The sequence below is a fragment of the Anabrus simplex genome, chromosome 1, assembly GCF_040414725.1.
Source record: "Anabrus simplex isolate iqAnaSimp1 chromosome 1, ASM4041472v1, whole genome shotgun sequence".
NCBI lineage: Eukaryota > Metazoa > Arthropoda > Insecta > Orthoptera > Tettigoniidae > Anabrus > Anabrus simplex.
In genome coordinates this window covers 366805540-366877628 of record NC_090265.1, presented here as the reverse complement: position 1 = coordinate 366877628, position 72089 = coordinate 366805540, and positions in this window count along the sequence as shown.

Here is a 72089-nt window from a genome sequence, read left to right as displayed (position 1 = left end):
ATGAATTGAATTGAAAATATGAGAAGCAAAGCAGAAGGGCATTAGAAAGTGGGGTGGTTTTCGTTCCATTTAGGAAGCGGGAAAATTTCTTGCTAGAGCCCTTTGATAGATAATTATGAACATCTTCAGTCTATAGCGTACTGATAGGCTGTGTGTCAATAAACACTGGATGTCGTGAATTTTTGTTCAGGAAATCTGTTTGCAGGTGGCTATTTTATGAGTACACTTCGATAAATGAGATCATCATTGTCAAACTAAGTACTGTATTAACATCTCTCGAGTGGATCGTTCAACAGTGTAGCCATGTTAAATCATCTGAACCCGTGGGAATTCTTATTTAGGGAAGATTGGGCGTAGTCACTATCTAGGTGGGTAGGCATGTGCTGTTGTTTATAGCAGGAGTGGAAAGGAAGTGGGCACCCTAATGCAAGTGTGAGTGTGTGTGTGTGTGTGTGTGTGTGTGTGTGTGGCCAGTGGCCCCTGGCCTAGTTGGACAATATGATTACTCCAACAATGTCCGGCCAACGCAAGCCCCGTGGTGAAGGAGTAGCCTGGCAGCCTATTTCCTAGAGGACCTAGGTTTGATTTCCTGCTAGTTCACTTGTGAGAACGGAGTAGCCGCCTGATAAGAGAATCAGCTGACCCGGTGAAGACTCGACGACCACCCCAGGGGTCTCAACTTGGTAGAGTGGATTGGCGACCACAGGGCCCTTATCTGAGTCCTGGCATTGCGTCCAATTTCTTGTGCCACGCTCCTCACTTTCATATATCCTATCCGAACTCCCTTGATAAACTATTGTTCTTTTCTAACCCCGACGATATTAGAGCATTCGAGGTCCAGGGAGTCTCATTTTTATGCCCTTTGTAGCCCTTCCCTTCTTTGTCCTATACCTTCATTTTTATAAGTGTGGGAACCCTTCCACTTTTCCCCTCTCTGATTAGTGTTATATAGAGGAAGGTTGCCTAGTTGTACTTACTTTTAAAACAATAATCACCGGGCGAGGTGGCCGTGCGGTTAGGGGGGCGCAGCAGTGAGCTTGCATCCGGGAGATAGTGGGTTCGAGCCCCACTGTCGGCAGTCCTGAAGATGGTTTTCCGTGATTTCCAATTTTCACACCAGACAAATGCCGGGAATGTACCTTACTTAAGGCAACGGTCACTTACTTTCCAATCCTAGCCATTTCCTATCCCATCGTCACCATAAGACCTATCGTAAAAGTAACAAAAGAATCAAACAAATCATCATCATTACTCCAGTATCTGAAGCTGTATGACAGGCCAAGACACTTTCAAATTTTTTTAATGCTCAACAGCCTCGTGAATTTTGTCCCATTGCGTAAATGGGAACTCGAGACAGATAATGCAAGCCTCAGTAACACCATCCGTTAATTCTTACATTTCCATTTTTTATTTTATTTTAGAACAGGTGCGATTCAAACTAAAACGAATGCCATTTAAGTGTGTTTAAGTTATTGGTGTCCAACATGTTCAAAATCAGTTGAGGTACACAGTTCAGGACATACGATACTGTTAATAGTGAATCTATTATCGGATAGGAACGTTAAGCTGGTGTTATTCAACAGGGGTAGGTTATGTGACTACAGCGAGTTTTACCCTCTCTCTATGGGGAAAGCACAATAGATCCAGATGGTTTCAGTGCAGTGACCTCCTCATTGTGCAAAACAAATCTAGTATCAAGTACCATAAATATTTCGTGTGGACATGGAATGGCACTGTGTCCATTTTGAGCGAAAATGGGATTATTGACACTCCTATATAGGTTTCTTGTCATCTACCCAGAAGTATATAACACTATGCCCTACATCAGGTATAAGAGGAGTTACATGCCTTCAAAGTAAGACCAAGTCCACTTTTACTTAGAAGAATACAACACTATGTAGAAATAAGGCCGGTCGCTTGGTGCAGGGGTAGCGTGCCTGCCTCTCGCCCGGAGACCCCGGGTTCGATTCCCGGTCAGGTCCGGGATTTTTCTGTCGACCTGAGGGCTAATTCGAGATTCACTCAGCCTACGTGATTGGAATTGAGGAGCTATCTGACGGTGAGATGGTGGTCCCGGTCTCGAAATCCCAGAATAACGGCCGAGAGGATGCGTCATGCTGACCCCACGACCCATCGAAATCTGAAGGCCATCGGGCTGAGCAGCGGTCGCTGGGCAGGCCAAGGCCCTTTTAAAGGCGTTAAGTGCCTTGGGGTTTAGTTATGTAGAAATAGTGTTTTATACGTCTGCATAGTCTCGTGGATTTTTCAGTTCTACGTATGATTTAACGTCTTTATCTCCAGTGTGACTCTCATGAGTGTAAATGTTACTCGAGGCAGTAATAGTGTTGCTTCAATGGGTAAGTTATTGTTTTCTACAGTCCTTATATTAGTGAATATTTACTACGGTTGCTAGCATAGCCTAAATTATTTGACATTGGTGTTTCAACAGACCATAACTCAGACGATTTTTACGAAAAGACCATACCAAAATGGAGGATGACAGTGCCTTTGGCTTGATAGAGGGGAAAGGGAAGAAACTGATTTTAGCATTTTAACACACTGGAACTGCCAGCAAATACGCTGTTCATAACTTAAAACTTCAAGGTTTCAAAAGTTTCACCTTAGTGTATGTATCTCTACTCTTGTTCATAGGAAGAGGGATATTGACAAATTACAATGTCTTCCATTACAATGTGTGCGACTACAATTGAAATATAAAAGCGGGTTAACTATGCTTTGAAAAACTTTTTTGATGGTGAGAACCAAGAGGTTGACTTCAGTAGATTCTGCTCTTGCATTTCCAGTAGATTTGAAACAAGAAGTGTCCCACTGCCTATTTCCTAGTAGAAATATACTGATTTACTGGCTCTGATACCCTATGCTCTTTCAGTTTGCCATGCGTTTTATAAACAATTAGAACAAACAGCTAATTTAATCAAAATATACTATCCAGAAGAAGATCAGATGTAAAAGGTATGCATTCTCACGTAAAGACATGGACGGACAATTTGTCGACGTAACTCCTAACCATTCCAATACTCTTGCAGCAAGTCACTACACAATGTGTGTAATATTCTGTTTAAATTTGTTTTTAAAATTAAATTAAATTTAGTTGAATAATGTGTTCCTGGTTATTTATTAAACACAAAGAACACTATGTCACTGGAGGTATAAAACTCCATGTCCATAAAAAATCACTAAGAAGCAAATCACATTGAATGTAAAGCACCATGTTATATACTGTACAAAGAGTTAACTGGCAAAATGTTGTTATGGAAACGCTGTAAATAGGCTAGAACATTAAGAGAAAACAAAATCAAGCATCTTCAGATTTCTCTCATGTAAAATTTAGTAAATGTGACATAGTATCCTATACCTCCGAGGTGTTAAGTCCGTCCGCATTAACCATACAGCGGGAATATTCAGCCTGGGGGGTCCACAACCCGCTCTACAGCAGCGATAGAGCAATAATTGCCGCCTCACTTATTCACTCACAATCAGCTTGTGATGGCTGATGAGACGTGGACCATATATGACAATGTAAGGAAACAGTCATGGCGAAGAAAATGTGAACCTCGACTCACATTTGCTAAACCATATCTCGATTACAGAAAAGTACTACTTTTCATTTGGTGAGGTTGGAAAGGCATACTATGTACGAATCGCTTCCGAATGGACAGAACATCAATTTAGTGAGATATAATGTTCTCAGCTGGATCATCTGAAAGAAGCCACTGGAGTGAAACGGCCAAAATTAACAAACAGCGAAGTAGTGTCCCATCATGACAACGGGAGACAACACGCATCTATTGCGACTCGTCAAAAGTTGCGCTCTTTTGGCTCGGTAGTGTTACCTCACCCGCCCTAAATTATTATCTATTTCTATCACTGCAGAATTTCCTTGCTTCGTTGCAGGACTTTAGAAGTTCATCCAAGAATATGCAGATTTTTGGAAAATTGGTATTAAGCTAGCCAGGAAACTGCAAAATTCCATTGATAATAATGTAGAGCACTGTACAAAATAAAACTTGTGCGATGAAATAATTCAGATTTAGAAAATTGGAAATATTTTAGATTATATCCTGATGTAGATGCAAATAAGTTAATTTTTGTTTTTACTTGCTTCCCTGACAGTCTATTAAAGAAAAGTTTACGTACTGTGGTAGATTATTGATATTTCCCATTGCACCGACGGTGCTGCGCTAAAAACATACTTCCTTCCATCCTATTTAAATAGAGAAAATGTAAACATAAACACAAGTTTCCTTGCATTGGAATTGTTAGGAGTTACGTCGGCAAATTGTCCGTCCATGTCTTTACGTGGGAATGCATACCTTTTAGGCGTTCTAAATGGTCATACGAATGGACTTCGTCCCCACCAAATACAGTACATAAAATCTTATCAATCTTGTGTTATAACCATTATCCATCATGCGCGAGACTACCAAACACCGCTGCTCTGAGATACGCCATTACTGGGATCGTTCTCTAGTGAGCAATGTAGAGCTTGTATACGTCATTATCTGATCAATGCTTATTTCCCTCGGTTGGTGCCTGACGTCACTCAACTCGTAATGGAGTAAGCGGGCGAGGAGGGATCAGGTGGGCCCATCCGGAACTCAATTGGAGCGAAACGGAAAGATCAGATTATCAGCTTCTCATACAACTGGCAGTTCGCGAGGGAATTGCTTGATGTTTTTGCTCATAGATTCTACAGCGGATAAATCAGTCAATAAAAGCTACTAGTGCCACTCACGCTTGTATTGAAAGTCAAAGTTGAAACTACTGTATGTTCTTGGCGTTACCACAGAAGTTCCTCGCACACCTGTTTCGGGTTCGGTTCCCAGCTTTACTTATAATGGTACTGGTTCCAAGGACTGGAACGGGTATCGTTCAGCATAAGATTACACAACTGACAATAGAAATTGCTTAAAATCCAATTCTTGGCCGTCCTATAATGATGATGATTGTTGTTATTATTATTATTATTATTATTATTATTATTATTATTATTATTATTATTATTGTTATTATTAGAAGAATAAGACGTGGACGCACAGTAATTTTGTTCTACTGGAGTTATTTTACTAGTAAATGAATCTACCGGCTCGAGGCCGGCGAATTTTTGCACTATCAACCAGCAGCGGACTCAGGAGGTATCAAGCCCATCCGTCAACTTGGGCTAAAAAATCCATCGTCAATCAGCCTGAGACCCATCATGCAATTAGCTTCCCATTTTAATTCTCACATTCGACCCTTACAGGCCTGGAACTAAAAGAACATTTTACTTCTACATCCACACCTTCATTCTACATAAAATGGCTAGAGATTTATGTACTTACCATGATTCATCGAGTAATATTTCAAATTATAATGTATACCCTGATTTAAACCAGGATGTTCTCCATTAACGAACTATAGGGTTGAACTGCTTTACTAAAAGTGTAACTTCATAAGGAACGAAAGAGGAATGTGTAGTCGTTGCTGGTATCCTTCTCCATCATGTCGAAGTGAGGATGTAAAGGAGAGGACGTATATGTTACTGGTGAGACCTCAGCTGGAGTATGGTTCCAGCGAATGGAATCCTCTCCAGAATTACTTGATTCAAGAACAGGAAAATATCCCAAGGAAAGCAGCACGAGTTGTTGTGGGTGACTGACGACACAAGATAAGTGTTACGAAAATGCTGCAAACTTTGAGCCTGGAAAGATTAGGGATTAAGGATACGAGTTGCATGACTAAGTGGTATGTTCCGAGCTGTCAGTGCAGAGATTGCGTGGAAGTACACTGACTGACAGGGCAAATGCAACACCAAGAAGGAGTGGTTCGAAAGGGATGAAAGTTGGGGAAAAAACCGAGACGGCACGGACGAATAATTGATGTTTATTTCAAACCGATATGCAGGTTACACAATGCGCACGGCATCGACTCAGTAGGATGTAGGACCACCGCGAGCGGCGATGCACGCAGAAACACGTCGAGGTACAGAGTCAATAAGAGTGCGGATGGTGTCCTGAGGGATGGTTCTCCATTCTCTGTCAACCATTTGCCACAGTTGGTCGTCCGTACGAGGCTGGGGCAGAGTTTGCAAACGGCGTCCAATGAGATCCCACACGTGTTCGATTGGTGAGAGATCCGGAGAGTACGCTGGCCACGGAAGCATCTGTACACCTCGTAGAGCCTGTTGGGAGATGCGAGCAGTGTGTGGGCGGGCATTATCCTGCTGAAACAGAGCATTGGGCAGCCCCTGAAGGTACGGGAGTGCCACCGGCCGCAGCACATGCTGCACGTAGCGGTGGGCATTTAACGTGCCTTGAATACGCACTAGAGGTGACGTGGAATCATACGCAATAGCGCCCCAAGCCATGATGCCGCGTTGTCTAGCGGTAGGGCGCTCCACAATTACTGCCGGATTTGACCTTTCTCCACGCCGACACCACACTCGTCTGCGGTGACTATCACTGACAGAACAGAAGCGTGACTCATCGGAGAACACGACGTTCCGCCATTCCCTCATCCAAGTCGCTCTAGCCCGGCACCATGCCAGGCGTGCACGTCTATGCTGTGGAGTCAATGGTAGTCTTCTGAGCGGACGCCGGGAGTGCAGGCCTCCTTCAACCAATCGACGGGAAATTGTTCTGGTCGATATTGGAACAGCCAGGATGTCTTGCACATGCTGAAGAATGGCGGTTGACGTGGCGTGCGGGGCTGCCACCGCTTGGCGGCGGATGCGCCGATCCTCGCGTGCTGACGTCACTCGGGCTGCGCCTTGACCCCTCGCACGTGCCACATGTCCCTGCGCCAACCATCTTCGCCACAGGCGCTGCACCGTGGACACATCCCTATGGGTATCGGCTGCGATTTGACGAAGCGACCAACCTGCCCTTCTCAGCCCGATCACCATACCCCTCGTAAAGTCGTCTGTCTGCTGGAAATGCCTCCGTTGACGGCGGCCTGGCATTCTTAGCTATACACGTGTCCTGTGGCACACGACAACACGTTCTACAATGACTGTCGGCTGAGAAATCACGGTACGAAGTGGGCCATTCGCCAACGCCGTGTCCCATTTATCGTTCGCTACGTGCGCAGCACAGCGGCGCATTTCACATCATGAGCATACCTCAGTGACATCAGTCTACCCTGCAATTGGCATAAAGTTCTGACCACTCCTTCTGGGTGTTGCATTTGCTCTGTCAGTCAGTGTATATTAGTACAAGAATAAGCTTGAATGGAATTGTTTTATGTACGGAAGATCATAATGTGAAAATAAAATTCGGATTCGGGCAAATATGCATATACATTTTAGAGAAAGGGGAATTATCGACTGGGATAATTGATCAAGGGGGATGTTAGATAAATTTTCAACTTCTTAGGAATACTACGTAAACATTTTATAGGAAATCGGACATCTGGGTGATCGTTCTAAATGAAGATCAGGTGTGTCTGATTGACTATCATGTCAAGCCAATACAACTTCATATTACAGTAAATTAATATAAGAAACGTTTCTTCTAATCCTAGCCGCAATATAATTATGACAATAATCAACATTAAAAATATTTTTGACTTAGGAATTGTTCATTCCTGCACATTTCAAGGTGAAATAAGTTAATATGGCTACTGAAACTATTAGTTAGACCTCATTTCCATGAACGTCCGGCTCCATGAGTAAATGATTAGCGCGCTGGCCTTGGTCACAGGGGTCCCGGGTTCGCGGTTAGGGACGAGCGGCTGTGAGCTTGCATCCGGGAGATAGTGGGTTCGAATCCCACTGTCGGGAGCCCTGAAGATGGTTTTCCGTAGTTTACCATTTTCACACCAGGCAAATGCTGGGTTGTACCTTAATTAACGCCACGGCCACTTCCTTCCAACTCCTAGGCTTTTCCTATCCTATCGTCGTCATATGACCTACCTGTGTCGGTGCGACGTAAAGCCACTAGAAAAAAAAACATACAGAAGGAGACTTAGATCACATGGCGATGAATGTCCGATATGCTTGACCATTTTACCGCTTCTTCAGTGGCATCATGGATGTCCTTCATTGTTCAATTAAACTACCTGAGCGGGCAATCCATAGCGATATGCTGGAGAGTCTGGGGCACGTCTGCGCAGTCACAGGAAGCTTTCTCAGTTACCATCCACTTACGCTTCCAGTATTGCCATCTGCCATGTTGGGTTTCGATTTAATGACATCCAGATTTTTCTGGGTAGGCTGAAACCAGGAGGACGGTTAACTGGATCCCGGATTAAGCCTTGTTTGTCTGGGTTTTAAGAAAACCACATATTGCGCCATGTTTGATTCGCGATAAATTCTTCTTGGATCAGTCTCTTACCCAGCACCCATGATGGTTTCCATGATTTTAACCTGAGGCGTTGATGTGAGCAGTCCTGATGTATTGGCAGGAGAGAATTCACGCGGCATTAATGCCATTCTTCTTCAGTGCTATTTGTCTTCTAAGATGAGGGGCAGGAATGTTAGAAAGTACTGGTAGCCATACCAGAACTGAAGATCGTGAAAAGTTATTAATGAACTCCTGAGAACGTACCGACGGTTAGGTGATATACGAAACTGAAGATACATTTTATTCTTCTTTTCCATGTCTTGTCCGGATGTTGCAAATTCTCATGGTGATCCTATTATTGTTGACAGTTCCTTTGAAATGTTGGTGGAGGACGTATGTTGTAGATTTCTGACCCATGAAATGGGAAGACATCCTGGGAATTTTCTGCCTAGTTATTTCTCCTGGATCTAGAACTGGAGTATGCGTTACCACTCTTCGTTTCGCATGATGTGACCAAAATATTACAGTTTACACTGTTTGACAATGTTCGGTAATAAATTCAATTTTTTTGTCAATCTGCCATTATCATTTGTGTTAATGCTAGATCAACCTATTATTTTCTTAGTATTAATCTATAGATCCACATATCAGATTAGTTGAGTTTCTTCTCTGCTGCCTCATAGTCCAGGCTTCAACCGCATTTCTTTTAATTTTAGGAATTTGCTCTACGTTGCACGACACAGATAGGTCTTATGGCGACAATGGGATAGGAAAGGGCTAGGAGTGGGAAGGAAGTGAGTTTTAGCCAATCAATAACTCTATTTCGAGAAAAATTATAGGTTCCGGATTATTGCACCTACATGCATTTGCTTTTTTTATCAACTCAAACATTTTTACATACATCTTCTTTGTTGTAATGTCGTCCTTCATTTGTATTCAACAGTGCATTTACGTCAATGTGTTATTCTGACGAAGTCGAAAATCTACATATTTGTAAACTACCATCGAAACAGTTTAAATGCAAAAATAAATCAATATATTTCCGTGCTGACACTTTTGTTCTCTGTTTAAGTTATGAATATTTATATATATTTGATTAATTTTATATTTATTCATTTTTCTTTTCGTGACTAATTTAATATTGCAGTTATTCGCTAAATAGTTACAATACATACTAATCGAGCTCCAGATTCCCCATAACTAATTTAATAATAATAATAATAATAATAATAATAATAATAATAATAATAATAATAATAATAATAATGATAATGATAATCTTATTTTGCTTTACGTACCACTAAATATTTGTACGGTTTTTGGAAACGCCGATGTGCCGGAATTTAGTCCATCAGGATTTCGTTTACGTGTCAGTATTTGAGCATCTTAAAATACCACAAGACTGCGTCAGGATCGGACTTGCCAAGTTGGGGTCAGAAGGTCAGCGCCTCAAACTTCTGAGCCACTCAGCCCGGCAGTAAATAATTTCTGGAGCTCTCTGATCTCCCACAGAAGTAACACTCAGACAGGGTTTCGATAACCCTGGTGTAGGAGAGAGCTAGGACTGAAAAGGTACATCCCAGGAGAAACAATCTTCAGGACGGCTGACGTTGGGATTCGAATCAACTACCTTACGAATGCAAGGTACATTACGTGTAATGCTTAGGCCTCTTGCTCGAATCCAATGATATAATAATATTATTTTCAACAATATTATAACTTAGGAAGAATGCTTACAAATATAAAAGTAATCCGATTTCTTTTGACGTTTTGAAATACATTGATTTTCGTCATAACTTTCAATGTTTAGAAATATATTGTTAGCAATTGACCGAGAAAAAGACTTTGCATATATTCTGGACCCCATCATTAGTTGTGAGGTTCACTCAAGTCAGCCAGCAGAGGTAGACGCGGCGAAGCGAGCCATCTATGACCCAACCATCAGCTAGTTCAAAGAATTATACATCATCTCCTGTATTAAGAGTTGTAAGACTTTTTATCGGAGTAAAAGGAACCATATCAAAATACTTACTTGATTTCTTCTAAAGTGTGGGCATTCTCAAGAACCTGTTCTGTGATTTAGCAGGATTGGTCTTTAAAGGCTCCTCTATAGCACTGCATACGAGAAGGATTAACTCCAGAAACCTCTTCATGGTTACACATACATTCAATATTCAAATGTTTTGGTATACTTTGTCAGATTTAGGCAGCCTGTCATTGTGGGATGTACAAATGAACACGGTTAATGTTTTAAATTTGTCTAAATTAAATGTATGCTGTGACTAAAATATCTAAAATCTGGAGCCATAATTCATGACGTAATTGCCCCGTACGTTTTCAGTAGCATTTTGGAATGTTTAAATTATGACGACTGCATATGGTTAACTTTCAGCACGTTGTAACTGTCATTCAACATATATCATAACTTATATTTGTGCATCTGTAGGTCATTTGTGTGTCTTTCTCTTTAATAACTTTGATAATGTCGTTCTCCTGAATATTGCACAACATTACACAATTCAAATGCTACTTTCTGACCTCCCTTATTCGTTACTTGTGCCCCGACAGTATTACATTTGCAAGGTCCAGGAAATCTTTAATATTCATGTGCTATGAAGTCTTTATGCCGGCCCCGTGCTATAGGGGTATCGTGCCTGCCTCTTATCCGGAGGTCCCGGGTTCGATTCCCAGCCAGGTCAGATTCGAGGTCCACTCAGCCTACGTGATTAGAATTGAGGAGCTATCTGTCGGTGAGATAGCGGCCCCGGTCTAAAGAGCCAAGAATAACGGCCGAGAGGATTCATCGGGCTGACTACACGTCACCTCGTAATCTGCAGGCCATCGGGCTGAGCAACGGTCGCTTGGTCGACCAAGGCCCTTCAAGGACTATAGTGCCATGGGGTGAGGGATGAAGTCTTTACCTGTTGTTAGACTGTTATAAGCTATTGAATAATAAATGGGTTACGGGATTGTGAGCGGTTGCAAAAACCTCTACAGTGTTCAGAGATGGACAGCGAACAATGATATGATTGCAAACGAAATAAAAGTATGGTTGTTTTACCGAGAGGAAAGGTCCTCTGAATTTCAATTACTGTGTTGATAGGGTAAAGTACATCACGGGGATCATTATGTATGTGTTTATTATCCGAAAAAATCTCTATTGGAGTAATCGAAATAAGGAGGTTGTAAATAAAGTTACAGATCTCTTCACATGGTTATTATAGTATTTAGGGTCTATATTAAAGATGTGAAGGAGAGGGCTGATAAGATCCCAGTTAGAGTATGGTTGCAGTGTATGGGACCCACACCAAGAATACTTGATACAAGCACCGGAAAAAATACAAAAGATTGCAGCACGATTTGTTCAGTCTGATTTCCGACATAAGTATAGTGTTAGGAAAATGTTGCAAAAATTGGGCTGGGAAGACCTGGCAGTAAGCAGACGAGCTGATTGGCTAAGCGGAATGTTCCGAGCATTCAATGGAATGGAATAACATTAATAGACGAATAAGCTTCAGAGGAGATTTTAAAAGTAGGGAATCCGAGCGAATTGGCCGTAAGGATAGCGCCACATAGCTATAACCTTGTATTCGGGAGATAGTGCGTTCGAACCCCGCTATCAGCTGCCCTGAAGATGGTTTTCTGTGGTTTCCCATTTTTACACCAGGCAAATGCTGAGGCTGTACCTTAATTAAGGCCACAGCCGCTTCCTTGCCACACATAGCTCTTTTCTATCCCATCGTCGCCATAAAACCTATCTGTGTCAGTGTGACGTAAAGAAAATAGTTTCAAGTGACAAAGATCATAATTCTTCTTCTTCTTCTCCTTCCACCACTTTTTCCAAAATTTGTGGGCTCGCGGGTGCGAACTGTGTTGGAAATGGGGATTTGGCCCCGTTTTACGGTCGGATGCCCTTTCTGACGCCAATCCTGTTTGGAGGCATGTAATCACTATTGCATGTTCCAGTGGTGGTTGGTGGTGCAGTGTGTTGTCTGAATATCAAGAGGGAAGTATTGATGATAATGATGATGATGCTTTTCGTTTAAAGGGGTCTGACATCGAGGTCATCGGCCCCTAATGGTACGAAATGAGACGAAATGTAATAAGAAATTAATAGTCCAAAATCCTCCACTGACCAGATTTCAAAAACGTGAGGACGAAGAATGAATGGATGGATATGAATTTAAAACAGTCAGTGGATCCGACCCGCAATGCCTCACAATCAGAGAAACTGACGTAAACAATAGTATTACTGACCAAAGGACAGCTTCTATAGCATAATACTGAATCGATGATACTTGTAGTCTAAAGGAGTCCAAAATACAAGTCATCGGCCCCTCATAATTGTACTTATCGCTAGGAAAGTAGAACCATGGTATTTGTCATGTTGCGGTACTAATCAAAAGTAGCGTAGACTCGTGGTATTCCATACATTATGGTAATACTCACAGGTAATGAAATTCGCACATGTGAGCCATAACTGCATGGAAATTTCATAAATATTACTGTTCTATTATTGCTAATGGCCTCTTCTGGCTTCACCTTGAATGACTTAACAACTTCCATGATTGTAATAGAGAGGGCAGCTCCCTCGATGTTGGACACGGATGGTCGTATCTTTCCGACGAGTTGTGAATTTTATCTCTTTGACTCGAATCTTTGCTTTGGTTTTAAGAGAAGGATATGAAATGGACCCCACGCAGATCGAAGTTGCGTTTTTGACTTACAGAAAAGTCTTTAAACGATTCAAACCTTGCCCATACCACCATCCTTCTCTTTTCCTTGCTGGTTAATATTCTTCAGGTATGAGTATTCTTTCCTATTATTTGTTCGGCTATTCTTTCGTAATATTAGTTCTATTATTCATAGCTGATTGATATGTGTCGTTTGCTCCGCTCTATTAATGGACTGCATGTTTGTTTCTTCTGGTTATTGTGATTATGACATGTTGATGTTTGGGTCATATTACTTCTTTTCATGTGCGCTGCATTTTTATGTATTTGCCATCTGATGACTGTTTGCTCTTCGTGTCGGTGCGAGCTTCCATTCATGTCGTACGAAGTGCGAACCCTGACATGTTTGTGCATGACTGCGGGATTTCTCTGATCTCACGGCTGAATTCGTTTGTTCTATGCACGCAACTTCTGATATAAATGAGACCTAGTTTGTGACCTTGGAGTCATGCTACATGAAATTGAGTTCGTCGTTGAACTGAGGTTGCTGCTCATATTGCTTGCCGATCCCGGCTGTGTCTAAATGTGTGCGCGAATGTTAGAATGAGAGAGGAGTGAAACAATTACGTATCAATCACCTGAATTTACATTTTGATCTTGTTTCTGTATCTTATTCAGGCATTTTCGTATGGTGCTATTTCTTTTGCCTTCGCACCTGTCTTGGCCGCTCGCTTTCCTATAGGGCTGCCATGTTTCATTTTTCTTTCATTTAGGCTATGTGCATGCCTGGGATTTTACCCTTTGGTTATTTATATTATCTTCTTGGTCCGGTGTTGTTTCGCTGATACCTACTTATTTTATTTTCCTTTTCAACTCGGGGTTTCCTCCTTGATGCGTGGGAGTTGGACGATCTGTGGTGATCGCTACTATGAGGGTGATGTCGGAACGATGTTGTGTGAAAAATGAATTGAAGTGTACTAGTGAAAAGAACGATCTCTATTGGTCTGTGGCACCAATATTAATACTGGCATATTCAATAATGGTATTGTACTTAACTGAGTGAGCTCGCCGAATGTTTTAATATTTTTTGGGTTTGGTATGGTTCATGTTTGTGGGTTACTGTAGTCACGTCTTAGTTCGTGAATCATGGGTAACGGCTGAGTGGCCTAGTAAGTGGTCCGGAGAGTCGGGATACCAGTTGCTATGGAATGGGAGTGGGCATCTCGGACATATTCTGAGTCGTGGCCCTCTTTGTGCTCAGGTGGCTAGGACTATACAATTCACCGGTGGTCCATAACCCGTTAGAGGAGAGATCCTCACTTGGACTATGTGCAAGTAGGGCAGCATCCTGCTTCATGAATTTACCGAGCTCAGAACATTTTAAGCAAGCCTCGGACCTATGGGAGTAATGGAGTCCCACTCCCATTTGACAGGCGAGGGACTCCTTGGAAACAACTTGGCGAACGAAATGGAATTCGATGGGGAGCTATCAATATTAATGGGGCTTATGGAAGAAAGAAGGTAGAACTGGCTGAGTCAGCAAAGAGGATGCATCTGGATGTGCTAGGAGTAAGTGATATTCGGGTAAGGGGAGATAATGATAAAGAGATAGGAGATTATAAGGTGTACTTGACGGGTGTTACAAAGGGAAGGCAGAGTCAGGGGTAGGGCTCTTTATCAGGAATACCATTGCACGCAACATAGTTTCTGTTAGGCACGTAAATGAGCGAATGATGTGGGTAGATTTGTCAGTGGAAGGAATTAGGACAAGAATTGTGTCCGTGTATTCACCATGTGAGGGTGCGAATGAGGATGAAGTTGACAAGTTTTATGAAGCATTGAGTGACATCGTGGTCAGGGTCAACAGCAAGGATAGAATAGTGCTAATGGGCGACTTCAATGCGAGAGTTGGGAATAGAACTGAAGGATACGAAAGGGTGATTGGTAAATGTGGGGAAGATATGGAAACTAATGGGAATGGGAAGCGTTTGCTGGACTTCTGTGCTAGTATGGGTTTAGTGTTACGAATACATACTTCAAGCATAAGGCTATTCACCGCTACACATGGGAGGCTAGGGGTACCAGATCCATAATAGACTATATCTTAACAGACTTTGAATTCAGGAAATCTGTTAAGAATGTAAGAGTTTTTCGGGGATTTTTCGATGATACAGACCACTATCTGATCTGTAGTGAACTAATTATCTCTAGGCCTAGGGTAGAGAAAGTGAAATCTGTCTGCAAACGAATAAGGGTAGAATATCTCCAGGACGAGGAAATTAGACAGAAGTACATGGATATGATTAGTAAGAAGTTTCGAACAGTAGACAGTAAGCAGGTTCAGGATATAGAAAGTGAATGGGTGGCATACAGGGATGCTGTAGTAGAAACAGCAAGGGAATGCCTAGGAACAACTGTGTGTAAAGATGGGAAAAGGCGAACATCTTGGTGGAATGATGAAGTGAGAGCAGCCTGTAAACGTAAAAGGAAGGCTTATCAGAAATGGCTCCAAACAAGGGCAGAGGCAGACAGGGATTAGTACGTAGATGAAAGAAACAGAGCGAAACAAATAGTTGTTGAATCCAAAAAAATAGTCATGGGAAGATTTTGGTAATAACCTGGAAAGGCTAGGTCAAGCAGCAGGGAAACCTTTCTGGACAGTAGTAAAAAATCTTAGGAAGGGAGGGAAAAAGGAAATGAACAGTGTTTTGAGTAATTCAGGTGAACTCATAATAGACCCCAGGGAATCACTGGAGAGGTGGAGGGAATATTTTGAACATCTTCTCAATGTAAAAGGAAATCATCGTGTTGGTGTTGCAAACAGCCAAGCTCATGGGGAGGAGGAAAATGATGTTGGTGAAATTATGCTTGAGGAAGTGGAAAGGATAGTAAATAAACTCCATTTTCATAAGGCAGCAGGAATAGATGAAATTAGACCTGAAATGGTGCAGTATAGTGAGAAGGCAGGGATGAAATGTCTTCATAGAGTAGTAAAATTAGCGTGGAGTATTAGTACGGTACCTTCAGATTGGACAAAAGCAGTAATTGCACCTATCTATAGGCAAGGAAACAGGAAGGATTGCAACAACTATCGAGGTATCTCATTGATTAGTATACCAGGCAAAGTATTCACTGGCATCTTGGAAGGGAGGGTGCGATCAGTCGTTGAGAGGAAGTTGGATGAAAACCAGCGTGGTTTCAGACCACAGAGAGGCTGCCAGGATCAGATTTTCAGTATGCGCCAGGTAATTGAAAAATGCTACGAGAGGAATAGGCAGTTGTGTTTATGTTTCGTAGATCTAGAGAAAGCATATGACACGGTACCGAGGGAAAAGATGTTCGCCGTACTGGGGGACTATGGAATTAAAGGTAGATTATTAAAATCAATCAAAGGCATTTATGTTGACAATTCCGCTTCAGTGAGAATTGATGGTAGAATGAGTTCTTGGTTCAGGGTACTTACAGGAGTTAGACAAGGCTGTAATCTTTCACCTTTGCTGTTCATAGTTTACATGGATCATCTGCTGAAAGGTAAAAAATGGCAGGGAGGGATTCAGTTAGGTGGAAATGTAGTAAGCAGTTTGGCCTATGCTGACGACTTGGTCTTAATGGCAGAATGTGCCGAAAGCCTGCAGGCTAATATCTTGGAACTTGAAAATAGGTGCAATGAGTATGGTATGAAAATTAGCCTCTCTAAGACTAAACTGATGTCAGTAGGTATGAAGTTCAACAGAATTGAATGTCAGATTGGTGATACAAAGCTAGAACAGGTCCATAATTTCAAATATTTAGGTTGTGTGTTCTCCCAGGATGGTAATATAGTAAGTGAGATTGAATCAAGGTGTAGTAAAGCTAATGCAGTGAGCTCGCAGTTGCGATCAGCAGTATTCTGTAAGAAGGAAGTCAGCTCCCAGACAAAACTATCCTTACATCGGTCTGTTTTCAGACCAACTTTGCTTTATGGGAGCGAAAGCTGGGTGGACTCAGGATATCTTATTCATAAGTTAGAAGTAACGAACATGAAAGTAGCAAGAATGACTGCTGGTACAAACAGGTGGGAACAATGGCAGGAGAGTACTAGGAATGAAGAGATAAAGGCTAATTTAGGAATGAACTCGATGGATGAAGCTGTACGCATAAACCGGCTTCGGTGGTGGGGTCATGTGAGGCGAATGGAGGAGGATAGGTTACCTAGGAGAATAATGGACTCTGTTATGGAGGGTAAGAGAAGTAGAGGTAGACCAAGACGACGATGGTTAGACTCGCTATCTAACGATTTAAAGATAAGAGGTATAGAACTAAATGAGGCCACAACACTAGTTGCAAATCGAGGATTGTGGCGACGTTTAGTAAATTCTCAGAGGCTTGCAGACTGAATGCTGAAAGGCATATCAGTCTATAATGGTAATGTATGTATGTATGTATGGGTTTGGTATCTTCATGCTCACATAACAATGTTGCGCCATCAACTGGACCAGGACTGCTGATGTATGTACCCGTTCTTATCCTTTTAATTGATTATTTCCCTTTCCTCGTACCTTTACTTTATGATTTTAATAAACCCTTAGTACGTGTACTTGAATTTTATTACTTATAGAATTAGTCTCTTACTATTTTTAATTTGTAAAGAGGCTCTTTTTCATTTCAAGTCTGTTTTTGGGCCTTTCCTAGTTGCGATCTACGCCTCAAATCTCTAATGGTATTTATTCGTACTGGGATTGTTTCCGCGATGAGAGGGGGTGTGGCTCAGATGTAATACAGACCTATGGTGTTTCGCACATTGCGGTGCCATTTACAGGCAGCGCGAACCTATGATGTTCATCACATACCTATACTAACCACAGGGACCCGCACTATCCCGTGGTGTTCCTCATATAGTTGGTACTAATCATAGGCAAGTCAGACCCATGGTGTAGCTCCTAAATTGGTACTAATCACAGGTACTGTAAAAGCCGGCAACGCACTCTGTTGCTACGAATCACAAACCTGTTTTGTACCTAACATAGTGGCACTACGAGCAAGTAAACGCGACCCATAGTGTTCCCCGCGTGGTGGTACTAATGACAAGTAGTTTCATGGTTCTAATACAATCATCCCTGGGTCACCCTTTTAGTCGCCTCTTACGACAGGCTGTGGATACAGTGAGTGTATTCTTCGTCTGCGTCTACCACCCACAGGGGGGTTGTGTGTTTGGTCCGCGAGAAGTATTTTATTTCCCTTAAGTCCACCAAGTTGGTTAGGACCCCCTATCCCCCACTTGGGACGCGCCGCGTTGGAGTATCACCTCTCCCCCTGATACGCCAGCGTAGTAGGTTGGAGGGAAGTATTGGGACAAACAAATACCCAGTCCCTGAGTCAGAAGAATTAATCAAACGCAATTAAAATCTGAGACCCGGCTTGGAATGGAACACGGGGCCCTCTGAACCGAAGGCTAGAAAGTTGACAATTGGCCGATGAATGGGACGGGGAAATATCCTTATATGGGGATAAAGTTGGAATTCAAGAAGAATTGTGTAAAATATTTTATAGGAAAAGGAATTGAGGATGAGAATAATTTATGCAGGTCAATTTTCGATAAATTCTTTGAAAACATCTAATCTATAGGTAAAAAATGATAGGTAATCCACCACCTGGCCGACAGCCGTAAATTATTACTGATGATTGATTTTTACAGCGATAATTCCATACATGTTTTATATTGGACGCATGCTTTTATGACCTTTTGTACTTGAATCAGTCCGTGTAGCTGGCTCTCAAAATATTTAATATTCGTACTGAACCATTTTATATAAGTATAATGGCAGCGACATACCAGGCCCCTAAATAAGACAAGTACAACTTTTAGAAGTATAAACACATTACATGAAATTCTGCATGCAATTCGCAAAACACCGGAGGACTACCGATTTCCTTAAACATTCTTCCATCACGGATTAACAGATTAGGACACGCCGAAGGGAATCATTACTTAGAATGTAGTGAATGTAGTAAGTGAACCGATAAAAACTTCACTGGTACACTGAGTTCGCAATCTGATAATCATAGGAGATGCAAGATTGTTTCCGCAGCATATAGATATACGACTTCGCATTCACGTGCCTGAACTCAACACGCAGTAAGCGACAGTCCCATAGTTTGTAAGAATGCTGAGGTCTGCGTCCTTTGAGAGGGCACTCAAGCTCACGCCTGTTATAATTAAGAAGGACTCTCTGTCAACCCAGTCTCCACCACCAGAGATGCTGCTACATTCCTACCGACAACAAAATTCACTGTCTCAGTGGGTTTGCATACCTTGTGGGTAGGAGCAGAGAATATATCCACGACATTCCCTGGATGTCATCACAGGCGACTAAAATGGGTTTTCAATTTCGGGCGAACACACAGCTCTTAACTGTGCCTCATATTGTCTTTAATTGTGTCTCTCTCATCACTTCATAATTTCCTTTATTACCTCCGCTGATCATCACTTCCGTCCCCGACAGTATTACGTTTGTAAGGTCTAAGAAGTCTTTGATTTTCATGTCCCATGTAGTCCTTACCTTTCTTTTGCTGGTATCTTAATTCTCTGAGGAATCGAAACAACTTTTTTCTCCTATTCTGATTGTAGTTGGGGGATTATATATTTCACCTTAAAATAACATCACTCCAAAATGACCGCCATCAGTGGGTCTGTAATTTAGAGATTAAAAACTTTACATTCCTGAATTGGCACACCATGATATTCCTAAATGTAGTTGTCTTATACTCTACGCCGACATTTTCATTATTGTAGGAACTAAATAAAAAGATAAATATTGTTCGTAAATCATCAGGATAAATTAGTGCACTGTACTGAAAACAAGGTTGTTAACAGATTAACTGGCATTTCAATGTACCACATGGCATTACGATCTGTACAGTAAATGAGTATCCATACACATGAAACGTATATCTAAAGTTATCAGGTTTCAGTTCCTGCGAAGAGAAATGGTTTACTTGAATTATATTTCAAATATTTAAAGTACGAGGGCTGGAACTTTAATAGTGGCAACTATTTAATTACAAAAGAGATACGCGTACATGTTACCTAGTTTTAGTGTCCGTCACAAGCATTGTGTACAACACGTTGCCAGCGATGTGGGAGTCACTGAATACCTTCAGCAACAACGCCTGTTGTTTGTTAGTACGAATGGAGCGGTCTACTGCCTGACGAATCTCTGGAACAGTTCTGAAGCGAATGCAACGAAGTGGTTCCTTCATCTTACGAATTATGTGAAAGTCACAAGGGATTCAGGCCGGGAAGTATGGTGTATGGTACAGAAATTAACAGCCCCATTGATCGAACAAATCAGCCACAGCTTGCGCTGTATGCGGCCGAGTGTTGTCGTGCAACATTATTCTGCAGAAAGTGTCGCTGCATCTTTCTCAAAGATTTTCCCAGGTTGTGTTCCTAAAATGAACATTAATACTGAGCACTGATGGTCTGATGTGGAGGAACGTAATGCGTTAAGATAACACCATCACAGTCGTACACGAAAATAACAATAACTTTCAAGCTGCTGGGGTTCTGACGAACTTTTGAACTTCGTGGGGACCCGCAATGATGCCATTCGTTCGATTGGCGTTTCAGTTGTGGCTCGTACGATTTGGCCCATATCTCATCCAGCGTAATGATACGGCGTAAATAATCCTCTCATAGCACTCAAAGTGGTTACGAACAGCGTCGTATCGTAATCATTTCTGCATTTCCGTCAAGTGACGCGGAGCCCATCGTGATGCAATATATCTCATGCTCAGGCGTTCCTTCACAATGTGAGGCACAGTCGTATACGCTAATCGGGTGTCTCGGGCCAACTCACGAATCGCATGGTGTAGACCAGTGTCCAGTAATGCGGCAATAGCATGCACTTCTTCTTCACTGACACTAGGATGACCTGGCCGACACAGGTGTGCCACATTTTGGCGTCCCCCGTTGAAAGCTTTTACCCACCGTGCCATTGTAAGGCAATGCAGATTCCCCGCACGCCTCTTGAAGACCTTGACGGCACTGTCGTGCTGTACGAACTCTGGGACATTTAATATCCAACTTCATTTTTCCTGTTTCGAAAACATCACGAAAGCACAACATTAGATCGTCAGATAACACGAGGCTCTGTTCCTCACGCCAGTCCACATGCGCTGGATGTGGGAAAGGGGATTCCATGTGCTCTAAGGTAAGGCAGGTATATAATTAACGTGCGCTATCAGCGACATTATTAGGCTCCTCTACAGCAGTGTTACCACTATTAAAGTTCCAACCTTCGTATATAAGCCATAATTATGCACTAACGGCTATGAAAGCTTGCGTTTCAGCAAAATGTATACAATCTATTACAGGTAACTATTTTTTAGCCTTCCTACTCTTACACATCTCCTATAAGGGAATGTACTATAGAGCTAAAATATAAAAATTACGTCGTTAACGTTTCTCAAATGATGTTGAATTAAGCTTTACCCCTTAACGTCGACTGTATCATATTAATGTCTTAGTTCCCCACATTTTCTCGGAGTATACGAACTTGTAGTGAGATCCATACAGTGGCGGGAACTTTCCAAACTCCAGATGTTCCACAAAATAGTGTGCCTCATCCCCTCCCCCCCCCCCCAAAGAAATAATTAAAATGTAGTCGTGAAGGAAGGAAATATATTACGTTTCTAGATATAGCGCCATAGATAAGATGTGTATTTTCTTATTTTTCTAGGGATAGGACATCTTGTAGGTATTTACTGATTGAAATGACCTGACGTAATTGATCTACCTAATAGAATCAAGGTATCTTCAAAATTAGCTTCATTAGGCTGATGACCTAGATGTTAAACCCCTTAAAACAGCAATCAAAATCATCATTAGTTATTATCTGTTCTTGAAACACTTTGCAAAGATCTGTGTCAAAGATATTCTTCACAATACTAATTGTAAGATCCATTATTTAGTAAACAAGTATATAGGTCGTGTATTCATGTGGGTTGTAAGGCATTATTTCACAGGTCAGGAATGTTTTTCCCACTGGTAGATGTATTGATTTACTGTGCACCCACTGCTCTGGTTCTATACAATACTAGTACGTAAGCCTGTCCTGCATACTCTCGAGAAAGCAATATTCAACTGTCCAAAGCACTGGAGTGGGGAGAATTATCCCAAATTTAATGTTTGCGCTGGTGTCTTACTCATTGTGACAGAGAAGGCTATTTAGAGGAAATCGCCACCATTTAAGAACGAATGGTATACACAGGTGCTATATCTATTCTTATATTAAAGCACTTTCTTCATGAAGGTGAGTCTGTCTGATATTCTTCATGAACGATATTTTTATCTAGCTTCCGTAAATTCAATCTCGTTCCGTTGCACAACCAGATTTATTAACTTTACTAAAATTATGGGGTCAATGATAATGTACGTTATTTAGTCACCTATCAAACTATTCATAACTTATCGGTTGATGATGTTAACTTGTTCATTTCCAAGGAAAAAATTGCTACTTTGGAAAAATGTACTCTGGCTTGGACGAAAAGAAGAACCAAATGGATCTCGTACAATATTTTGTGAAATACTGTTTTGAAGAGTTTCAATACAGTCATTTAACCTAGTTCTCGGTTTTCTAGATTTAGGAGCCATTCACTGAGCTTAATTCTTCATTTAGGTCAATAGGGTAGAATATTTAAAACTTGACTGGGTAACACTGCCAGACACTGTCTGAAGCCTGCGCCAAGCAAGATCAGATTTCTAATGAAAAGTAATTTGTTGTTCGTTGTAAGTAGCTGGACTAATTTTGAAATATCGTGAAGGGGAGCCATGTTGCCTCGTTCCATATGATTAACTCATTCTATCTCATTTACACCGCGTCATCTGACAGTATTGTTACAAGTAGGTCGCTGCTAATTTAGAGTCATATCCTGTAGCTTAACTTTACTGAATTCATCTTTCCCCAAACGCATCGTTTTGGCTTCAACGTTTTGTGTGGTAACGGCATATTTTATCCTTACCAATTTTTCCTGTGTTTACACTTTTCGTATTCATTGTGGAGTTTTAGTACGTTGCATTTAAAAACAAATTTATTTAACACACGAAATTCATACAGCCTTTGATGATCGAGAATTGAAATGACTGATGTCATATACGATAGTAGGAACGGAGAAGGTGATGCCCTGTGCTGGCACCTACTCTTGTCGTAGAGCACCAAGGGGTCTACTGAAGGAGTTACATTTCATTTCGATGGGCAAATCACCATCAATAGCGACTTAAGCCCTCACTCCGCATAAGCACTGCGTATAGGTTACGAATTTAATCCGGGATTTTGTCACGCAATCTAGTTATTAGAAATTGTATACCATCACCTTGACAGCCAACATTCTGATGGTAAAAATTTTCTCGACGAATGGGATTCGAACCGTCGAAGGATGGCTTGATACAGTAACTTCATGCTTTCACGCTCACGGCCAGCTGCTGCTTATAGATAGAAATACTCCGTTTTCTTACTCTTAGAAAGGAAGAAAATCATTCATTCACTACATTGAAAGAGTATTTTTCACTAAACAGATCCATATTGCATTGTTCTTTTAAGCCATACCTTGTACAACTTTAAGTATGTCAATACTCATCTCAGTATATACGTGGAAAGCAAAAGATGTCTGATGCAGTTCGACAATATGCCGATAGATATACAGTACTGGAAATTCTTAGTGATACTTCGGATCCCTAGTGCTGAATCGGTAGACCTCATTCATATTCCAGAATCGTATTGGCAACCTTTGACGAACAAACTATGAATCGCTGTGCGACATCTATCGTACACTTTACGTACTAGTACTGTTGTTGTTTACACAGAAAAGCCAACATATAGAATTCATTCTAGGAACAAGATTCGCATCGAGAAATGTTACATAATGTGTGTGTAACACAGTTGTTGGCTTAACATAATAAAGGTTTAGAAAATACATATCGATCTATAATACTATCGATTCAATTTAGATTTCCTTTACATTCAGTTGGCATTATTACCGGGACCGGAGTAGCTCTCTCCTTACTCCTCAACCTCGTATAACCAAGTATCACTAAACGTTTCGCGGACTATAGCTGTGTACCAAGTCATCATGTCGATGAGACAAAAACTTCGCTGATGAAAACATATTTTTCTTTCAAAAAAGTCATGGTCGTGAGAGGTTTATTGTAAATGTCTTGTAAAGAAGACGTAGATATATATAACTGGTACCAATTTCAGCTGTTGAATCTTTCTCGTTTTCTCAATATCACTGTGAATGACAAACAGAATACAGCTTTTGTTTACATACAGATAGATACGAGAGATGCACTCACTCCATATGAACACCTCGGAGATGTTTGGAGTTTAATCCAAGCTTTTGGCACGCAATCTACTGTTTAGAAATTGTATAACACGATTTTCCTTACCTTTCCGGCTAACATTATGACGGTAAAATATTTTTTTATCAGTGGGTTTCGAACCGGAAAACGACGGTGTAATACAATAAACTTAACGCCTTAGCTACCACGGCAACAGAAAGACTACTTGCACTCGTGCTTATCTATTGAAATTATATGCTTCCATACCCCAGAATGGAAGGAATGGTCGATTTATTTTACTGAATGATAGCACTTTCCACTAAACATTATGGTGGTTAACGTTGCATTATTGTTATAACCAATATATGTTGCCAGTTGGAAGGCAACAGGAGTCAGGATGTACGTAGTTCCAGATCTTGTCGATAACATCATAGCGATGAGACATTAACCTCGCTGACAGAAATCAATTTTTCTTTTAAAAAGTGCAATATTATTGGCAGTGAAAGGTTCATTGCATTTTTCTTGTCAAGAAGGCATAGACATCTATAATTAGTACGAATTTCAGTTGTTGACTCCTTAAGGATGTTATGTATATAGATATTGGTAATAGACCCAATGCATATTACCTTCATCTAACTTTTAGTGTTCCACATCTCAACAAATCAAGAATTATTTCCAGGTAAGAGTGTATTGACTTAAGGTTTGATTTAGGTTAAATTCAACGACAACTAATTATTTCCATGTTATGTACAAATTATGTTCTTTAAACACTTTTCACTGGCATTGATCCCTAAAATTACTCACTTGTCATGGTCAGTTGACTCTCAACGAACCCCAGCCTGGAGACCCCTTGGCCATCAAGCTAACCATTGTGCCATGGATCCTGACGTTGCAGGGTTATATATCGTTATACTTCGAAAATACAAATTCATATTTGAATTTCCTGGGATATTCTAATAATAGCACCCTTCCACTTAGCGAAATGTAAAATAATGTTCATAATAGCTATAACTGTCCGTTTTGTGTGGTTTCCCCATTTTTCACACCAGGCAAATGCTGGGGCTGTACCTTAAGTAAGGCCATGGCCGCTTTCTTCCCACTCCTCGCCCTTTCCTAACCCATCGTCGCCATAAGACCTATCTGTGTCGGTGCGACGTAAAGCAACTAGCAAAAAGTAAATAAGTCCGCTATCAACTTTGGTGGGTAATAGACAATGCAATTTAGACGTTACACGCGGGGACAAAGAATAAACTCGAAAAGTCAACGGCACTCCTCAAAGTCAGCATCATTGAGATATATGACACATTTTTCTATCGGTTTCAAAAAAATGATTTTTGAAAACCTTAACTCTCCGCATTTATTTAGTGATTGTGTTTTAATATTTTGCTGACTATGAGGAAAGTGAGCCCACACTGCAGTAGTTTTTGACAGTGATTATTGTTTAAGGGGGAAGTACAAATAGATTACCATCCTCCCTGAAAAGTATTGACTGTCTGCTACTGCAGAAATCTTAAAATATTTCTACAAACTTTAAATTGTTGAGAGGAATGATTACTTGATTACAATTGTATTTCTCTAAAATTATCAAGGGATTTATGGAGTTTGTAGCAAGAAAAATAACGACAGAAAACGAACTGGAGAGCAGGCACTGGTATGATGATAAACGGGGATAAAAGTCAGGTTGTGAGTTTCACAAATAGGAAAAGTCCTCTCGGTTTTTAATTACTGCGTTGATGGGGTAAAATTTCCATATGGGGATCATTGTAAGTACCTAGGTGTTAATTTAAGGGGTAATCACATAAACGGGAATGTAGATAAAGGGCACAGATCTCTCCACATGGTTATGAGGGTGTTTAGGAGTTGTAGTAATGATGTAAAGGAGAGGGCACATAAGTCTCTCGTAAGACTCCAACTAGAGTATGGTTCCATTGTAGGGGACCCTCACCAGGATTACTTGATTTAAAAACTGGAAAAATCCAAATAAAAGCAGATCGATTTGTTCTGGGTGATTTCCAACAAAAGAGTAGCGTTAAAAATGTTGCAAACCTTGGGTTGGGAAGACGTCGGATAAAGACGAGCTGCTCGACTAAGTGGTATGTTTCGAGCTGTCAGTGGAGAGATGGCGTGGAATGACATTAGCAGACGAATAAGTTTCAGTGGTACTATAAAAGTAGGAAAGATCACAATATGAAGATTCAAGAGGACAAATTGGGGCAAATATTTTTATAGGAAGGGGAGTTAGGTATTATAATAACTTCCCAATGGAGTTGTACAATAAATTTCCAATTTCTTTGAAATAATTTAACAAAAGGCTAGGAATACAACAGATAGCGAATCTGCCACCTAGATGACTGCCCTAAATGCAGATCAGTACTGATTAATTGATTTGATTGAATATGGACCTATTGACAAATATAGAACCTAAACATCTTTGAGCAGTTTATGACGGCGCTCAATTTTTATAGGAAAGAGGAGAGACTCAGGTACACCGATTTTGTTCTTGGTAGACCTAACCGAGGGTCCGGTGACTTAGTGATCTTCTGAGATGTTCTCACATCCAAAAATGATCTAACATTTAAAAGTAAATGCAATCGAACCAAATGGTTTTGAAAGTCAATGAATACAACGGTAAAAATGTATAGCCAATGAAATTAGGATATATGTATGAAAATAAATTTTACTTCAAATAGTTATAAAAGTACGGAAGTATACATTTTACTTTATGTGAAGCTTTGCAGAAACTTTTTTCAGCAATGAAATTTATTGGATGAAGAATCTTATAAAACAGAGTCACTGTACGACTCCAAACATTCATCAGTTAACCAAATTCTGTGCCCAATTTTAGATGAAGTTCATGCTTGAAAATAAGGATTCACAAAGGTACTTGGAAGCAAAAGAGGCCCTCAAACGAAGTGCAAGGTCAAATCATTTCTCTTACAGAACTACAGACCAACATTTCTATTCACTTACAGTGTGAACGGCAATTTTGACACAGTACAGCCTTACTGTATCATATGCAACCGAAATGTTTAACTGAGAAGGATGATGAGAATGCCATGCACCAATAACTACACGAATAAATCCGTTCTAGCTTAGATTTGAAAGGGTATTAGGCAAGATTCGGCTCCTTAAACTTAAATACTCTGGCCCCGAAACGGCGAGAGGATCAAGTAAGAATGGAGAAGCTGATCATCCCGGGATAAACTTAGGGACAGAGGCCAAGAGGACGAGTTTCACTAAAGTGGATAAATCAGAATACCGGTACATGTGGAAGAACTGTGCAAGTCAACGACAGGGTATCATGGAGAAGAATGACCTATGATATAGATCACATTCCATGGTAATGAATAATGAGTCTGAAGCCTTGAAGCAGCCTGAGGGACATTCTCAACAATGACGCAGACATTCCGAGGCGTCTGCATACCAAGCCGACCAATCAATGGATTGAACTACGATTCCTTCAAGGAAGTATCAAGAAATATAAATGAATAAATAAATAAATATCATAGATCACAATTTGAGGCGAGGCCAAAAGTTACATTAAACTGGGAATTTTAATCTCACTCATCGTGCTTTTCCTTTGAAAAGATGAAGAATAATCCAAACTTATACTCTTTGCATTACTAATTCAACTCAGCTCCTTTCTCCATCTATCAGCAGAGAATCTTAGTTGGAATGTAGAAATTAGGTCACCGTGACATTCCATGACGTTTGCGCGAGTTTATCTTCAGCATTGAAATGGTGTGGAAATATTTACATTTCCTCGCAAGACAAATATGCCTATATTTCACTCGACTCACTACAACAGATTTCATTGTTTGACAGCGGTTTTGCTCTTGGGTAACTTGAAACTCCATTCACGCTAAGTGTCGCTTCAGACTTCGCTAATGGAAAATGTCATAGAAATAAATACCGAAAATAAGCTAAGATAAATTGGTGTTCGTTAACTTTAGATGCGATACCGTATACATGGAGTAAAGTCGAGAATAAGTGTGTTATACCTCAAGTTAATTAAGTTTATGTAAGTTGAAACAAGTAGTCAACTGGTCGGTGCAGTTAAGGGACAAGACGTAGGCCTAGTAATCGCAACTTGGTTGGACTCTGTGTGTTATCGGAAACAATATTTAAAATTTATTTTCCTCTAAAAATCCAAACAAAACATCAAAAGTACCGTACCATGCACACCCCACTAATAGGCTTGCCTTACCAAGACGACTGCTGCCCAGTCGGATTGGCAGCAGATATTGGCGTTCCACGTGGTAACTTTGATGACACTCTTATTTGTATTATTTTAGCTTCCGTGACCGAGACCGTTGCCTCTCGTATCAGACAACTCGTCAGTCGGACACACGAAACTCATTGACCCTCGTTTCAGGGATCACTATAATCCTTGGAATGACTGGGAACGGAACTTGGGGTGTTCAAGAAAGAGGCATCTAAGCTACCCATGCCCACATCACAGGGCTGTCCAACAACCAAACAAGATTAGTCTATTTGGAAACCCTACGGAAGAATTTCATACCTCGATTAATATAATACGAGTCACACTAACCAATGTTGACCTAAAACACACGATACCTGAAAGCTTTACACAAACATATACAAATTACTTCTGTTAATGTTGTCTGCTACACGAATTTTCAACCCTCCCTCATTACATGAAGTAAGAGAGCCGTTGTAAACGAGGGAGTATATCGTCCCTTTTATGCAAAAACAACGATTTTATTTTTACTGGTTTCGAGAACGCATTTTAATTTTTGAAGCCGTTTTAAAAATCAATATTTCAAAAGGTATCTTCTACTTTTGTTTTTGAGAGTCAAATTATAATTTAAATACTAGCTGTGGAAGCTAATTCGCCTAATCATCTCTGTATCCCCGGACGACTGATTTTTGTAGCATTTGTGCTCTTTGCATATAACAAAGTTGAGATTTTTTTGCTAGTTGCTTTACGTCGCACCGACACAGATACGTCTTATGGCGACGATGGAATAGGACAGGCCTAGGAGTTGGAAGGAAGCGCTCGTGGCGTTATTTGCCTGGCGTGAAAATGGGAAACCAAGGAAAACCATCTTCAGGGCTGCCGACAGTGGTATTCGAATCCACTATCTCCCGGATGCAAAATGTTGAGTTTATACTTTTCTCAGTACACATACTTTTAATGATGTTTAGTTTTAATTAGTGTTTTCTTTGTTAGGAACTGGGTATTAAATTAGGTAAAACGTAAAGAGAACGTGTTCGTGCTACAAGCATAAATATTAGTCTTTACACATCGCTACATCCCCAACCCTTTAGGTTTCGTTACGTTGGTTGTATTTTCATGACTCCGATAATTAATATCAAAGAATGCTGAATACAGTATTACACGAATATGCGAGATCTCACATTTGTGAGGAAAGTACTTATAATTACTCGTTCTTCATATCAAATACTGCATGAAACTCAAATTTCTCAATCTTGGAACATTCGTAGTACTGGCATCCGAGGGATGATGTGAGGTAGATCAGTAGTATCGTCACAGCTTTCTAGCTAAGGCGCTCGCAATTGAACCGTAATCCCCGCTATGATCACCATTTCAAATGTCACGTAAAACTTCAAGCAATTTTACTTACTTTAACTTATTACAACTGAAACTGGAATTTAAAATACAGTTTCAAACACTTTCTTTTAAGAATTATTAAAAAGGCGTAAATAGTCTGGAATGACAGAAGAAATTCACGCCCACCATCAGTTACAATCTATTATCACCTCACCACGTATCAACGACCACAACACTACACCATAGTGACACTGGAAACGTGCAGTTGAGCAGGTCCAATATGATTAGGTGGCCACGCAAAATTAACTTCCCTAGTAAATGAATATGGAGGGGAGACAATTTTAACTAATACTCTACAGCAGTCCTTCAGACATTTCAACACAAGTTAAAACAATCATGAAGCCGTTTGTGGGGAAGTGTAAGCACTAATCCCCAAGATGAGAGTTGCACGTTTACATCCGTGCACAGTTGGTTGCATATATCGTCGTTGCGCCTGCAGGAACCGCTATGTGATTATTGTTGTGGGAGAGATACTGACCCGTATCACACATACCATCAAGATCGAAATTTTCTTGAAATTTAGAAGTTGCTTTACGTCGCACCGACACAGACAGGTCTTATGGCGACGATGGGACAGGAAGCGGCCGTGGCCTTAATTAGGTACAGCCTGGTGTGAAAATGGGAAACAACGGAAAACAATCTTCTGGATACTGGATACTGGCCGCAATTAAGCGACTGCAGCTATCGAGCTCGGTTTTCTAGAAATTACTCGCACAATATTGAACCTAAAATGACAGGAACTTTCCGGTCAAAGTTCTTATAAGCCGACATATTTCACATAGCTTTTTCGAAGGCGCAACGTCGATACGTATACCGAAACATTGTGAACATCTAGAGAGTAACAGTTCGTCTCTTAAGGCCGTTGCTTGTTAAATGTACGCTAAGCATGGTATACGACATTCTCGTGACCATTCTTTCCATTATAAAATGTTACAGGAAAGCTTATCTAGCTCTTTTCCTTTAAAAATAATCAGTTTCCATTTCCCTAATATTTTTTAACACTAGCTGAATTAAGGTCTCGTTATACATTCAATTTATATGCAGATAAAGTGTATCGGTTTATTTTTCTTCTAATATTTGTCACTAAGAAGAACTTAACTATTCGGGAATCGCAAAGAACTTTTTCGCTGATTGAAAATCTATTAATTAAATTGACCATAATCCTCGATTCATAAATTCTTCGATAGCTAGTTTATATTTAATTTTGGCTTACAGTAAGATGTTTCCATTTTCCCATGGACTGATCGAGACTGTCTGTCGTTATATTTGGAAGAGTTGTGAAGGAGAGCACCGCTCGTGATAAGTTACTGTCACAGTTACAACTAGTCATTTATATTTTATTTGAGTACTGTTCAAATAATAATGCCTCTTTTGTGCAAAAACAGTACATTTCTACATTACTAAATAGTACATTAAGGGGGATGGGAATTAAAAATTTCTTCATCAAAATTTGTTTTGTAGATAAAGTGTTTCTCATTAAGGGTAGAAAATAGGGATGGATACAGGTAATGTTGATTGTGGTGGAGAGGATAAAGAACTGACAAATATTCTTTGTCATCAAAAGGTTAAGAATAAGTATAATAAGTATAATCAGACAACTGCACATTTGTCGCCCACTTGTCGGTGGAGTTTGTAGAGTTAACCTGCCCACGAATGGTTAATATCTTCAGTAATTACAGAGCAGAGACTTCCAACCCTGCTCCTGTAGGACACACGTACCTGTCAATGTCCAAACCAAGGAAGATATTTCATCTTGTACGAGAGTTTCTATCCAGAACGTCCAACCACGATTTCCACTCATACGAAAATGTACTCCGTCACTAAGCCTTTAACTGTTGTCTATTATCGTTACTTAGAGAATTCAAAATTATAATTATGCACTCTTACTAAAACTTTTCCCCAAAGTTGGCGAATAATGGAAGAAATTCTTTACTCCTTAAAAATAAACAAATTCTGAGTAATGATGGGTATTGTTACCACCACCATTCATCCAATAATGACGGAACTACTCAACACTGGCGCTGAAAATAACTTAAGGTATGTAAAGCAATCCATATCTACGCATTAATTCGTCTCATTTTCTTGGTACGGGGTATGAAAAGTGGGGGGAGATGATCTCATGTGGCATGTTTTTACGGAAATGAATGACGGTGAATGACATTGGGTAAGGAGGTAAACGTAATCGTCTCTGGCCTACGAATAGGAACTGTTCCAACCTTTGCCTATGATTGAAAGTTCTAATCCACGGAAAAACCATTCCCAGAACAGCCAGCGGCGGGGTTCAAACCCAGACGTCTCCCAATTGCAGAGCTTGTAGCACGTTAAGACGCTTGGTCACTCAGCTCAGTTAAATTATGTAAAGCAGTATGCATGACTTATTCAAACTTCGAAAATATATAGATTATTCATGATGGAACAAGTGCCGACTAATAGAAACTTGGTGAAAATGGGCAAGTAAAACAAGAACTGAATAGCTACCTACAGTAACACAATCACAATTAATAGAACGGAACTTGGATTGTCAAACATTACCATTGCTTCGCTCTAGTGCACTGTTAATGCATTGTCCTACACAGTGCTTTCTTGTGGAACAAAAGGTGCCGATACTCACCATGTAGGTGCTTACTAATAGAGTCCTGCACGGATGTGTCTTGGCGGATACAAACTGTATGGCAGTGTGGATAATTTTGCTGGTAATTTCCAAATAATGACGTTTATTAATTTTAACTCAGGTATACTCTTGGTTTTGCTTGTGGTTAAGCGAACGTTGACATTGGTATTGGGGAATAATGGTATACAAAGAGCGTTGAGACCATACAGCCATAAATCTGACCTAAGCCTAACTGGCTCCTGCCCTCAGTTAATGGAAGAAAGCAGCAAAGGTCAATACGTCGGTAGTTGTTACAAGATAAAATCCCTCATAAACCTGCGACTGTATTGGTTCTGGTGCCAGGTGTCAGGCCTAATGTTTTATGTTAACAGGTCTATACGTTCCTATACCTTGGGCGTTATACACTGTAGTTCAATATATACAATATCCGGGGATAACCATTTTGCGGATGCGTATAACCATTCGCCGAGGCGGATGCGGAGCGGATATGATTTTTTATATCCACGCAGGGCTCTACATATTAGAGAGCAACTTCCACACTTTTAACATACATTCGTCGTCATCATCCAATCGTTTCTCTTGCAGAAGCTATTTCTGTGGTCTGACCACTCATTATTATAAGCCGTTTCCTTTTGACCCTGTGAATCTTCGCTCATCCTTTGTGATACTCTTCACAACGCGTATTTTCGCTGCTAGTTTTATGTTGCACAGGATCACAACTAGATTTGATATTTTCTACTTCTTCATCTTTCCATATTTCACTAATTGACATAAAGTTACTTAACACTGTTTGCATTGACTTAACTTACAGCAGATTTATTCAGAACTCACGTGAACACCTGAATGCTGCAGAGTGGATATAGAACTGATTATCTAACATTGAAAACAATCGGTAAGCGAACACCACTTCCTCTTTCCGGCTGCGTTACAGACCTATGAAGCCCATGAAACATGTGAGCAATATACTAACGTGCAAGAACCAAAACCGAAAATTAAATTCTTGAACACAATACCATCTGGTGAAATATTTATAATAAATTTCTCTCTCAATAAATCTCATTTCTTTAAATAATAACTCGGGAAAGGAAGGTACCGTTGCACACCGACAGAATAATGCACTGGTTTTACACAGGAGGCTTGCAGCGATGTCTCAACAACGCGCTAGCCGCGAGCGTCTTGGAAAGGTATGGGAATCCAACTGACGAGTCCTACTGCTGCACTGGAGCGAAATATTGGTCTTTTTTGACGACTGAGTTTCGTGAATTGTACTTAGTTACCTGAATCGAATGCCATATTTTTGGAAATCAGATACCTTATCAATGAGACTAAATGTCCGACTGAATATTACAAACAGGCAAACTATGTAGGACATTATGGTCATGACTCACAATCTCCAGCCCAAAAACGTACGAGGATGGGTACACGGATTGAGTCGTGTAGCTGTGAGATTGAATGGTGGAGCTGGTGAGTTTGAATTGCACCGTCAATTTTCTTTGATTTTCCATATACTTTTCAGACAAATGCTAGGGATGTACCTTAATTATGTCCTGTATATGCGAGTGCGACATAAGACTCCTAATAGTACTAGCGGTTTTCTTAAGAAGTGACATAAATCGAGCAATTACTCATGAATACAGGTGGAAATTTTTCGCTCTATCGATATTACAGGAAATTACTATTGTGACATCCCCCATTTTTGTTATTCCAAACACAACATTACCAAACGGCAGAGATAACATGGAGTAAAACGCAAATGAGGAGAACACGATAACAGAAGGCAGTAAATTATAAGATACCAGTGTCTAATACTAGAGGGGCAATGTGGTGAAAAAGTATTCAGTTCCGACAAATCGTCGATGGGAGCAAACAATATATATATCCAACTAAACCAACCTTACTACGGCAAAGAAAAGAAATAGAAGAGTTAAACATATGTTTATTAAAAAGGTTGAAATGGAAGATAAATACATTAAAAAGGACAGATCATACATTATTTTAGAGAGTACTTACAAATAATTGCGTGTGAAGATTGTCAACATATCTCCTTCCTAGAGACCATCAAATAAATAATGCATTTTGTGTACTTCCATACCAAAGATGGCCTAGGGCCCCGACTCATTCTTTCATCAGGAGAAAAATATTCGCATAACATCCCATTTACCTCGGAGATGATATGTTTCCGAAATTAATAACGTATTTCAAAACGCACCACAGAGGAGGTACAGATCCCGGTGAAGAAGGCTCCTGAAAAATGACTTAGGGCAAAGAGGATACTGAAATAGGGCAAAAATCCGTCACGTGATGACGGGTGTCAAATGAAAGTATTCGTGCAGAAAAGAATGGCTATCTCTAAGAGAGAAGGAAAGGATAAGGTTACGGCTAGGTTGCACAATAGCAAAACATAAATGGGATGTAAAGACGAACCAGAAAAATAAAACATTAATCCACAGTAAAATAAAAATTAAAGGTGAAATATACTTTCTCCTTCAATGTGTAATTAAATACGATCTATTCCAATCAACCGCATGACAAAAATACAAAATTGGGCATCTTACATATCCAAGTGCCGTGTAGGAATGTATCAAAATGCAAAGTCACTCAATATGATAGTTAGTGGGGTAATACCGTAGATAGACCCTAATTACCAGACTAGATATGTACTAAACCTTGACGTGCATAACCACCACAACGTCTCAAGAAAACATCTTTGATGATAAATGCCACATAGGCGTTTACAAATCAGAATTAGAGATCTTAAGACGGGCCAAGCATAAGACATCGATGAAATCCCCGACAAGATATCCAAAATACCAGGCACGTATAAACAGAGATGACAGTCACACTAACAATATTGGAATAGACCGTATCGTGCCACAACATTGAAGTGATACATACAAATAAGGTAAGAAACACACACATAAAGTAGCTAGACGGCGCAAATTTGCAAACCTCAAGCAAATGGTGAAATAATATGGCAATACCTTCAAAGCATAATGTTGGTCCGAACGGTAACCAAACTGTGACCGAAAAAGCAGAGTGAAAAAAGGCGCACAAATTAATCAAAATAAAGTGGGCATAGTCACAAACTTACCAAGTTAAGTAAAAAATAAGAAATAATCGATTCTGCGCGAATCCCCAGCATGACATCATTTGAATCCATTATAATAATATAATACATTAAGAAGGCCTGCATTGCGTTTCTGGACTCTAGTTTGCCTTTTTCCGAATTTCAAAGGAAAAATATCATTAAGAGACTTAAAATCAAGGAGGTAAAAATTCATAGGTACGATAGGCGATACTATTGCCATCTTGTGACAGTATGATAAACTATCAAGTGGAAGATTGCCAGTACAGAAAGAAAGCAAAGACTTTGTAACATTAATTAACCATATGTGTAACTGAAGATACATACAGACAGAGAAGCATGAGCGTCTCACTAGAAAGGTTTGTACTTCCGTATCTTCTACTTTTACGATGTCTGAACAACTTTTAATGTAATCTGAGAACGATATATAACGCAATATTTTCTCAAAGCTCGACATTAATACTAAAATGTGATTTAAATGAGAAACTTCCGATTTTTTCAATTAAAGTGTTATTCTTGTGGCAGCTTGAACCCAGAACTCCCTGAAGATCCTGTTGTATGTTAGGTTCAAACAGACGAAGTTTACCCAAGTAGCTCTGAAATGTTTGGTTCCTACCAAGATTGTAGACGCTGAAAGATATTTTGAAAACAGTTTAAATCCAAGTGATAAGAGAACACGAATAATAGAATAGCATTTTCATATATGTCGTATGTTCTCCTACAACAGTGTCACTGACTCATCAATATGACAACAATTTTACATATTTTTATTATTCGTGTTTTCCACCAATAAAATAAAGTCTCTTTTTAAGGAAACTATAACAATTTCAAATAAATTTACAATACTTGATACTTCATTTAACTATTAGTTTTATGCCAATGTATATTAATTTCACATTAATAACATCAAGAGACTTTATACAAATTTACTTATCAGAAACTAAAATTTTGTGACTACTTAAAAACGTTTAAAACACTGAATTGCAAATGCATAATCGCTGCGAAGCGCTCAATGTACAAATCAATTTATAAATTTCTTATTTCTAAACGTTAAAAGCCACTACCCATACTCATAAGTCAATCACTGGTTTCTGTATAGTTGAATTCATTATAGGACGATACACACTTTTGAATGGAAGATTGTAGGTGAATCCACTGAAGTGCAATTAGTTCTCTGTCGATTTTTATGTTTAACGCGTTAACACTTTAAAAACATTCAATCGCTTTAGGGTTTTTCGTTTTTGAAATTACTATCGTTTCACTCCAGTGTGGAATAGGGGCTCGTCATTTGGATTGCCATATTTTTCCAAGACGCTAGTGGCTAGTACCCCATTGAGAAACCTCTGCAAGCCTCCGGGGGAAGTTTGTACCTCGACTTGTGTAAATACCTGACACGTTGTTGCGCGAGTCTTGCCTCTCGTTGTTCGGCGGAGACTCCTGTGCTGATGCATGCTATTTGACCAGTCGTGTATATACATGTTCTCAGATATAAATTCACCGAGTGCTCTGCTTGCTGCATAGATTCAGTTTTAACTGTTGTTCACCGCACCGAACTGCACTTGTTGCTTTAGCCTCGAATGGAAGTTTCGATTAATTTTCGCCGCACTGATCTTACTTTTAACCAAATTAATGTAAATCGCCATTGCTCCTAGAAAAAACCGCTATGTGATAATATTTCAGCTTAGATCTCTGGCCATAAAGGTTCTGTCATCTAAGGTGCAGTATTGCATGAATTTTCGCTCTAAATGATACGTGTGATGCGGGTCAGTATTTCTCCCCACAACACTGTCACATGACGGTATTTCGAGCCACGATAACGATATATTGTAAATTAAGTTGTCAAGATCATGCCACGTATAGGTACAGTACCTCACCGGTAACTGATTTTCAGAACGAAGAAATGAACGCGTACTATGTCAAGAGCTCGCTGAATAAGGTCGAGCTGTTTAACAGGGGAAGGTATACCTTCCCGGTGTACGTTAGGTACGGCAAGGATAATTCTATTAACTCTAAAGCAGATGTATTGCACATCTCCTCACTTCTCTCACATTAACTCTCGCTCCTCCTCTTATGAACAATTAACCTTATTAACCTTATGAACAATCAAAAAGTAGTACTCTGAACTAACAATAATTTCGTCTGGTACAGCCCTTACAAGATAGATCCTCCGACGAGGGTTGGTGGAATATGCTCTTTGTGAGAAATTGAGTGATACTGTGGTAAAGGATAGTGTTGTGTGTGAGCTGGAAGAATGCTGGGAACAGCACGAACACCCATTCCACGAGTTAAGGGAATTAGGCCTAACCGACCCGATCGGTAACAGTATTCAAGGCCCCGAGGATGGAAGTCCTAGACGCTGACCACCCATAACTAGATGCGTATTTCCGATATAATTAGAAGAAGCTGCTTGGTATTGTAGATTAGCTATCTAGTGTAGGTAGTATTATACACAAGCAGCCATGGCATCGATTATGAGTACGCTGAGAATAAGCATATTATTGGAAAGACAGGTGTCATTACATTTACTGACACATTCAAAAATGTTCTATCACGGCAAAATTGCGGCATTGAAGTAGTTATTGATGGATTTTATAAGGCGTTAAATACATTGCATTATTAGTGACAGACTTTAATCTTTAAATCACTATTTTATTGTAATAGAAATACTGTTTGTGGATTATCTTGAAAGTTCAGAGCAAGAGGATAACATAGTTTATGTAAACACTTGGGTAATATTTTGTACTGCATCGTGAATTGTGTAAACATTAGTAAAGATAGACTATGTCTACGTATCTAACGCATGTGATTTTAGTCTTATAATTAATTTTCCGAAATGCGAAAGAGTCTCCAGTTTTCAGATTTAAGCAATTGCATAACCTCTTCCTTTTCTAGACCACCTGTTTGCTTGATGTTAGCATGCTTTCAGTCAGGAAAAACAAACAAATATGATACCCAGTAAACATATTTTGTCACATGTGAAACATGCATTTGTTCACGAAATTCCTTCGAGAGGCGCGAAAATCTACGTTTTGTTACGGTATGTTACAGGACGTACAGTGAATCATATAATAAAGGCTTAACCTTTATGCGTAATTCAATATTTTCTCCAAATATTTCTTCTTTCATTCCAGAAGTAATGCATACTCATCAGAAAAAACTCTCAGTTCAGAGTCAAAATATGATGAGTTTTGAAAGTTGTGCCCGTATACAAAACTGTGCAATTATCTACCGATGCTACTACAGCTTCTGTGAATATCCATGCTCATGAACTCTCTAAGGCAGAAGTTGTCAAACGTCTATGAGATTTTACCCGTCACCCATGACTGGAAGTTCAATATGTCTCTACGGATAAAACCCGTGAATGATAGGTTTAAAGTATTTGAGTGTCCGTCTAATTGTTAGGACAGTTTTATACCCTAATATAAGGTTAAAACTATAACGCCATAAAAATTAAAATAATCGTATTTTCGCCTCACAGTGCTAGAGGACAGCATATAAAATATAAGCAAGAGCATAGCGCTGTAGAGGAAATGTGAATTTAGTATTGTTCGTCGAAAACTGACAAGGGAAGTATCGAAACTAATCGTACAGGAGCCACCTCTTATTTTGATGGTTGATTCCACACCGTTTAAGAAGACCACACGGAAAAATTAGCTGTCGCTTTGAATGAGACAACTGGAAATAACTATGGCCAAACTGCGAATATAAATTTTCTGATTGCAACTGGTCCGATTGGACGACCATAACTGCTGGCCTGATGCCAGCCTACCTATTCATGTTTGAGATAGCACAGAGTAGTAGGAACACAAGCCGGAGAGTCCACTCAGTAATATCAGATTAACAAGAGTAACACATATATTTTGAGCATCGCTTAAAATAAAAGAGAATAGTTGCAATGTGTTCCTTGCAGGGAGAGAACTTGAATCCTATTCACGTGTCAAGAGTTCTCATCGATATTTTCTGCGATAAAGATTTTTTTCTACGCGAGAAATATAGTATAACCTCATTAATCCGGACCGCTATAGTCCGATATTCGCTTAATACGGAGAGTCATTTAATAATAATAATAATAATAATAATAATAATAATAATAATAATAATAATAATAATAATAATAAATGAAATGGCGTATGGCTTTTAGTGCCGGGAGTATCCGAGGACATGTTCGGCTCACCAGGTGCAGGTCTTTTTATTTGACTCCCGTAGGCGACCTGCGCGTCGTTATGAGGATGAAATGATGATGAAGACACGTACACCCAGCCCCCGTGCCAGTGAAATTAACCAATGAGGGTTAAAATTCCCGACCCTGCCGGAAATCGAACCCGGGAGCCCTGTGACCAAAGGCCAGTACTCTAAACATTTAGCCATGGAGCCGAACAAATAATAATAATAATAATAATAATAATAATAATAATAATAATAATAATAATAATAATAATAATAATAATAATAATAATAATAATAATAATCCATAAATGCAATTTCAGTCTAGAGAGGAGGAGGTCCTTGAAAGTGTGATCGCTGAAGAAAGCTCTGAAACGGATGAATATGACCAGGATGAAGCGGGTGATATTATTAACCCTAAGCTAAAATTTAGCGAAATTAAAGGACATCTAAACGTTGTCTTAAATTAAGTTGAAAATAATAACGATGAAAATATATATGAATATTACGAACATTTGAGGCATTTCCGTGAGTTAATTATTAATGAAATTGATGTCAAAAGAAGACAACAAAAGATCATCAGTTTCTTCAACCTGTTAAGCGTGTCAAGTGTGGTCAATGAAGGTGTATCTTGATTGCCATATTCTTATTATGAACTGCACTAGTCATTTTGTATATTGTACGGCCTAATACTGTATTGCATTATATCTTGCATACACAATAACTTTTGTATTCCTTAAATTTGAAATATTGTACTGAACACATTCGGTTTACTGAAGAGCGTGTTTAAATATGCACCTTGGCTCATTTCATAAGTTATTTTGTTTTTTCTGGACTTTCATTAATACGGACAACCTAGAACCTCAATTAGTCTGGAATAATGAGGATCTACTGTACATTCAAATGAAGAAGATATGGATCAGTTTGTAATTAATCTGACTGAGAGTACTCAAACAGGCGTTCATCGTTTTATAGAGACGTCCCTCGATATAATGAACACAATAATGATAGCGACAGCTGCAATGATTTTGATCGCGAAACTCGTTCTCAGACCACAAGCGATGATTTAGGACCGACTTTGAGATCCTAGCATGAATTTCCTGAATCTAGTGATTCAAAAAGTCTGTCTCCGCGTAAGTCATCGAATTCCAGCTATTTTCCTATTCTAGAAAGGAAACCTAGAAGACAGACTCTACGCAATGCTTAGAAGGAAAAGGCTGTGAAATTCTGCATTAATGAAGGTGTCAAGAAGTAGTGATCATTTACTAACGTCCGACGGCAAGTTAGCTTCGTTACACCCGCACGTATACTTTACATGTGGAAGAAGCAGATGGAAAAATAGTTGGGAAATCAAACTGGAAGGAAAACATGTGAATAGGAGAAGCTTTATTCTCGCCTTCAAGAGACCAGAAGCGCAAATTCAAATATTACTGATGAAGACTTGTGGCTATGGCCTCTGGATTTCACAAGGACTTCCGCCTATAAATGGCGATTTCTGCGCATCTCATGCAAGGATTGATCGATTCAAGAGAAAATATAGAATTTAAAACAGCAAGGTTAGTAAATCTATTTCACGATCCCGTGGATTTGATTATGCAGAAATCGACAAGGTAGCGGAGGAATTATTTTTTGCAAGTTGCTTTACGTTGCACCGGCACAAATAGTTCTTATGGCGACAATGGGATACGAAAGGCCTAGGAATGGGGAGGAAGTGGCCGTGGCCTTAATCAAGGTACAGCCCCATCGTTTGCCTGGTGTGAAAATAGGAAACCAAAGAAAACCATCTTAAGGGCTGCCGACAGTGGGGTTCGAATATTGGATACTTGGTTCACTTAAGCGACTGCACCTATCGAGCTCGATAGGAGGAATTTGTAAAGACGGCCAAAGTTGATTTATTAACTATACCTCCACTTCAATTCACAACACCGACCAGAGAGGATTAGAGCGAGGAATTCGGTTCAAACGGAACATATCTTTCGATGGTAAAAGACACACGCACTCTGTAGCACCATATATTAATTAGGACACTAAATCACTCATATTCTATGGTTCCTAGATCAGCATAGACGATTACCTGTGCCAAAATTATTTATTGTGTTGCAGAAGCGTGCAGAAAGCTTCTGTCCAATAGTTTTAAAAAGGTTTAAATCTGTCATATTATTGTCGCAGCTACGAAATCGAATAAAATGGAAAAGGGGAATTTAGGCAATGGTTTAGAGAAGGCTTCTACTCCCCTTATTCAAGTGACAGTTGTGCTCTTCTTGCCTCTTGGGCAGCACATACTGATACAGCCTATCTTCAAGATATTCCACCAGGAAAAAGGATCGAGTTCCTTCAAATTTTTCCCCGTAATACTGGAAAATTTCAACCCAGGGATAGTTCTTCTTCGGACAGTGAACTTCTTTATACCGTGGATTATCGGCTGTTATGATGCCTCGTCAATACATTAATGTTGAACTTGACCATAGATACACTATTCTTAAACTAGTGTCCCATTAATTTTCCAATATTTCAGGACATGATAAGATATTCTTCGTTTGATGGTAAATATGTATCAGAGTGACCTGCGTAGCTTTCATTACCTGATAAATACTGCATATAAAATAAAAATATGGGAGAAGCAGTGTGGCAATGAGGTGCTTATTCATTATGCATGGTGTCAAAAGGACTTGTGTTTCGAATATTCCATCACTACCAGTCACTTCTGCTTTACATTCATCCCTCAAAAGCAATAGTTTTTAAAACACACGCAGGTTCAGCTGGTAGCAGCGTACCCGCTCACCGCACGGCTTTCCCGCAGGCATGTCAAGCCGTGCTACATTGCTTCTGTGACATCCCAACTTAGATTCTGGGATGTTGTAGTGGAACTTAGCAGCTCATGGTTTCCATGTCATCTCCTAACACCATCTGGAATCAACCATCAAAATGAAAGGTGTGTTCGACATGATAAGTTTCGATACTTCCCTTGTGAGAATAAACAGTTGGTGTATCTGCATAGGAAGAAACCTGTTGTCTTCAGCACCGCACTGTGCTCCAAAGTTATGAAAACACTTTTTGATTTGCAAGAGGGCGTAGGTGTACAACGTTTGTGCTAATAATGGATTTTGAGCAATGTTGAACACTGGGTCTCCGTGAGGCTGGGTAGTTACACCGCACAGTTGCACAACGCACTGGACAAGACACGTCAACATAGAATCGATTTGACGCTGTTGGTTACAGGAAGGTGCACATACCCGCATTGCTTCTTTCGGACAGCGGTGATAAAGAGTTGCATGCAAAATCGTCTTATCATAGCGGACTGCGCAGTAAAATGAGAAAATATAGGAAACAACGCTGCAACAGGCTGTCAGGGGTCTAAAGGGATTAAACACGAAATGCTGCATTTCGTGATGGGAGCAGATTCTGCCTCATTGCTAACGATTGTCGTTTGTGCATGTGGCGTTTTCCAGATGACAGACATACTCCACAGTATTTACTGCAGTGATACACGGGACCAATGCGTGGAATCCTAGTGGTGGGAGCGATCGTTCACCTCTGGTGTTAGCATATTGAACATTGAGCAGTGTTGCTGCTACTTATGACTCCTGACTTATTGTAACGCCCTCTCCCCCTATCTGAGTAAACTGCAGCCCGTTGAACGGAATAAGTTTTACCTCATTATTGCATAAAATATATAATTAAAGGTAAATCATACGGAATCCTCATATACTTGAAATACTCATCAGTTTGGTCAAAACGCTGCACTTCCCGAGTATAGTTCTGATGTGACATCTAGTATATACTAGAGATAGTCACAATCGCCGCTGCTATGCATTTTTATCACGGGCACTATTACCGACACATACAGAGGTATTCTCAACGCTAACGGTGTGATGATGACATCGAAGAGCCTTCGAGGCTGTCACTCATTACAGCGATAACCCTATTCTGAGGCACGTTGCTTCCAGTGTGATGATACGGGAGAGTATATGCAAAATGGAAGCAAGATGGGATAGACTGAACTAGGTTGGACACTGCTTAAAATTGAGTACTTGGATTCTGCCACAACAGGTGGCTGCATCGAAATTAACGAGGTTAGTTCACCGAAGGTAGACAACTCCCAATAATTAGAGCCTGGTCTGCATGAGCCGAGAGGATTCGTCGTGCTGACCACACGACACCTCGTAATCTGCAGGCATTCGGGCTGAGCAGCGGTCGCTTGGTAGGCTAAGGCCCTTCAAAGGCTGTAGTGCCATGGGGTTTGGTTTGGTTTGGTCTGCATGAGATTTACGAGCGAGGATAAAATCAGAACAGATGAGATGGAGTGGGGTGACCTTTGTGACAAACGAATGCCAGCACGTTTGAATTCAAAGATATACCGGACTGTAGTAATAACTGCTGCATTATACAGCTTAGAATGCTGAGCTACCACTAAAAATGCAGAGCACTCCCTCAACACCGCACCATGGAAGTGAGGATACTTGGGAAGATTATGGGCATTTTCCTTCTTGGCCACATTGGGAACGATATCATAAAGAAGCGCAGTGATATAACACCAATCGTTGAGAAGATCCGTGAAAAACCGTCCATAAAGTTGCACCTAATGACGTTACAAGGCCAATACATCGAGGAAACAGGGCAATTTGGACGATCCAAACAAACATGGCATGAAAATATAAATCTACCCCATCAGCCCACTACTGTTTAATATAGCCATTACCGACATAGCAGTCTGTAGTCATGTAATCGTATGGAAATGGCATAATTACAGGCTCCTCCAATAAAGTGGACCTTGAAGTCACGGATAGACTTGAGGAATATGTTGAATTCAACAGCCTCACGATCAATACCAATAAGATTGTTCATACGAACTTCAGCAAACGAGAAAAAGTTGCATCAGCTGATAAAATAGCCTACACAGTGGAGAAGCTCGAGGTAGTGAATACATTCAAATACCTAGGTATCACATTATAGCCCACAATATTCTCATTCAGAAAACATGTAAGGGAATGGTCAACGGCAGCCATTAGGAACATGTATGACATCGAAGAGACTTCCAAGCCAGCCTACGACAAGTTGCTTCCAGTACTAACCTACGGGTATGAATTAATCTGGAACCAGCTTACAAGATCTGACCTCAAGTGTACTAAAACAGTGAATTTCATGTTTATAAATAGGAATTTAGGTGCATAAATATGGCGCCATTGCCTGCCAACTAGCACGAGAAACATTCCTTGTAGAAGATCTGAGACCCAGTTTGGCGCTACATCCACCCAGCAGGAAACGGGATTATTGAGAATCAGATGGAGAAAACTGTTCTAGATTTCTACTCTATTGACGAAATATTGTATACAAATGGGACCGGGCCAAACATGAGAAGTGCACAGATCAGATTAGTTGTTCGCGGCTTTCACCAAAATATGTGTACCAATCAGGTTTCCATAAACCGTCTGTGAATTGCGTGTGTGAACTGTGTGGCAAGCAGTGTGAAGGTAGCCATTTCGGAAATAAAAGAACAATGTCATGAGATAATAGTAAACTTTAATACACATCTGTGTGCTTTCTGTTATAATAATAATACATTAAAAACAATCAATCTACGACCAGACGGTGCAGTGTTGAGTGGCACAACAAAATACGCAAAGCCGACCCTATACCAATGGGAAAATGCTAATCAGAAACATAAAATAAGAATGATAGTAGGCAGGTATATAATTAATTCAGAATTTCGTACATTCAATAACGAATAGTGATTTTTTAATGAAAGTAACTTATCCTAATTACAATCCTGAGATTTATAGACAGAGCAATTTTATTCTATTCTTATAATTCTTTTCTTACTGAGATGATGATATATTTACAGTTATAACATCTGCGGAATATTTTACTCATAGCATCAATAAAATTGATTATCAAACACACGCGTTTAGAAATATCTCTAATAAAGCTAGGTGATAATTGTTACATTTAAAATTATTCAAGTACATAGGTATTTGAAGACGTACATGGTATCGCATTACAGCCTACAATATAAAACATATGAAGCAAAATTTCAAAAACTAATTATTTATACTTGTGGAGAGAAATAACCGCAATCTTGATCACAGCAGGTGAGCATCTAATTACTTAAGGTATTCAATTGTTGAGGAATCAGATTAAATGATATTTTAACAAAAACACAGTAACTTAAATTTGTTGCCATCAGTTCACGAGATGACGGCAGTAGACCTAAACTCCACTATCACTAAGAATATCAATTTCGTGAAGGGTACCCTAGCTGTTAGATGGTTTGACACGATCGTGATCCTAATATAATCAGAAATAACAATATGTAGAAAAATGAAAGTATAGTATGTTTGGAATTTATTTCGGGAACTTATAGCAGGTACCCGCAGTCCACGGAATGTGTGTATCCAAATTAGCAGTAACAATGTAAATTTTATTACGTTCACCTATGGACAAAGTTGAGTTTGATGAGATTCTTGTAGTCCTTCGTGCTGAAAATTCAAATTAAGTCAAACCGTGTGTTGTCCCAGTGCAAATGAGGCTTCACTGGCGTTTCAATCGTATTTTGTCCACTGAATTGGCCGGAGCAAACCATGTTATGTCCACGGACTTGCAGTATTTTATTACACGGGATGCAATGGACGTTCGTTGTTTTCTTACGGTATACAGGGTGTTAGGTGTATACGTGCAGATATTAAGCTAGTCGGCAAAGAAAAAGACATCTCACAATATATGCTATGTACTTTTTATCTTGTCCTGTTAGTTTGCCCATAACTGAGCCAAATATTTCAGGACCTAATGTGTTTTGAACGGCCGTAGCAGGATATGCCGGTTACGTCATTCTGTCCACGCGTAGTGGAAGTACAGTAGCAGAGTCTAGGGCTTGTTGAACCTGTTTCTTATCGCAGGCCAACACATGTTGTTGTGCACTTCCCCTAAAGGCTTGGCAAGTAGGAGAGGATGACTCACGTGCCAGGCCACTTGCTGTACTCGAAAACCGGTCTAGGGTACTCTGTGTGAAATGTACACAGGATCCTTACAGTGACCTCGAAGATACGCACCAGCACATACGTGCGAATAAAGTATTGTGTAGTTGTGTGTGATTTATAAGACGTTAATGGCATTACTCAGTGATCCAACCTGACAAAATGAAAGGAAATAGTTAATAAGTAAATGAAACATGAGCGCAACATTTCTGTACTGTTATTGCGACAGTCTACAATGAATTTCTGACAATAGACAATGCGAGTTGTCTATGCTTATTCATAAACTTTTGAGGTCAATGAAAAGACGGTGGACACTGAAAGAAAAGGCTGTAAGTATTCAGTCATATTGTTATTAATGAGACAGATTTCAAAAACCGTAGTTGCAACCATGCGTGAACATTGCTCGAAGGAACAATAGCTACTGTGGATTTCTTTTGCTAGATGCTTTACGTCGCACCGACACAAATAGGTCTTATGGCGACGATGGGACAGGAAAGGGCTAGGAGTGGGAAGGAAGTGGCCGTGGCCTTAATTAAGGTACAGCCCAAGCATTTGCCTGGTGTGAAAATGGGAAACCACGGAAAATCATCTTCACGGCCGCCGACAGTGGGGTTCGAACCTGCTATCTCCCGAATACTGGATACTGGCCGCAGTTAAGCAACTGCAGCTATCGAGCTCGGTCTACTATGGAATTGCCGCCGGGCATTTCTAATATAAGGCTTATTCTTCTTTTTCCTAATCTGTTTACCTTCCAGGGTTGGTTTTCCCTCGGACTCAGCGAGGGATCCCACCTCTACCGCCTGAAGGGCAGTGTCCTGGAGCGTGAGACATTGGGTCGGGGAATACAATTGGGGAGAATGACCAGTACCTCGCCCAGGCGGCCTCACCTTCTATGCTGAACAGGGGTCTTGTGTAGGCCTTGCGGCGGAATGGGGAGATTGGAAGGGATAGACAAGGAAGAGGGAAAGAAGCGGCCATGGCCTTAAGTTAGGTATCATCCCGGCATTTGCCTGGAGAAGTGCGAAATTACGGGAAACCACTTTCAGGATGGCTGAGGTGGGAATCGAACCACCTCTACCCATTTGACCTCGTGAGGCTTAGTGGTCCCCGTTCCAGCCCTCGTACCACTTTTCAAATTTCGTAGCGGAGATGGGAATGGAACACGGGCCTCCGGGGGTTGGCAGCTAATCACACTAACCACTATACCACAGAGGTGGACAGAAGGCTAATTACCGGACAGTAAGTGCCGATAGGTAATGTAACGGACCCGTTTAATTAAAACGTCCGTAATAATAATATTACGACTACTACTACTACTACTACTACTACTACTAATATCTTTACGTTCCACTAACTAATTTTCACGCTTTTCGAAGACGCTGAAGTGCCAGAATTTGGTAAAGCAGTACGTTTTTAAATGCAAGTAAATCCACGGACACGAGACTGGCGTATTTCAGCACCTTCAAATACCACTGAACTGAGCCGCCATCGAACCTGCCGAGGTGGGATCAGAAGACCAGCGCTCTATCGTCCGAGCTACGCAGACCGGCATTGGGGCTTAGAGAGAGTTGATCGTGCGGTTAGGGGCGCGCAGCTGCGAGCTTGTATTCTGGTGATAGTGGGTTCGAACTCCACTGTCGGTAGCCGGGAAGATGGTTTTCCGTAGTTTCCCATTTTCACATCAGGGAAATGCTGGAACTGTACCTTTATTAGACTTCGAACGCTTCCTTCCTACTTGTATCCCTTTTCTCTCCCACTGTCGCCGTAAGACCTATTTGTGTCGGTGCGACGTAAAACAATTTGTAAGTACATGCTTCGGTAATTTCGGAGACATGTCTGCAATTATATTATTAACAATAATTCGGACCTGTTAAAAGTTCACTATTTTCTTTAGTGTTTTCTGACAGATTACGAGCTACGAAGTTTGAGTGGGGCGATTAACTTTTATTTTCATAATAGTCAGTAATAATAGACTAACACAGTTTTTATAATAATATTGCTAGTGGCTTTTCGACGGATGCAAGCTAATCGCACGGCCAACTCGCCCAATAATAATAATAATAATAATAATAATAATAATAATAATAATAATAATAATAATAATAATAATAATAATAATAATAATAAATCTTCACGTGCCAATGGAGACGCGCGGTGTCGGAATTTTGCCCACTGGTATTCTTTAACGTGCCCTTAAATCTACCGATCAGAAGCGGTCGTATTTGAGCACCTTCAAATACCAGCGGACTGAGCCAGGATCGAGCCTGCTAAGTTCATGAAACCAGTGCTTGAACCGTCTGAGCCACTCGGCGTGGCAACGTTTATTTTGATACGTTGAATAGGCACTGCAAAATCAGCAGTAAGCTAGAAGGTTCTCATTTACATTTAAACATGTTATCTTCGGTTGGAAGCACGAAAGGAAGGTACGTTTAATTAATTTATGTTTATAACATGTCCCTTACTGGTATGAAGTAAAACGTTCGATGTGTTTTGACATTTCAATTCCGATACTACTCACTTTGAAATTCTATCCCATGCATTCTTTCGTTGACGTAATAAACTTTATTTACGTCCACGTCAACACGGGTTGTTTCTGCATACGGCGAGTTGGACTCCCAAAAGACCATGATATTGAAATCGCACTGTGGGAGAATATTCCACGTATGCAGTTCGACAAAAGCACTAGACCTGTCACATGCCGGTTGTCTGCTGTTCTTAGCGACGGGGATGTCGCTGGACGGGTTCCCCACCCCTACATGAAACCGGTCTGTCTGACCTTGACCTGAATAACAGCTGTCAGAGATGCGAATTATCGTCCGTACTAGTACGCGAGTTACTTCGTAGTAGTAGCATCAGTAGTAGTATTTGAATAATGCCAGTGTATGAATACCACGAATACCATTATATGCTGCTAGTGTATCGTGTGGCAGAACAGAACACGGGTCGCCCTTCATGAATCTATCGGGAAAGGCTTCCAGCAATTTATATTATGTTTCTTATTCCCTACGAGTTAAAACAGAGGACACTTTGCGTTTTAAGGGCCGATGACATTAAGACAGCAATCATCATCATCATCATCATCATCATCATCATCATCGTCGTCGTCGTCATCGTCGTCGTCGTCGTCGTCGTCACGTATAAATATTCAATAAAATAATCGTTTTATATTCATCATTACTGAAATAGGAACTATAAGTTAACATTTAACTAAAGAAGATTGCCTAGAGTGTTTTGTTAATTTGCAAAAGTTAGTTTAACATTTCTTTTAATGCAATCTGTATGTTTTTGTTTTCTAAACTGTTGTACTGTAATGTTTAACATGCGTACATTATGTTGTTCACAGGCGTTTTCGTGTACGTTCGTAAATCCGTACTTTTCTATTCGAGATAGTCTTGTTACCGTCCAGCTGGAATTACGGAGCCCGTACTGTATGTTAGTTCATTATTTTTCTACAACAGAGTGTTACGAATGCGACTGTAGTTCCCACGACCACGCCACTCTTATGTCTGTGTCAATAATGTGCACTTTGTTCAGCTGTGTGCTGCTTGACTATGTGGCTCTCGTTACCTTCTTCTTCCTCTTCTTCTACTGCAGCCTTATGTCTTAACAGGTATACTGTATTCTACCGACATCATCTCAACACGCAGTAGCGTAATCTGCTGCGATTTACCGAGCTCGATAGCTGCAGTCGCTTAAGTCCGGCTCCATGGCTAAATGGTTAGCGTGCTGGCCTTTGGTCACAGGGGTACCGTGTTCGATTCCCGGGAGGGTCGAGAATTTAACCTTAATTGGTTAAATTTGCTGGCACGGGAACTGGGTGTATGTGCCATCTTCATCATCATTTCATCCTCATCACGACGCGCAGGTCGCCTACGGGAGATAAATCAAAAGACCTGCATCTGGCGAGCCGAACTTATCCTCGGACACTCCCGGCGCTAAAAGCCATACGACATTTCATTTCAGTGTGGCCAGTATCCATTATTCGGGAGATAGTGGGTTCGAACCCCACTCTCGGCAATCCAGAAGATGGTTTTCCGTGGTTTCCCATTCTCACATCAAGCAAATGCTGGTGCTGTACCTTAATTAAGGCCACGGCCGCTTCCTTCCCTGTCCTAGCCCGTTCCAGTCCCATCGTCGCCATAAGGCCTATCTGTGTAGGTGCGACGTAAAGCCAATAGCTGCTGCGATTTGTTATTAGCACTATCATAGTAAAATGTAATATAGTTGTGGCGGAATCTTCTTAGATAAGTTCGACATCTGTGGATTGTGTATAATTTGATAACTCATCTGTACTCATGAAAGCGACCGTCGGCCTGGCGTTCAGGTTAATAGCTACATGTCTCTAACGTGTAACCTTGTTTATGTTTCTTATATTTGTTGATGTGTATGTTTGATGTTGATACACAATACGAGATTACAGCTGACTGATCCCCACGAGCTTGACCTGGTTCTCGTTTTACGCATAGTAATCTGTAGGTAACTACTGCGACCGATGCTAACTCACGTGACATACATTTCATCTTGTTTCCTCTTAAACCACGCATATTTTACTATTTTCTTCCACGTATTTCAGCTTTTAATGACCTAATAATAATAATAATAATAATAATAATAATAACGTTAGGTGCTTTACGTCCCACTAACTACTTCTACGGTGTTCTGAGACGCTGAGGTTCCCGAATTTAGTCCCGCACAGTTCTTTTTATGTACCAGAAAATCTGCCGACACGAGGCTGACCTACAGTATTTGAGCACCTTCAAATACCACCGGACTGGGCCAGGTTCGAACCTGTAAAGTTGGAATCAAAAGGCCTGCATCTCAACCGTCTGAACAACTCAGCCCGGAAGGAGGCACGAAATGTAGGTACGTTTAATTTATTTAGTTGTATAACATGTCCAATATTCCTTTGAAACTAAACGTTCGATGTGTTTCGATAATTCAATTCCGATGCTACTCATTTGGGCATCCCATAACTGCTTTCGTTGGCGTAAGGACCTGCAATCTTTCTTCTACCTTTACGCAATGCACAACGGGGATCTACTGTATTTCACGTCCCGGCGCGCCTATACCAACCAATAATTATATCACACGCTCGTCCAGGTCCCGCACCGATTCAGGTTTTCAGGTCATTTCCATACTCACTAGACCACGGGGCTGATGACCACACATATCCCAATCCCTTAAAGGACATAACAGCAAATGATCCAGTATTAACACTGAGAATTCGGTACATCCAGGGTCCGAAACCGATGACCAGGGTTGTCTGAAGCCCCTAAGACGGAAACTGTATACTGACAACTACGGAACCAGTCTGGCGAGAATGTAACGTAACAAGGCATACGCTACTGTAGTAGCCACCTTCAGCTGTTATCGTAGCTCAGTTGCTCTTAAACATAAAACCAGTTTGACAAGTATGTTACGTAACATTTCGTGCACTGCATAGGTAGCTTTCAGCTGTTGTACGTAAACATAAACAGAAACCAGTTCGGCACGCATGGCGCGTGACTCGCCTGTTCTCAAAGGGAAGCTATTCATTCACAAGAACAAGGCACACTACCTATTCTAAAAACATCGTATCTCTTTGCTCTCAAAAATAACTTCCGAGAATTACTAAAAGTTTGATATATAGTGGTTCGTCACATCGTTCTCTATTGCTAGAAGAAATATCTGCAGGTATACACCTAACACCCTGTATATTCTGAAAATTAGCCGTGATTCGCTTAGGACAACATTGGGCAGACTAAACTCAATTACAGTTTGAATATGGAGGAACTCTCAACGTACAATAGCACTAAATATGAAAATATATTATTTTACACACATTTACTTATCGATATTTTATACACAGTGGTCTTGTAAAAACATTCGTTTTCTTCAGTCAAAAGAAAGTTTCACAAGTGAATTAATTCAATGTAATTATAAAATATCATATTAAAATGCTGTGTGGATCATTTATGTCCGAAGTGCTATTACAATTTTCGTACAACCCAATTCTGAAATGATTTCATTTTCCACTGTTCCTCGATGCATATATAACGTAAAACAACTACACTTTTACTGCTGCATGATTATTTGCCTGGTTTGTCTAAAATTAGTTTCTGTTTCCCTTGTAACATTTCGTTAAGTGGAAATACAGTAATGTGCCTTGTAACGATACTCCTCAAATGAATAGCTTATTTCAGAAACAATGTAAGACAGTGATACTTACAAGGGTATTTTTATCATAAACATACCGACAATTTTGTTAGGGAGTACTGTGTCATATTTAACATGAGTTTGTCTTTTCGGCTACTGGGAGGGCTACATGACAGCCCTTTCCGATGCTATTCTGCAATACAAGGAATGTGCAAGAAGCGTAATTTCTCGACATCAAAGAATGGTATCAGTGCTGTATTGAATTAAAAGGGCAAATGGCGACTGGCCTTAATTTCAGAGGAGAAAAACAGGCAAATCCACGACCAGCCACCAGCCATTCACCAGAAGTGGTGAGGGAAATGAAGGCCCTTCACTCAGATGGTAATCCTGCCCCCCAAACGACTATTGCACGTAATTCGGGGATGTCTATTTCAACAGTTAACACCATAATCAATCAGGACCTGCAATCAGAAAAGTGGCATAAGCCCCCAGTTCACAAGCTGTTGCCTCGTAACATTTCGGAAAAAACATCGCACTAACGCAAGAAAGCTGTATGAGGGCTATCTGGCAGGGAACAGATGGAAACATTTGGTGACATTCGACGAAATATATGTGCGTTAGTGACTGTAACAACTTATGCTCGATTTACTGCGCCCCAGAGACAAAAGAGGTATCAAGCATTGTATAAAGAAAGCCAGGAAAGTTTTCCAAAGGGGTTTCATGATCATCGCTGGATACTGCTACAATGGTAAGTTAACCATTCGCCGTGTCACTAATGATGTGAAGGTAAACTTTACATCCTGTCAGCAAGAGGTGTTAACATCAATTTACAACACAGATTACCCAGCACTGTGTGGGAGGGCTAAAACTTAGGTATGGGTACATCAAAATAAAGCATCCATCCACACCTCTCGTTCGACTCGTCTGTTCTTAGAGAGAAGGAAAGTGAAATCTGTGCAATTCCTTTTGCTGATATTCCGATGAAGGCACCCGATGGGTCACCCATGGACTTCCCTGCATTTGGACTCCTAAAGAGGGCCTTAGGAAATAGACGACCGCACACTATCAATGGCTTCTGGAATGCCAGTCAGATCGAGTGGGTTAAGATAGACAAGCTAGCTCTGTGACAAAGTCTGCTGCAATGGAAATTTCGTTGTTGGGCTATAGCTAGAAATGCTGGTTTTCCAATTGAGCATGATCTTTTGTGGAGACATGGCTTTTCTTAAGCTAATTATCTTTCAAACATTGTCCATAGAGATCCCGAACGACCTTCTGTAAACACATGGTTCGATTAAAATGGAATGACTTTTTCAATAATATAAACATAAATACGGTGGAAATCTCAGCTCTAATTAATGCTTACTGTACCATCGTTCATGAGTGCAGATAGGTTCTGGTATAACAAAGAACACAACAGAAAACTCAAGTATAAGTTATTATTCTATTCAGTTTGCCTGTCTTTACATACACTATTCTTAAACATGTTTTTCGGTCTTGAGTTAGAAATTTAAAAAATGTAAACGGTAATACGTATATGGGATGAATGGTGCGTTTCTGCAGATGGGAGTTGAGAAAATCGAATATTCGGTGTCCAGGATAACAGTTTCAGGAACATCAAAGGCGTCACATTAACTGGATATGTAGCTTAATCATGATTTTGAATATGGAACACTGAATGTTTTAGGGATACACGCATGAAATTTGATGATAGTGTTACGGCTTGGAGCTCAATATCAACGTTGTAGTGTAAAACTCGCTCACAAAATATTTCTATGAACTACTTCCATTGACAAAAGAATGCATCGAAAGAGTGAACAAGGGAAGTTGCACCAGGTAGAATGGTTGTTAATCCGTAAATACGAACAGATATTGTTGATGGAGTGAATAGCAAGCTGTTCCAGCATTGACAGAGAGAGAGAGTGAGAGAGAGAGAGAGAGAGAGAGAGAGACCTTCCCCACCATTGTTCGAGAATAAACTTCGCGTGATTTTGAATTAGTTCTTGTATAAAACTTCTAGCGCCTTGTTTACGTTAATTCTTATTTTCAAACTGCACAATCTAAACAATTCAATTACAAATCACAGTATACACTTATATACGAGAACAAATACTTTGGTGTCAAACAAAACAGCGTTCTAATTCTCTCTCAGTAGGCTGCTGCACACTAACTGATTATCTGTGGCGAACGAGTCAGTGTAGGCAACTAAAACATGCATTAATGCCATCTAGTAGATCATTTATGCCTATTTACAAAAGATGAGGTAAATAAACCACAGGAACTTCGTGAATGTTCCTTGTAACGTAAACAATTGCAATACCGTACACATAAAACTAACATAATTCACTGCAAGTTGTTTACAGTCCCAAGAAATGTTATGAAAAATTACTTGTATACTGCTCATTTTGCTGTTAACTCAAAATGGCCTAAACTGTAACTTATTTTGTGAAATAAATTATTGAAATGTGTTCTCCATATTGGATTTTCTTAGTGACATAGTTGATCTCTCTACCAGATGAAAAGTAAGAACATTTACCAGTTTAATCAGAGCACAGTAGACCTGACTGCACAGTACATTCATAGGAAAATGATATCCGTCCGTGGAATTCCAAGATTGTGTGCTCGGTCTTAATATGTATACTGGCTCTCTTCGTTTGCATAGAACCACACGCCTTTCTTATGGGCTTTTATGAAAGATCTCCACTGAATTCCAAATACAAGAGCAGGTATTCCACCCCAACAAAAGCTGCCTTCATATTCCGTTTCTGTACGCCCTATTAAGCTCCTGGCGCTACTCTAAACCCGAGATAACAGAGGCTAAAGGAGAGGCTGTTATCTTACACACTCTTTACTGTAGAAGTAGCAATATTGAACTTCGTACGAACTAAATTGAGAAATTGGTAGATATTTTAATCCACATTCTGTGTGTCACAGCGATAGTGAGAGAAAACGAAGTTTCAGGAGCTGAAACTGGTACCGGATACACGTCGTTATTCTCATTCACATTTATATGAAAAAATATAACGAACCTCTCAGGTTCACGATTTTTGTGCTTTCAAGAGGGAAAAAATATTTCTTCCGAAGAATTCATAGTGTCACTTCGCGTCAGCGTGGCGAATAGTCCCATCTATAGACACGATTTTTAACTATGCCCAACTATGAAATATTTAGCCTTCCACAACGATACTGAGAAAGCGAGAACATTTGGAGGACCTAAATTTGCACCAGATATGCTGTAGGTTACAGGAACTATACAATGATGACCATCATATTTCATCACTCTAGTGAATAATACCTTTCTTCAATGAAATGAATGAATAATCTTCGTCATCCTGTCGTATAAGACGATCTATAAATACGAGATAAACTCCTACCACTGAGTTTAGCGAATGACTAACAAGTATTAATGGCGAATGTCCATTTCTAGATATATGATTCAGATGAGGCAAAAATGTTACATGTTTGGTTCTTTTGGAATAAAATGCCTCTCATTCAGCGAGGTGAAACAGGCATTTTTTTGCACAAGATAATGTTAACATTATCTACTGACATATTAAGTGAACTGTGTCCTGCCGCTTGTTTTAAAGTTACATTTGCCACTGTGTTGCCAGAGTCGGAGCCAAGGGATAAGCGCGGCCGCCATATTGCTGGCATTATAACATTGGTGGGGACCGGTCGCTGTCAATATAATTGTGTGAAGATTGAAGTAAATACGATAACTCTACATTATGATTTGAGCTTATTAAGATGTTAGAATTAGTTGAGACAGAAATGAAGAGATACATTTAGGACATGAAATGAGAATTTAATGAGAAATCTAAAACTGAAAGTCAGATTAGCTGCAAGAATTTTTAACAACTTCAAAACTGTTCAAATTTCAGAGACACATAGTTCCCGATCTCAGTTCAGTCAAGTTTCAAATATTCTATTTTTCAACCAAAAATAATTTTTAAACTAAAGAAGAATGAAAGTGTTTTAGATTCTAACTTCAGCGAACGGTTTATAAACTAGGTAATGAAAAATCAGGGCAAAATGCTACTACCGATATTCCACAAAATCAATATTGTACAATATTTATTATGTTATTATTTGGATGCAAGTGAGAATCCAATTTAGAGAGTTCAAATAAAAGTAATAGTTTCAATCAACTGTGTTCGATTTCACTATTACAGTGTTATTGTTTTCGAGTTGTAATACATATTTATGACAATAAATAAATGAAACACATTAGTTTTCATGATGATATTCTTTAAACAATGTCACGGCACGAAGCTGGGTGGCATCTTCGCGGTTACGTTTCTTCCTCGCCCTATTTAGTCTGTCCTCACCGTTGGCTGTCCTGAGAATGGTTTTCCGTGGTTTTCCATTCTCCTGCACTAAGGGGAATGCGGGGACAGTTCCTAGTACAGGCCCCGACCGACAACCCTCTCACAGTACCTCTCGCTTTCTCCGCACATCTCCTTCACCGTTACCAATCTCCTGGCCTGAGAGACGGCGTCAACGTATGAGGCCTGCCTCCCCCTTCAGGGGAGGAATGAAATTTTTAATAGTAGTGTCTTTCTTTCTAAACATCTCCTAGGAAATGCGGTCCATCCTGTATTTTCTGCTCCTCTTATTTGTTCTTAGATGCTGGCATAATTCCGAAATGTTTTATTGACTTTCTCTGTTCGACGCCTGCGAAAACCCGGCCAGGCATGTGTACTCCAATATCTGCAGGCTATCTGGCTGAGTCATCAAAATAGACCAAGTATCCTAAAGTGCTAAAAGGCCACCCAGATTTTGAAAAATAAATAAATATAAGTAATCATTTAAATAGTACTGATAACTGGTACATAGAATGCTTCTTCTTCTTCTTCTTTTGACCGCTTTCCCTACTATCAGTGAGTTCGCGGGTGCGAAATGTGTTACACGCTTGTATTTGGCCCTGTTTTACGGCTGGATGCCCTAGAATGCATAATATTGTTAAATAAATAGATGAACATACATCTAGAATATTAAGATCATTAGTTCATTGGAGTATAACTCTCATATGAGAAACATAATTATCGTAGCAATTAAGACGGCTCATAATAGCTATGGGTGCTCTATAGAAGCCGAGCTTATAAAGGTCAGTTCGCACCGAAGGATTGTTTACTGCTCGAAAGCAGGGCAGAGGGGCATGCTGTTGTGACTGGCAATGGAGTTTTGTGACGCTGCACAGACTGAACTGAAGTAACGGATTTAAGTTCCCCTCATCTTCTAATAAAGACACAGACCGACGAGTACGAAATGAGAGGCTCAGGAAGTTTAAGTCCGGAGATGGATTGGGGATAAAAGTATTTCTCTCAAAAAATGGGTGAAGATTTGAGATGCTTGATGTGTGATATTGTCGTAGCCAGAAATAGATGTAATGTAGAGCGATGCTATAAAAATAAACGTGCTACGCATGAAGGGGACGTACAAAAACGGATGGCATGAAAAATGTTAAGACAGATAATAATAATAATTGCGTTTGGTATCCGGAGAGGCCTTGTGCAGGTCTTTCGAAATGATGCCATAAAAGCGACCTAGGATGAATTCTAATGAGGAAGACCTCACAATCACCCCGCCCCGATCCAGAATGCAAGAAAATCGGATTGTCTAGAAATTCGCCGTAATTCTGTAACACAGACACAAATAACAGATATTGTACCAGGAACACTGGTCCAAAATGAAGTCCCCGCACTTCGAACTTGAATTACACTGCGCGCCAACTCAACAGCTAGGTGCAGCATGCATTCCGTATGGGACGTGGAGCTACCTCGCCTTGTGACAGAAAGATTGCATTAGCCAGAGAACACTCGAAATGTTCAATGGCTAATAACTTTCCTTAGGATAATAATTAAATTGTGAGAATAACATCATCGTGTAACCAAATGTTTTGTCCCCATTTCCATGAAGTTTGGTGTAAATCCGACGAAAGCTAAAGAAGATATTCAATGAAATACAATTACTGCTATCCTCACGATTTGAGTATATATGGTGGGCTAATTCCCTTTACTTTTACTTTTAATTGAAAACTTGACAGTGTTCTCGTCAATCAATCAATCAATCAATCAATCAATCAATCAATCAATCAATCAATCAATCAATCAATCAATCAATCAATCAATCAATCAATCAATCAATCAATCAATCAATCAATCAATCAATCAATCAATCAATCAATCAATCAATCAATCAATCAATCAATCAATCAATCAATCAATCAATCAATCAATCAATCAATCAATCAATCAATCAATCAATCACTACTGATCTGCATTTAGGGCAGTCGCCCAGGTGGCAGATTCCCTATCTGTTGTTTTCCTAGCCTTTTCTTAAATGATTGCAAAGAAATTAGCAGATCAATGTGCCGAGTACCACGGTCGAACCCGGTCGGTCGGCTCGTGGCAGTCGCGATGTAGTCTACGACTTTCGTCAACTGTCGAATGACTGTTTAATTTTTTCGCGTTAAGGAACTTTGTCTCAACGGTGTTGAAAGTGGACTTATAAATTTTCTTCGGTATTTCATTTCGTGAGTGATAGAACTTTTACTCAAACTGAGAGCAGTATAATACAACTTATGCTTAGCCGACATTAACATTGACAGGTGACTGATTAATTATTTCGGATGAGTGTTTTAAGACTTATGTTTAGTTTCCGAGTGCTCATATTTCAAAGTGAATGAGACGTTCTGAACAGTGATAGACTTTTGAAAGGTGATTGTATTTCGTCAAGAGACTGAAATATTTCGACAGCTTTCTTTGATATAATAGTGCTATAAGACTTAGAATTTCTCAAGTATCGAACACAGACAGGTGATTGAATATAAAGTTAGCTTAAACTCTGTAACTACGTCACCGGACTTGCAATTTTCTCGTGTGTAAATGATTCTCAAACACTTGAAAATATGTTCTTAAGTGATAAACTGCGAATTGTATATTTGAACTTATATTTATCAACTTCACGAGCGATCGAACCAAGGACTGTTAACGAACAGAGTCTGTTTCAACTTATTGTCAATTAACACAGGTGAACACGTAAAATATTTTCGTTTCCATCCGATCAAAGTGATTGCCTTCAAAACTATGTAAAATTTAGGAATATTTTTCAAGTGAAAATCTTCAACTTATTCCAAGTGTCACGTTCTTCGTACTAGGTCGATATCATTGACATTCGACGCTACGAAGTGACTATTTATTTTGCGAGTTCGATTTTATTGACATTCGACTCCACTTACTTACCTTTCAAGTGTTATGGCTGAATTGCATGGTAGATTTTATTGACATTCGGCCGCATAGAATTCACTTCAAATTATTAGTTTCAGAACACGGGGTAGATTCTAGTGGCATTCTATCGTGTGATAGTTATTGATTCATTCTTCGAGTAGGCGATTTCTAGATGTTATAAACCTTTCTTATGATCATTATTATATCTCTTTCTCATCTGTGCAGAAGCCGCTTTTCAAATTAATACGTCCAGGGCATAAGCGCGTGTATTCACGTGTATCCTGTACGTGACCAATCTCGACGCCCATACTACCAGAACTTCTAGACCATCTAGACCTTCTAGAAATTTCGGACCATCCAGAACGTCTAGAATTTACATCGAGGAAGGAATCGGATTTCAACGAACGTCGCCAGCCGTAGGACAAGGAAAAGACACTTTTCAGTACTTCTTCTGTACAGAGGCGATATGGAACTTGAATTTTTGTTAATAAACTCTGTTTTCTTTGAATCAGACATTATTTCAACAAACCTCTCTCCCTCTGTAGCACTCCATTTCTGTATCGTACACGCTCTGCGTTGAATCTTATGTTGTTCTAGCCCAAGTACAGCATTTACGGTTAAAATATACTGTTATAGATTGAGATGTATCCTTACAGGAAGAATGTCTTTCTTATTTTTTAATGCAAATAAATAATTACGCTAAATTTAATTCATTATTCTACCCGGAATTACGGGTGACCTGAAGGATCCAGAATACTACACAAAATTTTCTCATTAACGGCCTATAGATCCAGGTAATATTAGATTAGGAAATGAAGTCTTACAGGAAGTAGATCAATATTGTTACTTGGATAGTAAAATAACTAACTATGGCAGAAGTAAGAAGGATTTAAAATGTGGATTAGCACGAGCAAGGAAGGACTTTCTTTAGAAAAGAAATCTGCTCACTGCAAACATTGATATAGGAATGAAAAATATGTTTTCGAAGACTTTCGTCTGGAGCGTGGCATTGTATGGAAAGTGAAATATGTACGATAACTAGCTCAGAAATAACGAATAGAAGCTTTAAAAATGTGGTATTACAGAATAATGCTGAAAGTGAGATGGATAGATTGAATCACGAAAGAAGAGGTACTGAATCGAATAGAAGAGAGGAGATCGATTTTGCTAAATTTAGCGAGAAGAAGAGATTGAATGATAGGACACATTTTGAGGCATTCAAGACTTGTTTGGTTAGTTTTTGAGAGAAGTGTAGGCGGTGAGAAATGTAAGGATAGACCATGGTAGGAATATGACGAGCAGATTAGAGCAAATGTACAAAGAAGCAGTTACGGTGAAATGAGAACGTTAGCATAGGGTAGGGTGGCAATGTAGAGCTGCATCAAACCATTCTATTGACTGATGATTTGACTAATCAGTTATTATGAATTAAGGTGTAATACTGTATACATAAAACAGAAAGATTTTAATTTGCTCTATTAGAGTGGATTAAATGAAGATGCATGTAGTTGTTTTTTCAAGATGCTGATTAATCCTTTGAGTACTGTGAGGCCAAGGTTGTGGATGACATCTGTGTTCATTCTGAGTCTCTTACAGAAGTCGGCGAAGAAACACGTAATCATGCCCTGGTTTCAAGCATGAGTACAAAATCTTCGAGTTTTCTGAGGTGGTATTTATTAGCATAGTAGGAGATGCACAGTTTGTTCATATTCGTTTTCCTCATTGTCGACTTCTTCTGACTGTGTCGCAACTGTCTCGAATCAGACGGTTCTTTTTTCTCGAAGAAGATGATGTCTATTCGACGAGTGCTGTCAGTTGTTAAAATGGTGTGAATTTCCTCATGAACGACGATGCCAGAATCTTTCAAGCTCTTGACCATGATGGAACGAATGCTGTAGTGTCTGGAATTACCTAGAGTTTCATTGTGTATGCAGTGTTCCAGAACATGCGGGAGGGCATCCGTCTCTTTCAGGCAATGTTGACAATGGTTACTATCATAGCACCTGCCTGGAATAACTCGAATTGCTGCTACGTTGCTAACCAACTTGAGTCCATCGCACTATTCACTTCTAGTGAGCCCTTTGTGGTTTCGGACCCTTTTCTTAGCTTAACTGTATTTATATCTGGGAGAGATGGCACCATTTGTCATATACTGCGTCCCTAAGACCATTGCTTACGTTTCTAAGATCTAGGAAGTTTATATATTTACGGTAAAATGTTTTTGCTGTATTGCACAGATATCACCAAACAAGAGTTTACGCCAAACTCAAGTGAGACATGCATAGTTATCTGACGGGAAGTCAGGATATATCCCGTAATAACCCTACCGATCCTACCCATTTGAGAGAGCTGCTGTTCTCTTCAACAAGAAGTTATTATGAAATAGCCTCATTATCATAAAAGAACATCATAGCAGCTGCTGAAAATTATTTCCACTTCCGTTTATGCTGACCTGGCATCTGTCACTACTGTGATTCGCGTCATACTTTTGCAATGAATAAGTCACAAGGACAAGGTTTATTTAAATTTGGGATAAATCTCTCCACTCCAGTGTTCAGTCACGGACAGTTGTATGTAGCTTTCTGAAGAGTACACAGATCTATAGGCGTAAAAGTATAATTTTCATCTGTAGCTACACAACACGATATGGTTTGTAAGGAAATACTAAAATATCTGTTATGATTACATTCAAACACCGTATAAGTAATATGTCAAGTGTAACTTATATTCATAAGATCTATTTAAAATTTCCAGGTACTTCTTAGAAATTACGACTGTTGACCTTGTATAAGGTGTTTTCAATATGATACATTAATATTTTCATTTCATACTTTCAACTACTAAATACAGAGTAATTTAGACTGTCGAAGAAAGGCTTACATACTAGTACCAAAAGCAAATTGCAGGAAAATGTTCTAAGTTCGCTTGTAAACTCCAAAGCATTATACGGGGCATAAGAATGAAGCAGATAAGAACGCATTAAAGAACTAAGATGTACTAGATAACAAGTTCTTCAAAATAATAATGAGTCTACCAGAATATACAGCCAATAGTGGACTTAGAATTCCATGTTAAGGTATCACTACTGTATACAAGTGGATATAGCTAAAACGGAAGCAAAATATTGGTTAGATTAAATGTTGAATTTAGCATACCAACATCGGATGGTGCATCTACAAGACAATTACTGGGCGGAAACCAAATTATAAAGGGAATGGGAGGATTCTGGGATAAAGAGATTCAGAACGAAGGGAAGAAGCTGAGTAAGAAAGTAGCTATTCGAGTGGAAAATCCTGAGAATCAGATGATGTATGTTGTATGTTGGGTATTCAGCCCGAAGGCTGGTTTGACCCTCCACAGTTCCGCCAACAGCTGTCATAAATACCCTAGGCGTCGCTGAATAGGCATACTATGGAAATGAGGAGTGAGGTAGTTTCCCGTTGCTTTCCTCACCGAGCCAGAAGTTGTTATTAAATATCAGTCTGCCAAGCCCACTGAAATGCATGCACTAACCGAACCTATGAGTGATATTTTCACACCATTCATAGCAGGGGCTGGCTGCATAAGAAATGGTATTAGTAGCATCGCTCACACCTCAGTCACTTTCATTTGTCAAAGCCAAGGATGAGACTGAGACAGGGCAATGAAAGTAACAAATTTATTCTAGCCCATACTAGAAGACATAGTGCACTGTAAACACTACATCTTGCCAGCAAAGGCAAAATCAGATGATAATATCAGAATGAACGACTAAAAGAAAATTACAAGAATTCTCTGACATTAGTAAAATGGTATCAATAAAGAAAGATTTACAAATAGTGAAGTAAGAGTTATGGTGTGGTGGCTAATAGGTATCTACAAGAATAAGGAGCAAAGAGAGGAAAAGAGAATTGTTGTCTTTTATCTGGGGAAATAATGTAATAAACATATCTGATGAGGGTATGTAGGGAGACAGGGTTACTTAGTGTCAAATATCTGAGTAGTGATTTGAATGCTAAATTAGAAAGAATTTCATACAACTATAAAATTATTAAGCAAAGAGTGGATCATATCATTTGACAGCAAATTTTTTCATTAAAAGTACGTGACAAAAGAAGATAAGAGAGAATGAAGTAAGCACTAATTCAACTATTGAATGGTAGGATATAATCGTATCGTTCAAGATTACATGACTTGTTTTTAACAACTAGGACGGAAAAAACAGTGACATTTGGGAAACGGGTGTTAGCATATAATATAGTAATAGAACAGATAACTGCAATATAGGAAATAAAATCATGTATTTAAAAACGGATTACAATAAACGAGTATTCTCTCCCCAGCGTCAGCTGACCTGGAACTAGGGTATGGGTGTTATAGAGAATTCTATTCTGTTGGTGTGCACATAATCAGAGTGACATCCTCAGCTTTATTGATTGGCTTTATTGACCTGATCCGAGGTAGCTCCCAATCGTCCTCATAAAGCCAAGAGAACTTAGTTCGAGCCCTCAGAGGAGTATTATTGACACCTTGGACAAGCCGAGAATGGAACTCTGGCATCCTATGTAGGAGGCAAACTAACCCCCACAATGAAACGGGTTATTTATTTATTTATTTATTTATTTATTTATTTATTTATTTATTTATTTATTTATTTATTTATTTATTTATTTATTTATTTTTAGCCTGTTTATTTATTTAGCTTATGTCACTACTAAGCAATTGTCTCGTATGATTTTGTACAGAGCAGCATATCTGTTGGTAGCATCGGCTTGCCCACATCCGATATTATATTATTCTAATTAAGAACGACATAATTTTTAGTGCGTACGAATACCTTACAGCCCACCTCTGAATTTATAACCGACGTCGGACATATTCGTTTAAAATAATGATTTTTGTTAAAGTTACCCTCATGCTGTACTCGTTGAACGAAATTACGATTTGATGGGTGGCTCAATTATTCCAGCTGGCTGAATCTAGTAATTACAGTCCTGTAAACATGAGCACTGATGTAACCGGTAACGTACAAGTTACATATTAATTAAAATAAATTTCAAATTTCAGTTTAATGTTCGTTATAACCTGGATAATTTTCCTGATCCAAGGTAGTGAGGAAAATCATGTTTTCCCTACTGCTCCGAGGATATAGCAAAATGCGTACTTTGTCAGACACAACTTCGCAAACGCCGATCTCAGTGCACGTTGGGAGTATTTCTGTTTTCAAGATATCAAGTTCGATCTTGGATGATATATGTGTTATTTGAGGGTGTCTGAATGCTATAACTAACGTTGGTTTCTGGAACGTACGTGGGGCACATCTCCGACAGTGCGGCATCTCTAAAATTGAAAGAATGTTCTGGTGCGGTTAGGGTCGTGCAGCTGTGCGTTTATATTCAGGAGATGTGTCTGAACCCCACTGTGTCAGCAGCCCCGAAGATACTTTTCCGTGGTTTCCTATTTTCACACCAGGAAAATTCTGGGGCTGTACCTTATTTAAGGCCACTGCCGTTTTCTTCCCACTCCTATCCTATCCCATCGTCGCTACAAGAACTACCTGTCGGTGCGACGTAAAGTAAATTGTAAAAAAAAAAAAAAAAAAAAAGAACGAATCGAATGTTCTAATTATTATTCCTCGCCTATACTTAAACGAGCATATAAATGCATATTACCGACACAGAAGACATGTAATAGTCTAAGAGTGTTTCGTACCACTAACTAATTTGATGGTATATGGAGACATTGAGGAGTCGGATTTGTCTCGCAGGAGTTCTTTTACGTGCGAGTAAATATAATGGCGTATTTGAGCACCATCAAATACCACCGTACTGAGCCGGGATTAAACTCGTCAGCTTGGCCTCAGAAGGACAGCGCTCTACCATCTAAGCCACTCAGTTCGGCTGCAAAGAAGAGCTTGCAGTAATTATTTTATCACTTGGTCGAATCTGTCTTGTAATTTGTAATACGCTCAAGGTTGCGGGACTGATTTCTGATGTAAAACAGCGCTTAAACACGAGAGACCCATTATTCTAATTCTGACACTTGGTCGTAGCGTAGGAAGTATAGCAATTGAAGAAAAGTTACTTGTGTTTTATGATGATGATGATGATGATGATGGTGATTATTATTATTATTATTATTATTATTATTATTATTATTATTATTATTATTATTATTATTATTATTATTATTATTATTGTGGGACATGTAAAATAACTTCCTCATGATTGTTCTTTATTGAATTTCTGTCACTCCAGTACTTCCTCATCCTTTCATTGTGTTCTTTTCTATTTTTATCCCTGCAGACAGTTGCACGCTTTCTGTATTTTTCCTGAAAACCCTTAATTTTCTAAACCTACTGCAAAATGTTAGACTGTCCATAATTTCTGCTTTCGTAATCCTCATTTCTATTCCTTTTGCACAGTGATGAACCAATTTATTTGTATTTTGGGATTTTTGAAAAACTGGTCAAATATTTTGTTAGGTCTTTTTCTAGGTTTATTTGGACCGAGTGTCCACAAGTAATTCCTTGTTTACTGAGGGCATCTGATCATTTTTAAGTTTGGCTGTACACTTCTTTGTTTAATAATTCTAACAAGACTGAATTGTAAACAGGTTCAGATCGCAATGAGCCTAACCAAGCTGGGTTTGCCTAGATAAACACATAGACTCATAGATTACAGCACGTAGGACTGATTGAGCCGAATGAGCTTGGAATATGTTTGAGCTAAGTCACAGCAAGGAAGGAGACGAAGTCGAGCAGCTCGTCTCCTTTCTCCCAAGTCTCCCCAGCCCAAACTTTGCAACATTTTCGTAACACTACTCTTTATCGGAAATCACCCAGAACAAATCGAGCTGCTTTTCTTTGGATTTTATCCAGTTATTGTTTCAAGTAATCCTGGTGAAGGTCTCATACATTGGAACCATACTCTAGTTGGGGGTCTTACCAGAGACCTACATGCCCTCTCCTTTACATCCTTACTACAACCCCTAAATACCCTCAACAACCATTTACAGTCATATTTATGTGATTACCCCAACGAAGATTTTTCCTTATATAAACACTTAGGTACTTACAATGATCCCCAGAAGGAACTTTCACCCCATCAACGCAGTAATTAAAACTGAGAGAACTTTTCCTATTTCCGAAACTCACAACCTGACTTTTATCCCCGTTTATCATCATACCATTGCCTACTGTCCATCTCACAAAATTATCGAGGTCATTTTGGAGTCGCTCACAATCTTGTTAATTATTTATTACTCTGTACAGAATTACATCTGAGAAAAGCCTTATCTCTGATTCCACTTCTTTACACATATCATTGATATATATAAGAAAACATAAAGGTCCAATAATACTGCCTTCAGGAATTTCCCTCTTAATTATTACAGGGTCAGATAAAGATTCACCTACTCTAATTCTCAGAGTTGTATTTTCTAGAAATATAGCCACCCATTCAGTCACTCTTTTGTGTAGTCCAATTGCACTTATTTTTGCCAGTAGTCTCTCATGATCTACCCTATCAAATGCCTTAGATAAGTCAATCGCGATACAGTCCATTTAACTTCCTGAATCCAGGATATCTGCTATACCTTTCTGGAATTCTGAAACTTGAGCTTCAGTGGAATAATCTTTCCTAAACCCAAACTGCCTTCTATAAAACCAGTTATTAATCTCACAAACATGTCTAATATAATTAGAAAGAATGCTTTCTCAATGCGTACATGAAATGCATGTCAAACTGACTGGCCTGTAATTTTCAGCTTTATTACTATCACCCTTCCCTTTATACACAGCGGCTCCTATAGCAACTCTCCATTCATTTAGTATAGCTCCTTCCTTCATGAAAACAATAATCAAGTAAGTACTTCAGATATGGCACCATATCCCAACCCTTTGTTTTTAGTATATCCCCCGAAACCTCAGCAATTCCAGCCGCCTTTCCAGTTTTCAACTTTTGTATCTTACTGTAAATGTCATTGTTATCATAGATAAATTTTAACAGTTCTTTAGTATTTTTTTGCCATTTTGCTTTACGTCGCACCGACACAGATAGGTCTTATGGCGACGATGGGACAGGAAATGCCTAGGAATGGGAAGGAATCGGCCGTGGCCTTAATTAAGGTGCAGCCCCAGCATTTGCCTGGTGTGAAAATGGGAAGCAACGGAAAACCATCTTCAGGACTGCCGACAGTGGGGTTAGAACCCACTATCTCCCGGATGCGAGCTCACAGTTGTGCGCTCCTAACCGAACGAACGACTCGCCCTGTTCCTTTAGTATTATCACCTCCTCTATCTGGACATTATCCTTGTAACTAACAATCTTTGCATACTGGTGACTAAATACTTCTGCCTTTTGAAGATCCTCGCAAACAAACTCCCCTTGTTCGTTAATGATTCCTGGAATGTCCTTCTTGGAAACTGTTTCTGCCTTAAAGTACCTATATATACTCTTCCATTTTTCACTAAAATTTGTATGACCGTCGATTATGCTTGCCAGCATGTTATCTCTAGCTGACTTCTTTGCTAGATTCAATTTCCTAGTAAGTTCCTTCAAGTTCTCCTTACTTCCACAGCCATTTCTAACTCCATTTCTACCGAGCTCGATAGCGGCAGTCCCTTAAGTGCGGTCAGTATCCAGTAATCGAGAGATAGTGGGTTCGAGCCCCACTGTCGGCAGCCCTGAAGATGGTTTTCCGTGGTTTCCCATTTTCACACAAGGCAAATGCCGGGGATGTACCTTAATTAAGGCCACGGGCGCTTCCTTCCACTTCCTAGGCCTTTCCTCTCCCATCGTCGCCATAAAACCTATCTGTGTCGGTGCGACGTAAAGCAAAATAGCAAAAAAAAAAAAAAAAAAAGAAACCTCTATTTCTTTCCAGCCTGCACCTCGTTCTTAGTCTCCTTACTTATCTGTTATAATATAGTGGATCTTTACCATTCCTTACCACATTTAAAGGCTCAAACCTATTTTCACATTCTTCAACATTTGCTTAAACCCATCCCAGAGTCTGTTTACATTTTTATTTACCGTTTTCCACCGATCATGGTTACTTTTTAAAAACTCTCTCATGCCTGTTTTATCGGTCATGTAAAGCCCAGCTGTGAAGTATATGAGCACAAAACACGAACTACTCTGTGAGCTAGATCAAAGCCACTGCGGGGCAAGTGTTGTGCTTGAGGTCAAGTCGCTGTGACCACCACTACACTGGAAAGTAATTAGTTACTCCTTCATCTTGTTCAGCAAGTACGGAGTCGTGTATTAACCGCGCTACATTTAGCTTCACTTCACTGCAGAGGGAAACAGACGAAGTTATACTTGTTTTAGGAAATAGAAATTATAAGTAAAGGTACGTGTGGCCTTTTCAATGAAAATGGACCTGTCTTGTTAACCTTCAAATCCTCTTATATCGTCCAGTTGATGGAATGCTTTTAGGTAGAGTTAACAGTTGTTATCCTGACGTTAACAACTTTTGGTGTCATTGTTGAATAAAATATATTTCCGAACGTGTGGTGCAACTCAAAATTATATACGTAAAAAAAAGTTAGTTTCCATAAAATGAATCAATTCCGACAAATTGTATGGTGAAAAGTTTTTCTTATTTATGTTCACAGAGTCATTCTCACATTTGGCAGAGACTGTATACTGTTGTAGGCAGAAAAAAGTCGTATGTAACATCTGTAACGGTTTTGTACCATGTGTACCATTCTAGTCTGATATGGGACGATTGAAGTGTTGAATTAGTAAGCAAAGAAGGACAAGGTTTAGGCTAACTGCGTTAAGCTTCAAGCAGAATTATACAGCATTGTCACAAGACTTTACTCAGCACTCTAGCGTGCTGGTTTGAAGTGCTGCCAAGCAAGGTCAGAAAGCAATGTTTACGTTTCAGATAGCACAGAGCACAGGGGAGGGCTGCCTGGCCGAGGCGGTAAAGGCGTGCTCGGTTCGCCTGGAAGGACATGGGTTGGAATCCCCGTCAGGAAGTCGTAAAATTTAAGAAACGAGATTTCCACTTCCGGAGGTGCCTTGAAAAGGGCACAATATGAACCTGAGATTCACTCAGCCTACACCAAAAATGAGTACCAGGTTAATTCCTGGGGGCAAAGGCGGCCGTAGAGCTAACCACTCTACCCCATTAAGTGCCGAGGTTAAGGATGGTGGAAGCCTTTACCTTCCACCCCTCCAAGGGCCTTCATGGTCTGTACGGAGATGGCTTTGCTTTGATTTGCTTCTTTTTTTTTGAGACCACAGGGGATTGCTAAGGCGGGAAAGGTGGGTCAGGTAAACTGTAACGGAACAATATTAAAAAGGGCTCGGTCTTCATTGCGATTATGTCAATATGCTGAAGTAATGTCCACGAGGGCTATTTTTTCTCAAAAAAGGAATTTAGATTAAAATAATATTCCCTCGTATTAAAATGCAGGGAAAACGCCTATTAAAACAATATATTAACAAGAAAATGATCTCTTTGAACGCGAGAGAAGATGAGCAACAGGTACCAGTACTGTCTTACTATGCAAGCTGTCAAAGAAGAATTCCAATTCAACAGCATTTAACAAATTATTTAGCACTATTGTCGCGACCACCAAATTAGGCGGGTCAGAGAAATTACGCTGTTGCCAAGGTTATGTAGCAACTGGCAAAGAAATGTCCAACTGAACACATCATTTCGGAGCTGTTACTTCATACAATGTTTAAAAACAAATTATACTACAAGCTTCAGAAAAGACTGCTGATTTCAGTGGTATAACTGTTCTTCATATAGACCACTTTAAATAATTATAAAAAATAAAATCTTGAACGAGTAAATTTAAATCCGTAGAATCATGTATTGAAAAATTCAGTAAGCGGCCAATATTTTATTTCTTCAGCCAATAAAATTTTGTCTGCGGGAAAAATGTACAAAACTGCCCGACTTATACTTTTTTCTGAAACATATTTCCGTGAGTCTTGTAGTTTTCCTGGAAAATGGCTCGGAAAGCGAACATCTAAACGTCGCTAGCTGAGGCAGTTCGGAGTGCGCGCGCCAGCACAATCTACAGGACGCCATAAATACTTTCGAATTACATATTAATCTGTATCAGTTTTATTACATTATAACTTTACATTTGAATACTGTATATTGGACTGAGTAACATAGAAAAATGACTATTTTAAGAATAGCTTTACATTAATTTACAATGAATTAAGAATCGGTTTCTAGCTACAAGGCAGTCTAAGATTTCCTAGTCACTGTCATCACTCATCTCTCTCTCTGTCGAGTCGTCATTTACACTCATGATGAATGGTTCCATTCTTTCGTCCCTTACTATTTCCTTGGCCCAATCGTCTGCTGAAGATTTTCCGGACGATTGAAACACATTTCCCAATCTGCAGCAGTCACACGGTCCATGGCTTCTGATGTGAATTTTTCTACGTCCTTTATTTTGAATGTCTCGTTCCTCTCTGCCACTTCTCTCTTGACTTGAGTCCAAATAAATTCAATTGGGTTGTATTGGCAGTGGTAGGGTGGCAACCTTACTACCTCATGGACCCAAGAGATAGCTAATTCACCAAGTTTTTCCTTGGAAATGAAAGTATTTTTTGGTTGGGTGAATATTTCTCTTCATTTCTCTGGACTGAACGAAGGCTAACATTACACACTGTTGCAGTCAATCTTTGGCTTTTCTTGAAGTTCACAGTCTGCAAAATATTTGATTCGGCGAACTTCTGCACGTATTGCAATACATTCACTATTACAGATTTTGTCTGGCTGGCTAAATCCTTCTTCTTAAGCCCTTCCAACCGACGACGCTTCAGAGGAATTTGTTCGTTTCTCGCACTTCGTCCTCTTCAGATGATAGACCCGAAGAAACACCAGGCTGAACACATTCACTATCCATCTTTAACAGCACTTACGGAGCTAGCTCATTAGCTACATAACAGGGAATGACTCGGGTTAAAGTGGCCTGTGGCGGATGGGCTTCAACTAGACAGCACTGCACGATCTGCGTTGCCAATCCGTTCCCAGAGGTAAGCGACTGTCGACCATCTGTCGCTTCGCCG